At 41.2% G+C, this 72,089-nt stretch overlaps 3 protein-coding genes and 1 long non-coding RNA gene across 4 annotated transcripts in view; 1 reads left to right on the forward strand and 3 right to left on the reverse strand.

Moving 5' to 3' along the window:
- Positions 1-2,248: 2,248 nt before the first annotated feature.
- LOC307024980 lies at positions 2,249-4,300 on the reverse strand. The gene is made up of 3 exons (XR_013804034.1): positions 4,196-4,300; positions 2,943-3,118; positions 2,249-2,346 (listed from the first exon to the last, which is right to left on the reverse strand). It is a non-coding gene; the product is annotated as an uncharacterized lncRNA (long non-coding RNA).
- A 12,695-nt stretch (positions 4,301-16,995) lies between these two features.
- On the reverse strand, positions 16,996-22,026 carry ak1 (adenylate kinase 1). The gene is made up of 7 exons (XM_079657779.1): positions 21,899-22,026; positions 18,944-18,980; positions 18,074-18,109; positions 17,799-17,962; positions 17,440-17,556; positions 17,164-17,355; positions 16,996-17,081 (listed from the first exon to the last, which is right to left on the reverse strand). The coding sequence occupies exons 2-7, from the start codon at positions 18,948-18,950 to the stop codon at positions 17,016-17,018; spliced, it is 582 nt and encodes a 193-aa protein (XP_079513905.1). The 5' UTR covers positions 18,951-18,980; positions 21,899-22,026; the 3' UTR covers positions 16,996-17,015.
- A 546-nt stretch (positions 22,027-22,572) lies between these two features.
- On the reverse strand, positions 22,573-45,273 carry gpsm1b (G protein signaling modulator 1b). The gene is made up of 14 exons (XM_079657984.1): positions 45,070-45,273; positions 36,871-37,092; positions 35,691-35,826; positions 34,714-34,856; positions 34,017-34,140; positions 32,804-32,919; positions 32,400-32,555; positions 32,197-32,305; positions 31,955-32,069; positions 30,437-30,507; positions 29,984-30,154; positions 25,537-25,699; positions 25,239-25,444; positions 22,573-24,577 (listed from the first exon to the last, which is right to left on the reverse strand). Exons 1-14 carry the CDS (start codon positions 45,129-45,131, stop codon positions 24,377-24,379), a joined length of 1,995 nt encoding a protein of 664 aa, XP_079514110.1. The 5' UTR covers positions 45,132-45,273; the 3' UTR covers positions 22,573-24,376.
- Positions 45,274-71,580: 26,307 nt separating this feature from the next.
- Positions 71,581-72,089, forward strand: part of lhx3 (LIM homeobox 3) — a 9,995-nt gene continuing 9,486 nt past the window's right edge. Inside the window, exon 1 of the mRNA XM_079659525.1 lies at positions 71,581-71,688. Coding sequence (XP_079515651.1) covers positions 71,619-71,688 — 70 coding nt within the window. The 5' untranslated portion in view covers positions 71,581-71,618. The remainder of the gene's footprint in view (positions 71,689-72,089) is intronic.

Here is a 72,089-nt window from a genome sequence, read left to right on the forward strand (position 1 = left end):
TATTAAACACAATTAACCTCACAGGGAGGCAGTGCAGTGAAGCTCAGACCAGCGTGATGTTGTCTGTTTTATTGGAGCCTGACAGAAGCCTGTCCACAGATTATGGATAAGCTGCAGACAAGAAAGAGAGGCCTGAATGATCCCAGCATATAGGGAGTTTTAATAATGAAGGTGTGAGGTGAAAGCAAGGTTGGTCTTCTCTGGGTTTGAGAGAGATATATAAGCAGCGGGTGATTTTAAAAGTAATCGGAGCAGATGAAAACTGGAGGAGTACCGTCGAAATTAGGATATCGCTGAAGAAAAATTGGATAATTGGTCAGATAGTTCAGGAGATAGTTTATCTGGGGCTGCAGCAGTACTGTTATTCCCATTATTTGGTATTAAGACCACTAAACTACATTTCAAATTAATCAAACTTTCACTATCACTAACAAACTATTGCCGACATAGTGTTAAAATTGCAAAACACTAATTTCCCTTAAATGGCCAGTCATTAGCATTCATCTAAAAATGCATGACAACAGAACTCAGACCAGGGGGGTACACTAAGAAAGTATTAAAGTAGGTAGTTTCAGGAACTGGAGAGTACATCTGGTGTCAGACCTAGACTTAGACATTATCCGTTGGCTTTACTGGGTCACTTGACAAGGTTATGCATCTATATAATTAGGTTTACAGTTGATATGACCAAGAAATGAGTGGGTAACTTAAACTGTGAATGCAATAGCTGATGCACATTACAACCAGTCTTCAGAAGAACAAGCTTGATATTAAGGAGCTGAAAGAGAGTTAAACATATAAAATGTTAGCGAAAGCAAAATTGAGCTCAAGTAATATTCCATATCCAATCGCCTGCAACTGACCTGGAGTGTCTTGGGATTTGTTGCAGGCTGCAGACTACTTCTTCAGAGGGATGTGTGTATCTGCTCCCATATTGACTTGCAGCTGTAAATATAGTAAATATTGCTGTATAGTTGCGGATTTGTTTTGCTTTGCTTTGCTCAGTCGAGGAATGTGCCAATTTGATTCAGTATGGAATATACTTTGGGCTTTGAGTCACACCTGATGTTCTCGCTTCATTTATTCAACAACAACGTACCAATAAGCCTAGGAGACAATGTCGGAGAAAATGACAAATCAATAAGACAATACTGGACTATATAATGAGAAATAAACAACGCCTGAGATATAGGAACTCAACGTGTCATACTAATGTTTTTATTAAAGCTTCAACATTCAGCACACGGGGTCAGTGTACCCTTCTGTCTGAGAACAGCATCACAGCTCCCTCTGGGACTTCTCCTCAAGCTGCTGTAGCCCAAAAAATAAGAGGAGAGAGATAAAATTGTAGGAAACTCTTTCAAGAGAGAAATAAAATGTTAGGGATTTGGGGACAATTTGTCACAGAGGCAATTAAGGCTGGGCTAAACAGCTCCTCACAGACTCCACCAGCAGACAGATCCCCCGTGGTGTGAGCTACAAGGGGTCAACTCTACGCAGGTCTTCCAGTTGGCCATAAAAATACCTCTGTATCCCTGCCACCGGCACCCCTGCCGAGGGGGTGTTTAGCACTTGTGGCAATACTGTGATTTGTCATACAGTCGGTCAGCTCTGAGGGCAGATTCAGCAAACAGGCTTGTTTTCCTGGCACATAATCTTGTCAGTGATGTATGCTGCCAGGGCCAATTTGCCTTATTTAAAAAGCAAGTTGGAAATGGCAGTTTATTTTTGCTGGTGTATGATTACAGATACAGAGCGTGAAAAAAGGTCATTGAGCGCTGAACTCTCCGTTTCACCTTCAAGTCCATCAGTGAAAAGTTCATGCGGACAACCTCATTTTCTGACAGTTTCAAACTATATTGCATTACATCAGCCTGAGGGGGGTTGTGTTGTACATGTACAATCAGCTATTAAAAAGCATCTTGTAACAGCGTTTTGTAGTTTTAACATGTCAACGACAGTTTAGTCCAACATTTTTCAGAAAAGTACTACTACCAGATTCATACGGATGAAAATACCAGTAAATGTCTTATAGATTTAAAACTGTATATCTAACGGGAAATAAATATATATTCATAACTAAAACAAACTGCACTTTGACATTGTCTTTTTTTATACCAGATCTGTACATTTGGAACTGATATTGAATCACAAAATGAAATAATAAATCTAATACAAATAAATAAACCAGCATTGTTTTATTAATTGAAAGCCAGGTGGCCACTGAAACGCCAGATTGCCGCAGGGAAGAGAGAACCAAACATCCCGAAGCAGCTCTGCAGAGAACTGGCGTAAGGCTGGATTATGGCCGGAGGGCACATGGAGGGTTTCAGATCCCTTTGCCACCTTGTAGGGATTACATGTTTGAATTTGATATGGGCAGCCACGGGCAACCAGTGGAGGTAGTGTTAGAGGGAGGCCAACTGAGGAGGATCACATAGAATCCAAAATCACCCCACATGTTTGCTTTCTTCTTGTGCCTGTGCGGTCTTACAATAAAATATTTTTTCTTCACTTAAACCTGAACAACGACACAAACAAGTGCAGTGATGACAGTGGTTCAGTAGTTGAAATGATACTGTTTGGAGTTACATATCTTTTAAATGTAGCTATTGTGTAATACTTTAGACTATACTACGTGATCTCTTAGTTATTGTAAGGAAAAAATCATCATTCAAGCCCAAACTTCACTAGTACTATGTTGCACACGACCTCCCTCTACACCACTAACAGCATTGCAAACCCTTTTCTCTTCAGAAACACAGCAGAGGATAATTATATTACATTAGAATTTTTGTTGACCGAAAATAAGCCTTGGAGACTCCAAATACAGTGGCCTAATGTCTAAAGTTATAGACTATTCAAAAAGAGTATGTTAGCAGGAAACCCAGTTACACAACAGCTGAGCACTGAAAACACTGAATATCAGTTGATAAACTTACCAGAGGCTGCAGCAGAGATGCACAGAAGCAGGGCAAACAGCACCACGTGACCCTCCATCTCTGTTTAGTTTAAGTTGGAGCTGTTGGTAGAAGCGGAGTCTCTGGGGTGTGAAGATGCTCGAGCAGAGGTTGAAGTGTCCTTGTCTGCAGAGGCAGAGCAGAAGTGACAGTGTCAGCTGTGGAGCAGACAATACCAAGCGTTAAAATGTGAAAAGGTGGAGAGAAAAAAAGCCGGGAATCAATAAGGAAATGTGATGGTTGATAAGGATGTGACAAACTGCCAATCTCATACTCAGCATACAATATTAAAATACAAGGATTGTATGCAAATCTGTATTCTGTTGTTCAAAACTGCCATGAAAAGGATAAAACACACATGCTGATAAACCATTTGTGTGGTCATAAGTATTGCTGGCTGAACATGAACATTTAAAGTGCAGTTTACCACATCTAATAGAATGTGATTTATTGTCAGCTCCATAGAACAACATGATTGAGAACACAAAGGGCATTAGTCATGACATTTACACAACCTATTCATTACTGACAGTAAGGGAAATGATGCTCAAATGTCTTAAATTCCTCCAGTGGGATGATAGGATTTTCCTCCTGAGACAATATTTCTGTCCGCCTTCCTGGTGCACAATGAGGGTCTGAACCTAGGGTTATCTGGTGGTCACTCACTTCTGGTCAACCCCGTTTCAGGAAGCAACCCTGCATCGCTTTCTTTAAATAATATCACAATGCCTAGATCAGATAAGAGGGGAGACTGCTCTGGTTATATGATTCATATAGAGGGAAAGGAAGAGCCTGTGTAAACTGTTTATGTAATTCCAAAGGAAAATGGTCACGTTATTTCACCGCACTACTTTTGGCCAAACTGAGGTCTTAAACTAGCAACTTTATCACTAAACCTGTACTTAAAAATCAATAAAGTAGGTTTTGTTGGCGAAACAAGCAATTGAATCCACGACTTAACTCATGATAATGGAATTAATAATGCAAAACAGAAAGGTAAATATTCCAAATATACGACTATCAGCGTTTTTTGACATAACTCCGTGTTTTCAAAACTATAAACCGTAATGTGAGCTAATAATTTCAAAACAGATTTAACAGGGGCTGGTCGAGGATTGAGGAAAGAGCATGGCTAAATTGCTGCTCTCTATCCTATCAGGAAAAGAACATAGAATTTATAGACGTAGACTTCACATCCCCGTGGAAATACGAAAGTTATGAATTACAAAACTTACTTTTTAGGCAGGGTGGCTGTCTTGAATTAGGTATGCTTTATAATCCACGCGCGAGGATGTGGCCGATGTAACGATGTCAGGACTTTCCAAACTTTGTGAGCTGCGGGGCGGTGCACAATGACTTTTGTAGCCCTCCCACCGGCCTTTTTTTCCCTTGTCCTAGTAAGTGCTGCCCTATGGTGCTCCCCCTCCCTGACATTGCATTCTTTTATGTAGTCAACACAGCAATATATTAAAGACTGGTGTTAATATAACCGATTTTGCAGAGGAGGGTAAAGTACTCTCAGATCTTGTACTCAAGTAAAAGTAGAAGAACAAGAGTGTAGGAATACTCTTGTCCTGCAATCAAAATGCTACTCAAGTAAAAGTAGAAAAGTATTAGCATCAAAATGTACTTAAAGTAGGCTACCAAAAGTAAAAGTAGGCTACTTATCATGCAGATCAGTCCATTTCAGAATAATATATATCACATGTTTTGATTATAAATATTGATACATCAAAGCTGGTAAAGGTGGAACTAGTTGTAATTACTTTGCATACTGTAGGCAGGGCCGGCCCTAGACTTTTGGGGGCCCTAAGCGAGCTTTGGTTTGGGGGCCCCCCTCACTCTAGTGTGTTCTCACTTCACACAACACGGAACCAACTTTTGTCTTATGACGTTAGTATAAGCACACATATTGTATAAATAAGCATGTAAACACCGTGGACCTAACCTCCTCTAGGGGGGTCCGGGGGCATGGTCCCCCGGGAAGATTTTTTTTTAAATATTGAAGTCAAAAGGATCAATCTGGTGCACTTTGAGAGCAAAATTAAGAGATCTATGGATACATCTCTCAACACCCATATGAAACAGAACAATAAACAGATTTTTCTTTATGGATATTTTACAAATCACTTAAACTGTATTCTTGTTTTGTCATATAGTATTTCATAACTGTTTTTCATTCATTCAATTCAATTCAATTCAAACCTTTATTTATCCAGGTAAAATTCCATTGAGATCAATGATCTCTTTTTCAAGGGAGACCTGCAGCAATAGGTTCCACATGAAAACATAAAAAACATAAACAACAGAACAACAAAAGGACATCATACAGCAAAATGTACAGGGATTACAATTTACATATCTATCCACATGTACAGGTACCAACAGCATCTGATTTTGTAGCATCCAACCGAGCTTTAAAAACATGTAGTGGTACTAGCTTGGTAATTTTCCATTCTTTTTGCAGACTGTTCCATGTTAGTGGAGCTGCACATCTAAAAGCTTTCTTCCCTAAGACAGTCCTAGCACTTGGCAAATGTAATAAAACCATAGCATGCGATCTCAGGCAATAACTACTTTCAATTCGCCGAGAGATCAGGGAGCAGATATAAGATGGTAGTTTATCCAACATGGCTTTTTAATAGAAAAAGTACCAGTGACTGAGCCTCCATACAGTAATTGATGGCAAAACCGCCTTGGTATACAGTGTACAGTGATGCGTAAGTGCTTTACAATTTGTCAAAAATCTCAGTGCACTGTGATACGCAGCATATAACTTGCTCAGGTAATTGGCAGGTGTATTCATATATAAAAAATCACCACAGTCCAGCACAGGTAAAAAGGTCACACTGACTAGCCTTTTCCTGGCCTCAAGCGAGAAACAGGACTTATTTCTGTAAAAGAAACCTAGCCTAACCCTCAGCTTTTTAAGCAGGTTATTTACATGAAATTTAAAAGTGAGACAGTCATCAAGCCAGATACCCAAGTATTTGTAACAGGTAACCACTTCAAGTTGTATTCCTTGCATAGTTACAATATCCAAAGCAATATCATTCTCTCTGGTTGTCCATCTCATAATGTTCACATAGAAACTAGCTGTCAATAGGAATATCATTCAGAAGAATTATAATTTCTTGCAAAAATCTGTCACAAAAAGAGGTTGCACATTTAAATTCAGGTGTTGTTATGGCAACGTCAGTGGCCAAACAGCCACATTTACTGCTGCAAATACGTTCAAACATGCTGTTGACACGTAAAGCAGTGACAACTATGCCACCATTTCAACTGACTTTTTCTCAGAAATACTGTCACATAACATCCATATATTTCAGTGCTAGGTTGATGCTTAGCTAAGCTAACTATGAAACACTTTAACTGACAGGACTCCGGATCAACTGTGTATTGTAAGGTAGCTTCTAGCTTCATGTCGAACAGTAAGTCAACATTTCCCAGAGAGCTTTCTTTGAAATCACCAGGTAACGCTAAAAAAACATTACATTTAGATTGTATGACAAAGTGTTTATTTAATATATCTGGCTAGCTATAGCTAGTTCCTAACGGTTTAGCTTACCCCCGCTTCAAAGTAACGTCAACGTAGCTGTAATTTATGCTTTGCTTACATGTTCGCATAACTTGGAAGTTTGCTGACATTTACATACCTTGTTTACCTGGCTCAAGTGGTGGCTCTGGGGTTGTTGTTTGAGCCACCACTTAAGAATTTTCGTCTTTTTTAAGAAATGTTTTTCTTATGTCCATCTTCAAAAACTATAGGTTACTTACGTAACCCCAGTTCTCAGAGTAACATGAAGTGAGATGTCTCACTATGGGATGCGCCTCAACGCGTATGCAAACAGAAGCATCAATCTCATTACGCCAATCCTGATTGGCTGGTGATCTTGACGTCTACGTCAGGGAATCCACCCACCCTATAAGCAGCGTCATTCAAAATAAGCACCTCTTCTCGCTTCGCCTTAGCAAGAAGGGCCGTCTGGTGAGACATATCACTTCATGTTACTCTGAGAACTGGGGTTACGTAAGTAACCTATAGTTCTCATTCATAACACTCCGTTCGATGTCTCACTATGGGATATTGAAACTCCCGTATTGGTAGACATGCTAATCTCGAAAATCACCAAAACAACCAGAACTTAACAGGTAGAACCCTGTCTCAACACGGGGCCTAGCACTGCGCAGGTCACACTTGGAGCAGAGACATCTCGCCTGTAAAAGCGGACAAAAAAGAGCGGTGAGGACCAGCTCGCTGCTGCACAAATGTCTTGGATGGAAACACCCTTGAACAAAGCCCAGGATGTAGCCAGTCCACGAGTAGAATGAGCACGCAGGCCCGTTGGTGCCTGCAAACCCTGAGTCGTATAAGCCAGAGCAATTGCTTCCACAATCCAGTGGGAGAGCCGTTGCCTGGTAACGGGCTTGCCCTTCTGAGGGTTGGCCCAGGATATAAAGAGTTGGTCATTGCAACGAAACTCTTTTGACCTGTCCATATAGGCGCGTAAAGCACAAACTGGACACAGCAAATGTGGCCGCTGTTCCTCAGAGGAACACAGCGGCGGAGGAAATGCCACAATGTCAATGGGGGTGCATGAGCCAACTGTAATAGCACTGTCTTCAGTGACAGGTGTTTCATGTCAGCTCCTTCCAGGGGTTCAAATGGAGGTCGAGTGATCCCACCTAAAACAACTGCCAAGTCCCATAAGGGCACCAGTGACCTGGAAACAGGGAGGAGCCCGCGAGCCCCTTTCATAAAACGGCAGACCAAAGGATGTTGGCTAGCCGTCTTTCCCTCAAAGCCCACATGGCATGCAGCAATAGCAGCCAGGTACACTTTGATCGTTGAGAAAGCTCTGTGTTTATCAATTAGGTCCTGTAGAAATGATAGAATCACCCCGACAGGACATTGAAAAGAGATGTGTCCTTTTTGAAGGCACCACTCCTCAAACACTCTCCACTTACAGTCATAGAGGGACCTGGTGGAGGAAGCTCTTGCACTCTGAATAGTGTTTATCACCTTGTGAGGGAGCCCCACTGTATTCAGATTGTACTACTCATGGGCCAGGCCCATAGTGCCAAGCGCTCTGGGTGTGGGTGAAAGATCGTCCCCCCCGCCTGAGACAGTATGTCCCTGTGTAGTGGGAGCTGCCACGGCTGCCCGCACAGCAGCTGATATATCTCCGCCAGCCAGTACGTCGCAGGCCAGTGTGGAGCTATCAGGATCAATGTGTGGCGCTGTTCCCTCACTCTGGCCAGAGTTGGGGGTATCAGAGCCAGGGGTGGGAACGCGTACAGAAGGACCGGAGGCCAAATGTGCGCGAGCACGTCCACGCCTAACGGTGCGTTTAAATCGTGAATTGAAAAGAACAGCTGACATTGAGCATTTTCTTTTGATGCGAACAGATCTACCGCGGCTCGGCCGTAACGCACCCACAGCTGACTCACAATCATTGGATGTAGAGTCCAGTCTGCATATAGTGGTGCACCTCTGGACAGCAGATCTGCCCCGAGGTTCATCACTCCTGGTACGTGCGTCACTCTCAGAGAGAGGAGACGTCCGCAGCTCCATAAGATCAGTTTGCGTGCCAGCATGTGTAACTGGAGAGAACGCAAACCCCGTTGGCGGTTTATATACGATATTGTGGTCGTGTTGTCTGTCCTCACGAGGACATGATGTCCTCTGAGAAAAGGCAGAAAGCATTTTAGGGTGAGGAACACCGCTAAAAGCTCCAGATAATTTATGTGTGACCGTTGGAGGTCTCTGCTCCAGAGACCCCTCACAGGTCGACCTTCGTATATACCCCCCCAGCCCGTCAGACATGTGTCTGTGGTGACCACCTTCCGCGATAGGACAGCACCCATAGGCACGCCCCGAACTAGAAAAGTCGGGTGCAGCCAGTGGCGCAGTGCCATTACGCATTTCATAGTGACCATCACTCTCCGCGCGCCATGACGCGCGGGGTCCAGTCTGAGGACAGCTACCCAGCGCTGAAACTCCCTCATGTGTAAGCGTCCTAGTCGTACATGACGCCATGAGCCCCAGTAACCGCAAACATGATCTGAAGAGAACATATTTGCGTAGCTGGAAATGAGCGAGGCAAGCTCTGAAGGCTTTCACTCTATCTGCTGACAGGCGGGCTGTAAAGGGCACCGAATTCAGGTGTAGGCCCAGGAAGAGTACAGCGTGGGCTGGGGACAACATGCTCTTTTCTGTGTTTATTACGAAACCCAGATGGAGCAGGTGTTTTACGAGGACATTCGTCTGCGTAATAGCCTCTTGCTCCGACTGTGCGAGAAACAGCCAGTCGTCCAGATAAGTTGCCAAGCAAATACCGTGTTGTCTTAACGGGGCTATCGCGGCTTCCGTACACCGTACAAACACTCGCGGGCTGAGAGACAGACCGAAGGGAAGGACTCTGTACTCGTAACAGACACCCTGAAAGGCGAACCTCAGATATTTCCTGTGTGGGTAATATACTGGGATGTGGAAATACGCATCTTTCAGGTCGACTGATGTGAACCAGTCGTTTTGGCGCACGAGACGCAACAGAGATGTGTGAGTGAGCATTCTGAATTTTTATCTTTTTAGATATTTGTTCAGAGCTCTCAAATCTAGTATAGGCCGAATTACATTCCCTCCCCGTTTGGGAACGAGGAAATACTTGGAATAAAAGCCGCTCTGACTCTGTTCGGCGGGTATTATCGATATAGCCTTCTTTTCTAGTAGCGAGAAAATCTCTTGCTCCAGAATATGGGCCGACTCTCCCCGGGCTTGTGAATACAGAATGCCCGAGAAGCGAGGGGGGGTGACAGCGAATTGGAGCTGGGGACCCGGGACGGGCTGTGGTCTCTGCTGCTTCGGTATCTTGAACCGGGCAGGACGTGAGGCAGCTTGAGTGAAGGCCTGCCGCGGGACCGTTAAAGGTGGCGGCTGGACCCTTCGGGGGAGACAGAGCTGGAGAGCCTCGTGTTCCTTCTTTTTTGATTCGCATCTCAGCTGCATCGAAGCTAGAGCGGAGCCATGCCCTCGGGAACAATAGGCATGTCCAGAACATCCTCTTTTTCCCGGTCTGGAAGGTTCGTCAGGTTGAGCCACCTGGCTCTCTCCTGTACCACCATAATTCCCAGTGCTTTGCCCGTGGCTTGGACTGCACAGCGCTGCACACGGAGGCAAATGTCCGTGATCGCTGCGATCTCGTCCCACACGGCAGGCTCAGGCCTGGTAGGCGGTCAGCAGCGAGGTGACGTTGAGTGCCCTGGCGGACAAAGCTGCAGCTTTATAGGCCCGTTCGGACATCGCTGACTGAAAACGGTCTGCCTTTGCCGGTAGTGTGGGGTTCCTGCTCGGTGTCGAAGCCAGCCTCGGTTGGAGGTGGGCTGTCACCAGCGGTTCCATGGGCGGCACGTGGAGCAGGCCGAGCCTCTCCATACCGTCACAGTCCAGGGAGGGGGTACCCTGAATTGGGGCCTTGTTGCTGCAAGGGCGGTCTCTCCACGAGACCGACACCTCGTCCAGCATCTCCGGAAAGACGGGAAGGAGCTGCCTCTTCGTCCTCGCTGCTTGGGGCAATTGCTTCCCCTCGTAGCGAGATCTGGAGGTCTCCTTGGCCACTTCAGGCCATGGGATGTCCAGCCTGGACGCAGCGCGTTGACACACGGCCTGCAAGTCCATACTTAGGCAGGGGGAAGCTGGTGTGCTTTCGCCCGGGAGAGCGGACATCGCTCCCGGCTTTGCAGCTTGAGCCGATGAAACGAAGATGTTATCCTTGTGCTCATCCGAGTCGGACAGGAGGAACTCAGAGGCATCCTCTTCTTCCTCCATGTAGTCCAACTCCAGGACATCCTCCGCGGGTGGAACCATGGTGAGGTCCAGTTGGGAGCCCCAGCTTGACACAGCGCGGGGCTCCGCTCTCGCGGCTCTTGCCGTCACCGGACCCCAGCCTGACACGGCGCGGGGCTCCGGTTCAGTGGCTGCCGCTGTTATTGAGCCCCAGCCTGACACAGCGCGGGGCTCAATCTCTGTGGCGGACGCCACCATGTCTTAATTGCCGGTCATGAGGGGGTCCTGTCCCGACAAGCTAGCTTGGCGTGCTAGTCGTCAGCGGAGGCTCTTAATGGTGAAGCGGGCACAATGCCCGCACGAGACGGGGTTATCGATAGCCTCCTGGGCATGTTCCAGCCCAAGGCAGGACGAGCAGACCTGGTGTGAGTCTGTGCCTGAGATCTTAAACCTGCAGCCGCATAGCCGTGCCTCCGAGTCCCTGACTCCTCTGATGTGAGGGAGAGAAGGGTCCATCTTTGCACGCCGGGGTGTCGGCGTGGAGTGGACACGCTAGTAACAGGTACGTTACCGAAAGAAAAAAAATCCAACCTTGTCGTTAATCCGAAAGGAAAAAGCGACGGCGTAGATTTTATTCTTTAAAGAATATTAACTGGTGTGTTAATATATTTTGTTTTTATCTCCGTCTCCTCTGGTGTGAGAGAGAAAAGAGAACGTCCTCGCTACCATGGTGTCGGTGTGGAGGGAAGAAAAGCTAGCAACAGGTATCTTACTGGCTTGAAGAAAAAAATCAAACCTTACCGTAATTTCGAAAGAAAGAAACGGCGAGGCAGATTACAATATTAACTGGTGTGTTAATATTGTTCAGTCTTCTTGCAAAGCAAAAAAGTAACCGGCAAGCGCCGTCGACCGAATGTTAGCTTTGGATTCAGTCTGTGGAGCGTTAAGCTAGCCCGGCTACTGATAATTCGAGATGTGCTCTGAAGTGAGAAGAGGTGCTTATTTTGAATGACGCTGCGTCGTAGCGCAAGCTACTTATAGGGTGGGTGGATTCCCTGACATAGACGTCAAGATCACCAGCCAATCAGGATTGGGGTAATGAGATTGATGCTTCTGTTTGCATACTCGTTGAGGCGCATCCCATAGTGAGACATCGAACGGAGTGTTATGAATGAGAACTCTGAGTCCGGGCCGGCTCTGACTGTAGGGTTTTGAATTTACTCCAGGAGTAACTAAAGTCTTATTTAAGTGTGTTTATATTTCATATCATTATTCCAAATCTGTAAAGTAAGTAAAGGAGAATGTAGTGGAGTAAAAGTGCACGATTTACCTTTTAATTGTAGTGAAGTAGAAGTACAAAGTAGCAAAAAAGTGCAATACTCAAGTTAAGTACAAGTACCTCAAAACTGTACTTAAGTACAGTACTTTAGTAAATGTACGTAGTTACTTATCATTACTGCAATTTTGTGATTATATAGCACTGTCTCTTTACTTTTAAGTGCTTCAATTATTTAGATTTGGTAGCCTTACATTCTAATTGTTGTATTTTATCACAGAAGTGTCTATACTACTCTGATGTATGTCTACCTTACCTTTACCATTGCTTGTCTTCAAACTCCAAGTCTCACTGTGATATTGAAATACCTGTCAACATAACACTAGAAGGAGCTGTTTGTAAGATAAAGTGGCATCTACAGTAGCTGCAAGGTTGCATATTGAAACCAAATTAATGCTCACCCTTCCCTGATGGTAATACTGGTTACAGTTAAAATATTTATAATTCCTGGGGGTTCCACAGAATACATTCTCATGTGGAACATTGTGTGGATTATCGTTAGAATTTTAAGACAAAGTATGACTAAATACCTTGGTTTTGTAAGTGAATTTATTACTGGATTTTACTTGCACCATTATGTAACTTGCACTATTTCTGTTGTGTGTTTTATTTCTTTATGGATCAGTTTTATTTATGTGGAATAATACATTTCTGTATTCACTTTAACCTCAGTATATGTCACTTGTATTGTAAACATTACAATCTGCTGAACAATGAGGTAAAACCATAGGCTTCTCTTGTATAGGAACATAACGTACCTCACAGTATATCCCACTATGCTACTTTGTGAGGGAAAAAATCTTGAACAAAGCGTAGACACAACATCCTTTCTGTAATGAACAGACTCAGAGGAGACATCGTTCCGTCGTATGAACTCTCAACACAAAGTCTCTTGGCAAAACAGAGCTGTGTGCTACAAAAGCATTTTGAACAATTAGAAAAACACAATTCTCAAACAGCAACTCTGTTAATTTGTCTCTTTTTGCTCCAAGAGATGTGCTGTACTTATTGAGAACAAAACTGGAACACAGCAGGAGAGCAGAAGCTCTGTCTCTCTCCTCTTCCATTCAGTAGAAAAGCCAGTCATGCTATTTTCAGTTCTATGTGCTCCTAATCCGTATATTTGGAGAAAAGAAAAGTCGAAAGGACTGTTTGAAGTGAAGCGCATCTCCTTTTAAGATACTGTTGAAAGGATTTATCTGCCGGAACAATTTAAAATGGTGCTTAATATGAACTTGAACTTTAGACTTTTAATAAGACTACTTTATTGATGATTGTTGATCAAAAGCAGTCGATAACGTATTGTATTAATTGACGTGTTATTTATAGAGCCCTGTTTTCTTAGACTAGTTGATGATTTGCCCATTGACAACCTGCCTTAACCTCGTTCCTTTAGGCAGCACAAACAAAGGAATGACATGGTTTACTACAATGTGACACTGTGTTACTTAAATAATTACAATCCTCCAGCAGTCAACATGACTTGGATTTAGTTTCTGAGGCATATGTCACAGTTGGCATTCATTTAAAGTACTTCATCACATCAGAGGCTGGCCCAAGGACACTTCTGCAGTAGCACTCTCCTTCAATGGCTTTACTTTTTATTAAGGCCTGCCCCCTACTCCCCACCCCCACCCATGAGTAGTGTTTCAATAACAGGAAACAATCGGCCATCGTCTTTCATCACAGGTTGACGTTGGTTCCCGCATGGTGCCACTGGGTCTCTGCGGTGCCAGCCCTCTGCAGTCTATAGCAGAGGAGAGAGGGGATAAAGTGTCTGCGCCAGCCTGCTTGTTTCCTTATCGTCCTCCAAGGGGGGATCTGACGCATTCACTTGAAGCGGTAATATCCAAGAGTGATGCTAGATGAACTAAGGCCTGTCAGCCTTAAACACTCTCTCAATGTACATCTACATACCATAGGGCTGCTATTTGAAAGGGCATTCATTTAAGAAGCATCCCATTTGTAAAAAAAATTCTCAATTATTAATAGAACTTTAACTAAGTGCAGTTAGGATTCAGTAATCAGTGAGTGGTTAATTTTACATTAGAGCAACAACGCCGCATGTAATTGTCTGTGACAGTCGAAAAAAGGATTATTTCTCAGCAAACTGGGCATATTTTAATCTGTGAATGTCCCCATATCACCCTTGGATGGATAACTAACTAGTGAGGATTCCCAATACACAACTCATCAAGTTATTTCTGGCTTTGTTTTGATCTGACAACAGAAACAAAAGTAACATGTATGCATAATGTATACGTAATCTATGTGACAAGCTTTGATTTTTTTTCTTGAGCTGCCACGTGAAACAGTTCATTTTCCATCTGATTAGTTTTATTATTAGCAATCTAATTTAAAAGTGACAATTTTTATAAGTAGGTGATACCAAACCTGTGTGTGATATTAATGGCTGATTTCACCTTGCTGTCCTTGAAATAATGTCAGACACTGTGTCTCCTGTGTGTCAACTATTATATAGCATGCCCATTATTTTCAGGTCCATCTTATCTGCCTTGCTGGGAACATTTGGGGTAATTTTTGTTGTATCACTGTTCATGTTTTATTGTTATATGGTTCTGTGATACAACTCTTTCTGTTTGTTCATAACTTGTTTTCCATTATGTTCCTCCATCTTTATTTTGTATCTGTAAAGCACTTTGAGCTAAATCTTGCATGAAAGGTGCTATTTAAATAAAATGTATTATTATTACTACATTATAATTGTTTTAATATTGTTTGATTACCGTATTTGTATTATCATAAATATTGCTAATATGAATATTATATTGATACTAAAGTTACATCACATCAGATGTATTCTTACTAATCACCATCTTTTGCTTTCTCTCCGCCTCACATCCAACACACACACACACACACACACACACACACACACACACACACACACACACACACACACACACACACACACACACACACACACACACACACACACACACACACACACACTACATAATAATGTCCCCTACATAATCTCCTCTCACACATATCATCATAGTGACTGAAATGTTTATCTATAAGTCTATCCTCATTAACCTTATTATTATTATACGTGTCCTTCCTTCATTTATGTCCAGTTATTTCACCATATGAAAAACATAAAAACTATTGTGATCCCTGAACTGCAGGACTGGAGGTTGAGGCCACACATGGTGAACCATCAGCTCATGGTTTCCTCTCTTCCTCCACATGTGTCCCTTTCTTTCTCTATCTGCTGTACGTGATAAGTAGCACTGCCACCTCAATTTTCCCCCTTTGTTTCCTACCTTTATGAGGTAAGAACAGCATTCCTAGCATTCAGGCAGCATCCTCGATGGCTTTATGAAAGTGCTCACAGGCGCCTTTTCTTGATTGACTTTCCGATGGACACATCCTGTCCCCCTTCAGAAGCCGTTTTCCTCTTCCTCATCCCCACAGCGCAGTCAGATCTCTCCTTGGAGGGTAGCCCGGATACCTGCTGCGGTGTTTGCTTGGCCAGCTGGAAGTGTTTGTGTGCCTGTGTGTGTGTGTGAGGAAGGTGAGAGGTAGAGGAAGACCTTTGGGTCATCATGGGCTCAAAGGAAAAGTTACGATAACAGTGGTGAGCTGTAGCCGAAGCAGTGTGTCCTGTATCCTGTTGTGTCTACATTCTCCAGCACCTTGACCATGTTGTCTGAATGGAACGTGTTTCCTTTTTTTCAAACATGATGCATTGTCAAAGTCCCTTGCTAATATGTGTGTCTATGTTTTTCCTGGATAACTCAAAATGTCAGTAGGCCTATGCGTACTGACAAGGAGTGAACATAGTCAACGTGACGTTATCCATTGGTTTCTGGACTGTTGGCCATTGACAAAGCAAATGCTGCTTTATTGTGTATTTAACCATACATTGGAACCATCATTTAAGAAGTTGTCATTATGCTGTTTTGTAAATGACTGGCGATTAAGACAATAAAATTGTCGGGGAAATATTTACTGAGTTACTAAATCCAGTGGGAATTTCCATCATTTCCTCATAGACTATCATACAATCTGATTTATTTTTGCAACCAGTGTCCCCTGCTGGCCATTAGAAAGAATGCAGGTTTAAAGCACGTTCATATTGGCTTCATCTTTCATCCAAGAGGTGGTAAGATAACTGTGATGAAGATTGCATGTCATGGGAAATGACATCTTTTAAAAACACAGTCGCAATTTAATCAAATACTGTATCATGTTTTTTTGTATATATTTTAATCGTTTCATTCTTTTTTTAACATATACTTTATAAACACCCATGTTACATGTGTACATCTTGATGAAAAAACATATCTCTGTGCTTTAATCATTGTTGTAAATGGATTTATATAAAATAATGTATGAAATATATGGTCTTTAAGAAAAGTAATTGAAATGTTCTGTGAGATGCACTACCTATCTGTTAACTAAATGCATGTAGACATATATATTCACCAGTTTGTCTCCTTTTGTTCAATGATTGGCACAATCATAAACAAGTGTGTTATTTTCCCATACTCTATGGGTGAACACAAAATTGTATAAAGTGCAGGTTTGCCCCAGAGTGAGCATGGTGCCTCTAAGGTTAGTAGAATGTTGAAAACTCCTGGATACACAACCTTTCAAGATGTCACTTTGATACGTCGACATACATGTTTAGCACAGAATAAAAGCAAGACTTATGTAAAGAATGAATTCTCAGATACTGCTTTAAACTGCTCACTGTTGTTTGAGCTTTGAACCTCCTATTGCTGGAGGAGGAGTAAAGTTAAGGCATCTTTGATCCTTAACGGCCTTCAATTTTGTTGTTATTTTTACCAAAATGAGTGGGAAATGTATTATTTCGTTCATGTTTTGTCCTTAGGGAATTGATACTGACAACATAAAGATAAAAAACAACTACCAGACCGTCTAGCTCTGTTGTTTTACTTTACAATGCATCAATAGCTGTTGAGACTTGTTTGAAGACCTCATCCACTGGCAGCTCAGAGTCGACCTAGTATAAAGACAATATGTTAGATTTTACACACAATTCACATCGTATTTTGAATTGTCACTCTCATAGCAGTGATACCCACCTTCCTGACAATGCCGCGGCCCTCGTAAAAGGCGATGACTGGCTCGGTTGCTTTGTAATACAAGTCCAGGCGCTTCTTGATGGTCTCCTCGTTGTCATCAGCGCGGCCGCTGGTCTCACCGCGCTTCATGAGCCTCTTGACCATGGTCTCTCCTTTAGCGTCAACGTAGAGCAGCAGGCAGGGTTTGCCAATCTGGGATCAAGTGTAATAAACTTGTTAAAGGTTTTATCATTTTTTTACAGCGATGATTTATGAACACCTCGTTCCCTTTCCTACCTTCTTCTCAAACTCCTCGCCCTGCTTCACCTCACGGGGGTAGCCATCGATAAGGTAGCCCTTGGAGACATCAGCCTTGGCGATCATGGCATCCTTAATCATGTCTAAGACTGTGTCCTGAAGGCAGACACAACACATTATGATCAACCTTCACAATGATATTCATCTGCTAGTTTATTATACTGACAAATGTTGTCCACCCCATAAATATCAATGAGTGTAGGCTTAATGACAAAACAGCACCACAAACTACAACCTCCTAAATGATGATGTATTATAGATAAAGTTGAATCAACACCACTCTGAATGACCTTATACACTCAGACAGAGTTTACAACAGGACTGTCCGTTTCTCTTACCAGGGGCACAAGCTCTCCCTTCTGCATGATGGCCTGGAGCTGCTTCCCCCTCTCTGAGCCAGAAGACACTTCAGCACGGAGCAGATCTCCTGATGACAAGTGAGTGTAGCCATACTTGGCAACCACTTTCTCACACTGGGTGCCCTTTCCAGAGCCAGGCCCACCTGAGAAAGAAAGGCAAAATATATTTGTGTGCCAAGACAGAGCAGCTTCTCAATGTGTTTTGATGGTGCAAAAATAATACAACATTGTGTAAATGTGTGAAGTGTACTCACCCACTACAAAGATTATCTTTGCATCTTTAATTTTGTCTGAAATGAGAATGTCAAAAAGAAGTCAACACATGTCATTTGATATGACAAAGCTTTCTTCTAAAACAGTTAAATTCAAAAGTCAATGAATTTGAGAACAAACCATCTTGACACTCAGAAGTAGAGGAAAGGTCTTCATTGATATCAGAAGTACTCATATTTTCCTTTTGTTAGTCGCAGGGCACTGTGTCGCCTGGTCCTCCTGTTTTGACTGTTGCTTTGGTGTATAGCTTTGTGTTATTACTCAAACAGTGTTGCTATGGCAACTGTTGTTTCCTGACCTGATATTGTTATTCAGCCAGGTAGCTGTTCTCATGGAACTACATCTAACTAAGTCTGAGTTATAAAACATAACACATTTTATATGTTTAGAAAATGACTGAATGAGAAACATACACTTTTAAAATGATCTAAATATGTTGTTAATGTGTGCGGTGTAACTATATGCAAAACATAATTGTTTTAGAATGTTTAGTTCCTAATTAAAGCAATATCATATACAAATATGGACTTCTTTTTAGAATGGCTTACATAGTGCAGTAAAGAAAAAGTAAGGTCTTTACTGTATTCTAAAAAATCACCATAAGAGGGCAGTAGAGTCTTAGACAACAAGTGTGCGTCTGCCTTATCATTTATCCAGTAAGAATGAAACTACAGTCTGGTACTATACAAATGACATAGCAGCATTACAATCCTCCAAAGGGAACTTTTTGTTTCTCTTTTGTTTTATTTATTCAGCACCCATGCTATCAGGCCCTGGGTTGTGCTGTATCTTTTTTTATTCACACATAATTTATCATCATCAATCATCAATCAACCAGACATATTATTTACCTGCCATTGTGTTGCGTTAGATGAGTTTATCCTTTAACTGGAAGACAAAAAAAGGACACAGAGTAAGTTCACTGCTTCAGTAACTTCCCCAAAAGCATTTATTTAGTGTTACATAACAGTGTTTTTTTGGTATCAGTTTCGATGTTACTAAAACATTCCTCATTTTCTTTTATAAACATTTTGTACGACTTAATAATGTACAGTAGACCAACACAAGAAACCCACTTAAATGTTGTACTTTTAAATGATACATTTTCCTTTTTTTCACTCATTCTTCCTGTCTAGTGAGAACTTGTCAAAGACTTACCAAAATGGACGCACTTAGCTTATAAATAGACCAAAAACAATGCTAAGAAATCTTTCGGTGTGTCTCATTATCGATAAAATGTGCAAGTCCCTCAACATTTGATGGAGCCACGAAATGCCTGGTTATATAAGGAAGAAAACAGCCATGTGGTTTCCTGTTTACACTTCTGGTTTAGATTACTTAAAGACACACGAATGAGGAAGGATTTATTGGGCGTTCTGTAAACAGATATCTTCAGCTAGCTGCTTGCAAGTGTCATGTGTCTCTGGTTGGAAATGAGTGTTTGAAAGATCTCGCTTTAAATAACTTTAACATTTGGCTCAACAGGTGCTGACCGTGTCAAAAATAACGAAGCAATTTTGCATCTGAAGGGACTCCATAGGTCACATTGGATGATGCTTTGAATAAAATGCAGTACATTTGCATGGGTTTTCAATTATTTTGATCTCTTCAATACAGCTACTGATGCTTGGCTTTCATTTAGAGTCTGAATACCACCTTAAGATAAGTGTAAATGTGAATAATGTACATTTTTGACAATTACTACTATAACATCACTATGTTAGTCAGATTTCACTACAGTTATGCATTCTCCAGTTTTGACCATTATATTTGTCTGTCAATTAGTTACTAAATTCACACACACAGGCACGGTATGTTCATCCAGGATCCTGAGAGGTTGATGGCGTGAGTTTTGCGAAAGCAGATTTGTTTGACAGGAAAAGGTCTGATTCCTTAAGTTACGTGGTAAGAGCCAAGCTTGGATCTAAGTTTCTAGGCATGGTGAGGAGGAAATTAACATACTGTACTACACACACAAAATATATCAAACCTCTAGATGTAGTAATGGGAATTTAGACTTTACCTCAAAGTCTTGATATGTAGTCTGATAACCTATTTCTCCTATAGTCTACATAGCAAGACATTTGATTACTTTAACAAAACCTGGATTTGAGATTTTGACACCAATGTGGCTGTTTGTTCACTGCCCCATACTTCAATAAAAACAATTACTATAAGGCCAGATTGAAAAATAAGCTTTATTGTATGTGTGGTATAATAAAGGTGATATCATTTGTTTTATTGTAGCTAGGCTGCAGCAGAGTGAGACATATTGTTGTATTATACTGTACATGGTTTGTTTTATATCTAGAGCAAAGATGTGTTTCCTGGTTCAAGATTAGGAGTACACCCAAACTGTAAATGCTCAAATTCAACACTCCTCAGGCCTTCTCCTCAGGTGTCCGGTTTTATGTCATGGTTACTTGACCCTGTGGTAAATGTCACTTGGAGGCCGGCATCCAAGTCAGCAAAGAGCCTGTTTGGGAATCCCTCCCTGGCCTATTAGGGTGCCATCGTCTGGGTCCCCTGATATTTTGGCATGTCAGAGGTGTTCTGGTTCTCATGCGGTGCAGACAACATCCAATACTGCATGGAATTGTGGCAGCTCAACATCACATGTCTTTGCTGTAGTGTGATTGTGCTGACACATTCTCAAACACAGTAGTTATCAGTGCTGGAGCTGGTGTGCGAGGTGTTTTTGGTGTGCACTGGACTTTGTAAGGACAAAGCCCAATAAATGTTCTGTGGGATTGGTTACATATTGTTTAATATTTCATTATGTAACACCATGTAATACCATACAATAAGCCGTATGTAACCTGATATGAGGAGAGCATGTGACTCTGTAATTCTATCCTTGAAGTTGAACTGTACAGATAGATACTGGACTCACCACAACCCCCTCCCAAATGTTAAGTGACCCATCCCACCCTCATGTCTTATAACTGCTTTTTAACATTTAGCCCTGCTAAAAAAAGACTCAGCTGTTAAGGGATAGCGTGTCGACCATTCTTAAAAAGCACCTGGGGGCTGAAGCTTTCACTGTGGGCCAGTAGAAGCAACAGGCGTGAAAACAAAGTACTGAGCACTTTAATGCATTCTCTCTGTGTACCACTGGTTACTGAGTGTACTGTTCCTTTAAGGGAGAACAGGGGACCCTTTGACGTCAGTGCAGTGGGAGATATTCCATGGTGTTTATGAAAGGATGGATGGAGCAAGATTATTTCTGTGTTAGCTATGGCTTTTGTGGATGTAGTTAGTGTTCCAAATTGCAAGCTTTGGTTCACTTTAATGTAGGGCAACTACTCACTAGAATCAATAGTACTCAGCCCCCTAGTCAGTTGTTAATGACCATTACTGGGGCTAAAAGAATGGCAGTGGAATTAAAAGGCTACAGCATGCATGATAATGACCTTTAATGTGTGTAGATGGAGGATAATGTTAACATCTCATTAGAGCGAACCATCTGCAATAAAATGTCTGGGGCAAAGAATAGGAATAAAGGATATACATATTTTGTAGCAAAACAAATATGTCATGCATTGAGTGGCCTCACTGTCAATGACACACAAGAGCACCATGCCTTGAAGTATACAGAAATGCCTGATCTTCTGACAACCATTATTTGACAGTGTGACTAACCATGTGTCTCGTAAACCAGATGACAGTTTACCATTACAGTCTCTCCATCTTATCACACAGCCCTGCCCACTCTGCCTGCTGATATCACTCTCTGCCTCTGACAGCCAGACCCACTCCCTGTCATTTCATGCTACCTCCGTGGAGCCTTTGTCCTCTGTACTGACCTCTCGGTGGCGGTGTGGCTCTAGATCCCAGTGCAATGGGCTGCCTTTCCTGGATTCCCGTGTGTGTGTGTCTGCACAGTTCCTACTGCATGGCAGCCCTTCCTCCCCCTTCCTATGCCTTTTTATAGCTCAGCTGAGCCTGCTGAGCCGGCGTTGCATTCTGGGTAAGAGGGAGGGCAATAACGGATGATGGGCAGAAGGAGGCAAGGGTGAAATTATGGGGAGAGGGAGAGGGGAGGGGGTCTGTGACAGAACTGAACACTGTGAGTCATTAGACTAGAGCTTTCTGTGCAGCATTCGATTATACTAAAAATGGTGGGCTTCACTTATTTTTATTGTATACTTCTATATCTATATTCTTATTATTATTAATATTATTATTATCATTTAAGCCCAGCAGAAAGGCAGAAACTTGAAATATGTTTGAATATATATAATCATATTAATACAGGTGTTTTTAATTATTTACAGAAATAACACAAACATTTTTTAATAGAATTCTGCTTAATAAGAAATCAGCAGCTGACATGTCATTTTTCAATGTACAAAATGTGATATTTCATAGCTATATTAACTTATTGTTGCTCATTTAATTTCCCATAGCATCAAAAGATGAAAACTTTACAAAAGCTTTGATAATCATTAGTTTGCCAGAACTAAATGAAAAAAGGTAATTTAAACATCTGAACCATTTTATTAAAAGCGTGAGGGGACATATGCATGTCCTCATATGGAACATAAATACAAAATATATTTATATGTACAAGTTATGGCAAAGACAAATAGAAGCATACAAGGTACTTTCTAGAAATGTTAATTCACAAAAAAACATTAAATAGTAACTCCCAATGCGTTATTTATCAAAGATAGATGAATCAAACCACTATGACCCTGGAACATGATACATCCTAGTTCAGCACTTAAATCTCTAAGGTTCATGAGCTTTGAGGTACAAAAATGAGGTATGCACTACTTTTGAATAAAAAGCTAGCCCATAGGTAAGGTCAAAAACTGTTCTTACAGTACCGTTATACAGATGCTCTGTTCAGCAAAAGGTTTCAAAACCTCAGCCGATTAAAAATGTCTCTCGGCAGTTTGTACCTTTTGCTGATTTTTTTATGGCAACAAAGGGATAGAAATGTTCACTGACGTGACACAAAACACTGTATTCTTAATGAAAAGAATTGCAAAAATCTCCAAATTTAAGTTAAAAGTTGAAAACATTTTGGCCCCACACCAAAAGGAACGTTCCTCAGTGTGGTCATACTTGTACTTTATCACAATATTACTATAATAATGTTGTCCTAAAAATATTTAAGAATATGGAACGCCTTTTATCGCCAACAGATGGTGCTCTGTATTTCACAGAGGTAGTACAAGGTTTTGACCACAGCGAGGCAGGAAATCGGCAGTATAAACTAGAATTAGTGTTTTAACATTGTTCATGGTATTAGACTAATCAAAGTGTGACACATTCGTCTGCTTCTATTCCTATGTTAGGTCATAATAATAATAATAATAATAATAATAATAATAATAATAATAATAATAATAATAATAATGGCAGTAAGCAGTAGTATGCTATCAGAAGTTGAGAATGTCATGGCCAGCAGATAACATTACAGCCGAAAATAAGCGGAAACATGTACTTGGAGACAGAATCAAACTCTATTCTCCAATCTATAAAATAAGCTTTGAATTGTTTGCTCAGTCACCTTGGTTACTGTGTGAAGAGATGCATTTTTATAAATGCAGAAATGCACATAAATAACACTTCAGATCCAATCAGTCTGCTAATTAAAAAAAATTCTAAAAAACAAATAAGTAAGCATGGTTATCGAGGAGTGGAATGTTTGAACTGACCAGAGCAGTTTATTTGACACTAGATGACGATCCTATAATACTGTTACTGCACAAATAACACCCATTTCTGTGAGCAGTGGGAACCACAGAGATTGAATGATAAAAACATTATTGTTCAGTCGACTGAATAGATATATTTTGCTGAAGAAGTGACAACAATATGTCTTTATAAAACCAGTCATATCTCTGATGTTCTTATCAACTGTTTTCCTATCATTGAATCTTTGTGATTCCAACCACCACAGCTGTAGGTCTCCACATTAACTCTGTATGCCCATCGCGTGCTTCTACAAAACACATCTGACACCAGGGAATACAATCTTGGGTCTGAAAAAAAATGCTGATTAAGGCATTATATTGAGTACATATCTGTTTCATGTTACCCCAGCGAGCTTAAACTCTGCTTGTTTCCCCGTTGTATTACCACACACATTTAGAACATAATACATCGAGCAACATTTGACAGGGCACCAACTATTGCACATGAAATTTGTCTTGTTACTAATAAAATCTTGTTAGTTCACCCTTCAGTGCCGTCTTTAAATGTTGCCTCATCCCTCTTTCATTTCTTCTGCTTTCTTTGACAGGAAGTATTGCAGCATTATTCAACAAGTCCTAGCTGGGAAAACCACCAGGGGGCTCCGGGTCAGGAGACGGGGGGTCGTCCTGGTCGTCTGAAGGCAGATGGACGCGCTGCTCGTCCATACGCTTGGCCTGCACCCTCTGGATTAGACTGAAGAAGTCTTCATCAGGCACTGTGGGGGCGTGGGGGCCTCCCTCTGGTGGGGAGCAGCGCTGATCATCAATCCTGGAGGACTACAGGAAAATAGTGTTGAAGCAAGTGTGACACAATGGGGTTTAATTGAAGCTAATTATATTGGCAACCTCTTCTATTCCCCATACAGCAATCTTACAGATTCATAATACTTATAACTAAGGATCTATGGCAGGGGTGTCCAAACTACAGCCCGCCAACCATTTTGAATCGGCCCTCAGCAAATTAAAAAAGTATGACTTAAGTACAATAAACTTCTGCTTGTCTTATATTGTACTTCTTAAATATATATGTTCAAATATATTAACCAGTATTCATGTGTTAATAAGCCCAATTTTCAGATAAATTCAGTCCATTAAAGTTGAAAACATGTTCTAACAAATCTAAGTTGATAATAAAAAATCCCAAAAGCAATCTGAAGCTTCTGTTTTAAGGAATGAGCTGCTAACAAAATAAATGAAACCCTATGGAGAGCTGTGATGTAGGCTTACATCATTTCCCGTATCAAGAAAAATGTAACTACATTGGGTTGATTTTTCCAACTTATAACTGAACTTAAGAGGCAATATACCTCACCCCTAGGGAGTGGCCCAGCCCTTCGTATATTTTTCTGTATGTGGCCCTCGGTGAAAAAAGTGTGGACACCCCTGATCTATGGGGATTTACCTTTGAGTTCTAGTCATGTGTGAATTGTGGCCTTACCTGGCACTTGATGAGCATGTTGAAGAAGTCATCGCTGGGTTCTTGATGATCTCCCTCACCCACAAGGTGCCCCAGGTTGTTATGGGTAATCCTCAGGCCTGGGAGGTTACCAACATTAACCCGCTGGTCATCTAGCCGGCGGCTCTGGGAGTTAGCGATCAAATCGAACAGCTCCTCCGTCTGTGGGGAGGTGGTGATTGACGGATCTAGGAGAACAGAGAAGAGAGCAGTTATTAAACAAGAGGTCATTCATTATTAAAAATATAAAGCAGGCATGCAAACACTTTCTTTAACTGACCTTTCATCTCATTCAGGGATGCCACAGAGTTGGCAGCGTCTTCTCCATTGTCTCCGTTCTCAGGCTCATCAAAATGGCAACGCTGGTCATCCATGCGGCTGCTTTGGAACTTGCTGAGGAGGTCAAAGAAGCAGTCTTCATCGGAGGGGTCCCGGCCCAGCTTCTGAGGAAGAAGATGTGATTTACATTATTTTCTACCGTTATGCTGAACCGTTACCTAGATCAGAGAAGTGCGATCTGTAGATGACTAAACTCGGTGACAGGAGTGGCGTGAGGGATAGGATTCTTTAGGTGGCCGGCATGTGAAATAGAAATAAATCTGAAGAACTCACATGGGATGGCATTCCTGGTGAGAATACCTTGGCCCAGATACTGAAGGGGTTACAATGTAATAAAATGTCATCTAAAAATAAACATCCCATTTGTATTAAAGTTAAAAATGGCCCACATAGTGGTGCCTTGTAAGCGCATATGATCATTTCAACAGATATAGATGAAGCCGCTGATCATGTTATAACTTTAATGGGATAGAATATAAAAGTTAACATAATGTCTGTACAGAAGTGTCTTTGTTATATTTGTACTGTTTGTTTAAATCTCTGGTTTGTATATTTCAATCTTGGTCTAATAAAAAAAACGTGACTAGGTAACTAAGTAGTCATTGGTTTAAATGTAAACATCAACTGTTTTAGTTTAAGATTCTGCTAGCAGCTCTGGAAATGAGCATACAGCTCAAATCAATCAGCTGATCAATAATGAAGTCACTGACTGACGGAATAAATTTGACTTCCTCACGGCTAGAGATGTCTCGTAGAGCTGCTCTCTGAAAGACGCTTCCTTGAGTGTCACAGTCTGGCTGTGTGTTTAAGCTTTGCAACTGAAGTGGATAACATTATGCATGAAACTGTGTTTAGCTACAAACACACTGAGCCTACAGAGCAGATGTTTGACCAGCGCTACAGAAACATACGGGCAGTCAGACTGAGATGTTTACGATACTGAATGAGAAGAAATCTACTGGACAGCAGCAATGACATTAGTTTTACAAAATAAAAGAGTAAAAATGAAAATTTCTGCTAGCTGTTTAAAAAAATCATTAAGTTTAATAACATCACTAATTTAATTGTCAGATAACATGAAAACAATATAATGTAAAAAAATAAATGTTCAATGTATTTTTTTAAATAATAAACTAAAAGTACAGAGAAGTCTGATTTCCTCTATCTTATCCTCACAATTTTAAGGGCTCTGCTTAGAAATGCCTGGGGTCTGTTCCAAAATTGGGTTTAGTAAGAGATCTGGATAACCCCGCAGAGTAAACCCCCCCTCTAATCTGAAAAAATAGCAAAGAGACTTCTTGTGTTTCGACGTTCACCAGAAAACTAAAAACTACACAAATAATGAAATAGTTTCTAAATCCTTTTCAAAATAGTTTTCCATTGAGCTTCAAATCTGAGAAAATGAAGAACTTTGAAACCATAAATCTCAAAGCAAGGATTACATCTCCAGAGGTTGTGGCCAAAACTGCCTATGCTTAAATTGCAGCTAAACTTCTTTACTCTACCCCTAACAATATTCACAGTTACATTGTACCATCGGGTCTAGCATTATGACACCTTTAACACTAAAAAGTGAATAAAGTTCAAACACTTACTGTGAAGTAGGTCAGGGTCGACTAGCAATTTATTTTACTCAACTCCATTACTATGTCCTCTGCTATTGATGCTTGGATTGTAAAACCAGACTAAGCTTCAGACAAAACAGAACTGACTATTTCTGAGAAATAAATCCCCATTGCACAAACTACCTGAAAGTAGAGCAACATGTCTATGCGTTGAGGAGAAACAAACCGTTACTTGTTTAAAGAACCTAAAGGAAAATAAAGATAATCGCACTATAGAGTTATTCAAGCGGTAAAACATGGATGAAATATCTTACCAGCAGCACTTCTTCTTTGTCCTTTATCTATGGCTCTTTCTCATGTCTCTCTGTGCTCCCTTTCCCCCTCGCTCTGTCCACAAGCCTGGCTCACACCTCCTTCTCCCCTACTTTCACCCACCACTTTACTCTCTCTCTCTCTTTTTGCTCCCCCGCTGTACTCGACGCCCTCCCTCTAATTTCCTCTCCTCCTGTATCCCTCTACTCCAGCCCCTGTCTGAATCCCTGCCATCCACTCTCTGTCTATCTCTCTTCTCCTGTCTCACTCCCTCTCACTCTCTGTGGCTATGCTGCCGGGCATTTTTGTCCCGTTTCGCCCACTGTGGGAAAACAACTCATTATGAGAAGCGGGGGGGTTGACGCTGTGGGGAGGGTAGCAGCTCTGTGATCAAGGTCACATTATCAGCAGGGGGGGGGGGGGGAGGGGGGGGGGGGGGAGAGCTGGTCGGAGAACAAATGGGAGGAGGGGAGTGAGCGGGTGGAAAGATGGGTGCTGGGGTACAGTCATGAGGAAATTGCATGCCAACAGTGGCAGCCTGCAGAGATCAACAACCTCCAAATGACAGGAGCTACCAATCAGCACTTTAGTGGCTTCTATAGGAAACCATTCATAACCGAGGATATCTCAAAAAGAATCTTTCATGGAGTTATGTTCTTAGTCAGCTGTGATTTATAGCAGTTTCTGTCCTCAGTACCATGCTTTGTGTGTGGATCTCCTCACTTCCCTCTCTGTGTTGTCCAATTAATCAAGTAGGCCAAAGGGGCAGAACAAGAGAGAAAGGAACATGTGATGGTGAGAGAGTGAGAGATAAGGTAGAAAGCGAGTGAGAGAAGTGTGAGGGGGGAGTGAGTGCGTGAAAGGAGAGTAAAAGACAGTTTTCAACTTTATATCCTAATTGTGCCTTCTAAAACTTATACTTTCATATATTATCTATTACAGATTTTAAAATAAGTTAAACTTAAAACCCTTTATCACATGATCGCTTGCTATCCCAATCATCTGCTCAAGCAGTCAACCAATCGTGTAATTAAAAGTATTACCTATTGTAGCGGTACTTTGTAATGCTTTTTTCAACCGGTGAGTTTGCCGACTTTTTGCCTTACACAAGCAACTTTTTGTCTTAATGCATGTTGCCATTCACTGCCTATTTGAGAACCTTTCCCAGAGTTGGTTTCATGCAAAGCAGCATACCTTTGTTTACCAATAAGATGTTTAGGGTTGTTGCACACTAACATGAGTTCAACTGGTTCATAAGAAGTTACAAGGCTAGAACGTGAACTGTGAAAGATTATTTGATGGTTCCAAATCATTGGTGCAATATATCAATTCCAACTTTCCCTGACGATGTTTTCTTAAAGAAATCACAAGTTCTAGCTTTAGGAAAGAGTGGCCCAACAGCACCGAAATACAGCTGGCTTAGAAAGATTGACATAGTTGAAAAAGGGTACGCTTTAGTGTCATTTGTATTACCACCATTTAGCTCTCTAGTCCCTCGTGATGATCTATCATCATGCAGCCCAGTAATCTCCGCTCTTATTTAGCATGTGAGCTTGCTGATAACAACAATTAACATTGTCACAGAAGCAATGCGTGAGTAGGCGCCATGGGGGAACAGAACTTTAAGGATAGAACAGCTGTGAAAAGGTTTATTCATTAAGAAACTAGTTCACATAAAGTGGACCACTGTTGGCATTTAATGAGAAGAAACCTTTTATACTGTATCTGACTCCTAACAAAACCTCCTGGGAAATCAAGAGAAATGTGCCTAATTTAATCTCTCTAATTCCTCTCATTTTCTCTTTAAAGCAGAAGCCCTGAAGACATTTTGACAGGGGATGGACTGAACAGACAAAAAGGGACAAAGTAGTTAGGAGAATTCAGCAGTCAGCATTTTAAATCCCTGTGATGCTTTCTAGGAGGAAGATTAAAACCTATTTTCTCAGGTGGGCTCTCAGGGTTGCTGTGAGTGAATTAAAAGACTAGCATATCTTACATTCATGGCAAATGTGAACTGGGGCTGTTATCACACAATTGTGGTGGGCTGCTTAATACTCTGAGACATGAAATAGAATGTAGAGATCAGCAGTCTTTTCAAACACTGACTCAAAACTCAAAGTCCCAAAAATGACGAGTACTTGAGTTGTGATAATATTGGAACCTGGTCTCAGTGTTATGAGGAAAGCTCATTTCATTATGATTATATCTGTTTCAAATTATTTGACAATATGCAAAAAACGTTTTACATTACAGATAAAAAAGGTAGTATGACGGTATTCTGATTGTGATATAATAAAATAATAATAACTAAACTAGAGTGTTAAAAAAAAGAGATATTGCTAAAGCCAAAAATAGATTTTAAACCAAAAACTCAGAAATAGTTTTACATTTTGGATTGAATTTATAGACAGCTACCAGTCAGTTAGCTTATCTATGCACAACGACTGGAAACACCATAAGGAACACACTTGGGTCCGAATAGGAAGCAAATTAGAAAATAAAGCTACTCACTGCCACTGGAGGCGGGACTTGCACTGTGATGTCATCAGTGTCTACGGGAGAGTCCAACCACAGCCTCTCATCTGATGACTGGCTGTCAGGATAGCCTTTTCTCTTGCCTGGCTGCGACAGCTGACTCTTGGATCTCGGGGGTATACTTTCCAAGTCTTGGTTCTCACCATTCTGCAGCAAAAGAACATATTGTTAGAGCTGCTTCCATCACTCTTTGGGAAGAGGTGTGTGTGTGTGTGTGTGTGTGTGTGTGTGTGTGTGTGTGTGTGTGTGTGTGTGTGTGTGTGTGTGTGTGTGTGTGTGTGTGTGTGTGTGTGTGTGTGTGTGTGTGTGTGTGTGTGTGTGTGTGTGTGTGTGTGTGTGTGTGTGTGTGTGTGTGTGTGTGTGTGTGTGTGTGTGTGTGTGTGTGTGCCCCAATTCTCTCTCTGGAGTGAAATGTGAGCGATAAATCACCTTATCTGAAGAGTACTTCCACAGCTCCACACTGTCCATGCTGTTCCTTTTGGTGAATTTGGGTCTTGCTCCTACAGACAGAATGCATAAGAAAAATAAACATAGCTTATTACATAGCGTTAAAATAACTTGTCTCACAGCTGTAGAGACTCTGAAGTCCTAAATGAAATCACGGATGCAAGGCGCTCTTTGTCTTTTACCATGGCAGCACTAGTCCCATGATGTTCAGAAAGGATAATGAGGTTTTACGCAGACAACCAAACAATCTGTTGAGTTCATTGGACTCAGTTTTGCTTGGTTGAATAAGAGTCTGTTTGCCAGCTCCGCACCAGACAGGGAAATGTAGGACACGGGTGTGAGTTTCGCCCCGGAGGAGGGTTCACTCATGAAAGAAAACATCACACAAAAGCCAGGCTGACATACCGATAAAGATTGTACAGTTCATTCATTCATTTTATGCATTTCAATCATGCAAGTTGGAGGGAATTTATTATAATAGTAATAATGAATCCATGCTATTATGTGAGGATAGTGTTGACAACAGACTGCTTAAGAATCAAGAAAACATCTTCCTGAGACTGGGGGTTAGGTCAGGAATGTTCTTCTTACCCCAGAAATGTGTAAACACCCATCGCTTTCTCTCACATTTAGCCTCAGTTCAGACATTAGAGACCAAAGGTGTCTGTGTTATGTCTGCACTCGCCATAAGTTGGTTTTACGTCTAAATGGCCACCATATGTACACAGACAGTACTCCAGTTAGCTTACTCTAGCCCACATGTGTTATTTATGTTAAATATGAACTTAAAAGACCAGAATCTAAATACTTGTGTATGTTGTTTGAACACCTGTTATCATAGGGTTTTGGAGTTTCTTATAGTTGCCAATTTACTAAACCCCTCAGTCAAGTTTTTACATTTGAAATTCCTGATATAAACAATTTCCTAGAGCTCAATGGCTGTTCTTTTCTGATCCTATATCTGTGAGATGGGTGAGACAGCTTTGCTTAACCACAGTGTGCAGAGTGCAAACTGGTCTATTTTTTTGTATGTGAATGCAAAACCTAACTGACCGAAAAACACAAATACAAGCACACACACAAAGCGTCAGGCTTTTTCCACTCACACACCCTCTCTCTTGAATAACTTGCCTACCAGATCATTTTGTGAGAACTTGGAGAGTCAAAAACATATATTATTATTACAGTAATAAATGTTCATTAATTCTCAAATCAGTGGCCCTTTAAAACCAGATTAAAGTCTTATGTCAAAATGGTAGTATTGCTTTAGAAAGGTAATGTACTTGTACGTATTGCAGGTAAAATTATTGCACTCATATAATTGTCTGCTAAATATGAAGCTGCATCTAATTAGCTCAGCTTAGCATTAAGACTTGAAACATGGGGCAAAAGCTAGCTTGGCGCCATTTGAAGGAAACATTTGCCTTTCAACACCTTTTAAAGCTCATCAACTAAGACATTTTACTCCTTCCAAACGGAAAAAATTACTTCAAAGGTCACCTTGCATCTCAAACTCTGAACTGGAGGGTGAAAGGTCGCTCTCGTTGACCCCCAGAGACTCCATGAGCTGCTCCACATTCATTCTGGCTGTCAGTTCGCCGTTTCTGTCTCCAATCTGAGGAATAAATGAAGAGCAGGGACAAAGAGAAACAGATTAAGATAGGGGAAATTAGGTTGATGCTCTTTTGTTGGTCTTTTAGAATAACTGAGTGCAAAAACAAACGACCAAAATAATGCCTCACCTCGTTAGAGATGTCCAGGTGCTTTCGGGCAAAGTGGAGAGCTTGTTTGTGGTTCCCTAAGGACACGTATGCATTTCCTAGACTCCAGCAGGCACGGCCCTCACCAACTCTAATGAGACATGCATACAGACATATGTTAAAAGCCACTCCTGTGTTTATGCTTGTCTGTTTATAAGCATTATACTGTATATTGCTCATTGTACCTATCAGTAAGCTCTTCGGCTATGTAAAGGTGTTTCAGGTGGTAGTCTATGGCCTTTTCATACTGCTGCAAAAGAGTGTAGGTGTTCCCAAGGCTATAACAGGCCTGAGCCTCCATCACCTGGTCCCTCAGCTGCCTGGACAGCTGCAGAGTTTTCCTATTGAAAAAGAAAAAAGGAACACATGGATAAAGTGAGAAGAGAAACATTGAAGATGAAAAAGGTATCAAATAGGTTATTAAGTTTAATAACATACATTTTGAGGTGTGTGGGAGTGTTTTAATCATGCATCAGAATTATGGTTTTTTTCATTTTCTATTTGTACTTGATCAACATTTTCACTTTGTGCATAATTTGGTTCACTTCAACTTCCCTCCACTAGATGTCAGACTCCCCACTTTCCTCACCTGTAGTACTCTGTGGCTGTGTTGAACTGGCCCAGGAATATCAGGGCGTTGCCAAGGTTACTATAGGCTCTCCGTTCTGCAGCTTTGTCTCCGAATTCTTTGGCTATTGATAATCGCTGTGAACGACGGAGCAGAAAAGTCAAGTCGAAACAAAATATATTTCAAACTGGCTCTTCATTTTACGAGATACATAACACAAAACATACATGCCTTGTGTACAAGCAAAGCCGATAAGACAAGTCCAAGATGTGCTGCTGCAGTGCTGCATCAAATCAGCTTCTCTGATTTCATTTAAAAAGAAGTGCAACCTCTCCAAGGCACAATGATAGATGTGTAATGGGGAAGCGAGGAGAGCCTGGCTTCTCGCATAAGAAAATAAGTAGTTTACAATGGAGAGTGACAGAAAACATGGGGCGAGAGAGTTTAAAGCCCTGCTTTCGAGTGATTCACCAAGAAACCAATTTCCTCCAAAAGAAATTTCAATAAGATGTCATCAATCTCTGCACAATGTGGTCAAGGGAAAAGAGGATTGTGGTCCACTGAAAAACCCACCATGTAGCAGGACTAACTATATATACACACATGACAATACATGAAAGAAGTACTCAAAATGGCTGTGTGTTAGTGAGTCTTACATGTAATATTTGAGTGAATCTGTGCAGGGCAAACCAGGTAACATCTTTCTCAACAAGAAGCAAATGCATGAATTCCTTCAACTGAAATGAACAGCCGTGTAGTCTGACTGCACCTCTGAGCTATGAGCTATTCAAACATGTTTGAACGCAAAGCAACAGTAAATCAAATTGTGTGGTAACCACTTGTTTGCTTCTGGGCTTCACATGGCAGACGTGCCAACCACGGGTAGAATGTATCATGGGCTTCAGGGAGGACACTCAGAGATCCCTGGCTAGGACGTCATAGAGCACAGAGCACACTCAGAAGCCAACAAAACACCCCAGACCATATTTTAGCGAGCATGTTAATGGGATTGATAAGAAAACCAAATATGAAGAACCCAAAACAGGAACATGGGTCTATATCTGTGTAATTATATTAAGAGGAGATGAAAAATGTTGAATGACCTTGTGTCAAAAAACAATGTTAGGCTGTTCCCTTGGCAACGAAAGGTCACTGTTCCTGCACATCAACATGGCTGATAACTCTTATCGGTGCACTTTAAATATGATGCAGGTAAACATCTTGAATTTCTCACCTGACGATGGAACTTGATAGCTTCGACAAAGTTTCCCAGTAGGTAGTGGGTGTTGCCTAGGTTACCATAAGCCCTCCCCTGAGCAGCTCGGTCTCCAAGTTCTTTGACCAAACACAAGTTCATCCTACAGAGAGAAGTAAAACATATTAAACTAAGTTGCAGCATGTCAATTATGTTAAAGTAAATGTTATTATATATGTTAACATTAGACAATAACTTAATATAAAACCCAGTCTCACGGCATTTTGTGTTATAGTCACAAAATACATTTTCACCGAAAATAAATGGGGCTCATAATACTGAAATCTTTATTTTTTAAATATGTTTTTCCTTCTAATTTCTTATTATTTGGTGCAGGCACGAAACATACTACCAATAGAAATACATTGCTTCTAAAATCGTTCTGTGTGACACAAATCAATAGATTACATTGCGTGACTATAACACGAAATGCCGTGAGACTGGGTTGTAATATAAGTATACAATGTTTTTCTAAATGCTATTATTCCCCCAAACTGACCACCACGAGGTCACATCTGACACTATGTATTTCTCAATGTTCTGAAGTTTCCTGCATTAATTGCATTTTGACAAATAAAACGCATTACTCTCACTAGTCTCGGCTACCACTGTGATTTAGATTTTTCTGTTGTAAACATTCACCTATTGTTTAAGTTCATTACCAAACAATACATACTCATAAAAGCCAGTAGCCTTCTGCAGTGTGTCTCTGACATCAGGAGGAAGGTCCCCTGGTTCCTGGGTGCAGCCCCACAACTGCTGCTTTCCCTTTGCATGAAACACGTTCCCTATGTTATACAGTGCCCTGGCCTCTCCAACCTGCAATCACATAATAAATAGTCACAAAAAAGAAAGATTAGAGCAAAAAGGAAATGCTGAAAAGCTCTCTCTGCAGATATCAAGATATGTGGTTATATCAATTACAAAATTAAAACTGTACGAATGGCCATTACAATAATATGCTTAAACATTATAATTAAAAACACATATATAGTTCACAATGATCAGAAACAAATGTAATATTACAATTTAGCAAATAGATATAAAAAAATGTCTTAAATATGAAATAAAAATCTGTAGGACAGTGCTGATGTGGTTTGTTTTAAAAATATCACTCGTCACTGGCTTTAGCTTCAATATCAGGATACATTTATTTATTATCCGTGCAAGAATGGAAGTAGTCATCACATACGGAGCATATGGTACAACTAGTTCCCAGAACAGTGTCCTTCACATGCTTTATATACAAGAGAGGGAGTATCACAGTCACACGATGGAGGAATACCGGTTCAAAGCAGTATACAATGTCTTGTATAGATTAGTTAAGAACCACGTCAGAAATGATCATGCTTGTCACATGTCTATCTCCATAGAGGCTGGATCATCATCATGTTAATCGTTGTCACATAGCTATCATATTCCTAAAACACTGTGTCCTGACGCTCTTCCAGGTAATCATACATCCTGTCATGTACACAGTTGCAGTTGGGCCTTTGTTATCACGTGCTACTCTGATATTGGAAGAGTACATTCAGTATTTTTCCCAACATGGTTGCAGGACCAAATAAACAATAGAGGCAGCAAACTGAAAGTATAACATCTCTTTCCGGACTTTTAAGAACATGCTATAATTAAAATAAATGTGCACGTTACCTTGTCGCCCTGTTCTTGAGAAATATCCAGGTGTCTTTGGCAGCACACGACGGCCTCATCAAAGCGTGCTAACACTTTTAGCGTGTTACCGAGGTTGCCGCTGGCTTTTCCCTCTCCAATTCTGTCTCCTATTGTTCTAAAATTGCAAAGAAACACATAAGTTTAGTGGTGGGAGCGATACAGCACTACAGTTATCTATGTTAATATGATTTAGTGAAACAAAATCCATTAAGTTTTTGCAACAAGATTTAATTGGGAGGTTTTAAAACCAACATTTTTAATTGGTTACTTCCTAAGATCCGGTCCCAGTGGCTCTTGTGAGACTGTAACGCAGCAAGGTAAAGCTCCCCGGGGTCTTTTATCATTTCCCTGCTGAAGGACCAGCTGCACTCACTGCAGGGGGCCGGATTACTCATAGAAGCTAAATATCCAGCTGGTAGTTGTCGAGTGTTACTATATGAAAGTCCCCTTACTTTTTGAGAAATGTCTCAATGTCAACATAGTAAAATCTCTGACACTCATCTCGTAAATTATAAAAAAAGATATTTCAGCAATGGTAAACTGAATCCTTTTTTCTGAGACCATCTGTATATGAAATAACTATTTCTCCTACTAATTAAACAGAACTCCTGCATGAATGACAGGAATGAAGTAATATAGCCCAGCTTCAAACCTTTTTTTTTTGCCTGGATTATTAACCCATTATCCGACCACAATGTAATATTTCTTATGTATTGAATAGCATTTAGGCTTCAGAGATAGCTACAACCGAATATCTGTTTGTTTTACATTGTACAATCTGCTACTGTCTACAATGTAACAAGCACATTGCAAATTGTTAATGTTTTCTCAGATAATGCAATATGAGTGTCAATTAAATAAGTAACAAAAAAAGGATAAGAAATACTATCTACTACTACTATGACTATCTGGCGGGTGATGATACAAAATAAAATCCCATCATTGCATTTTTGTGTACAGACAAATTATAGGCACATTTCCCACCTAGTATCTGACTGGATGAAAATACCTTTTTTTATATTTCAATGAACACAGCGGTTAGTAAATTGCATCACGCATTTATTCAAGCACCTATTGTAATAAAACTCTGACCAGCAACCTATCCAACTTGAACTGTGCAGCATGTAGCACTAACAGTACTAAGAGAACCATTGCTCACCTGGCCAGAGTCAGGTCATGTTTGTGGTATTCCAGGGCTTTGCCATACTCTTTGAGGTAGAAGTAGGCGTTGCCCAGCTGGCTGTAGATGGCACTGAGGGTCTTCAGATCATCTGTGCCGACCTGCACGGCTGCCTCAAAAAACGCTGTTCCCCCTTTAAAGTCCCCAGCTTTGCACAACCGCTCTCCTTCCAACGCCAACTCCAAGCAAGAGGCCTCCATCCTAAAAGGTGCAGCAACACAGACACATAGAGAGGAAGACAGAAACAGGGTGAGCAAATGAGCACTATCAGAGAGAGAACTTATAGTAGCAAGTGCAATATCTTCTCAGGATGAGAACACATTGCCATTATCTCCATGACAACAAGGTTTGTAACCATATTGACTGTTGCCTTAGCAACTGAGTCTTAGGCTTATGGATGAGCACCTTGAAAAGGTGTTGCCTTTTTACTCATTACTGCTCAAATCAGCTTGATTTGAGTCTGATATATGATTTACAGATGTTTTGCTTAATTTGTTGAAGAACTATATTTGTTGGCCGAAATTAAATGTACATCTCAATGCTCTCTAAAATTTGATCGGTTCATGTGAATATTGAAAAATGTACATAAATGATGTAGGTAATTGTGTGTCAACATGTGACAACCCAAGTAGGTCTCTTCACTTTTCATAATAGACATAATAGAAGCAACACTTTTCAGAAAAAACTAACAAAAGCCAAGTCAAGAAGAGACTTCCTCGTTCTCTACAATGTCTTGGTTACCATGACAACTGTTGGATCAATTGGGTGACTCAGGGAGGGTAAAATAAATGTTAACTTTATGTCTATAGATCATTTCCTGATCGGGTAGTGAATAAAACACATAAATCCTGTTAGTTTCTTAAATCTTTCTCCAGAGGGTCCTTAAAAAGACATGAAAGAGTGTCTGAGTGAATTGTATGCAGGGAGTAGATTCATTGTATAATCCAGGATAAACTAAAGACCAGCCAATTTGGTTGCAGCTCCAAATTCCAGATAGGGTACTAGAATGTAGAGCTAAACAAGGATTATCCTCCAATCTAATCTGTTTCACAAAGGGCACCAAAATCACAATGGTAGGCAGTTCCAATGCAAAAAGGATGTAATGTTACAGTTTACTTGCATTACAAACATGATCTTCTTTTCAAAATGCATCAGCTTTTTCTGATCTAGAATCAGAGTGCTCACCAACAGTGCTATACAAGTACTGGTCCTTTCCAGTGTTCAAACAGTACCTGTGTTTTTTCTTGGTTCGGGTTCTGTCCACATACACCTGTAGCTCCAAGTGCAATGGCCTTAGCGAAGCTTTAGGTCGAGGTCCACGGTGGACCAGTCTACACACAGCTCTTTCGGCTCCAGTCAGAGGGCAAGGTTCATATGCCATCACAGAAAGGGCTATGTCCAAAGCATTTGGGAAATGAGGAACTCCTAACATAAAGTTTAGGGTTCATTAAAGCAATAAACTTAGTGAGAGGACAGTTCCAGCTAATAGTTTTTACAGAATCAAGTCCATAATTGTCCACTGATCGACTCAATAAAAATAAAAATTGTCAGCAATGTTGCAGCATACCTGGAAACAATCCATCTAGATATTTTACACACAGTACCATACCAGCCAAGAATCACATCTGCTTTTTAAGTCCATGAGATCGTTCTCAGCGATGGACTCTCTCCTCAGATAGCCGAGCCAGTCAGGAAGCAATTGTAGAAAATTCCACCAAATAGCAGTTCCAGTTACAACTGTATTTTTTAGAAAGTAAATGTTGATTTAAGAGTTGACAGAGGGCATGTTCCCCTAATCCAACTGCATTTGAATTGTCCTTTGCCCTCTTGTCATTCAGTACCGGTACTTACTATCCCATACAAAATAAATCCTATACTTCCATCTTCTTCAACCTGTCCTCAGCTGTGATCCATTGTTCTGCCTTCCCACTACAAGCCACAGTTAGAAATGAAGAAGTGTGTAATGTAGGGAAACAATTTGGGTGAGAGAAAAAGTACAGTCAGGGACAACAATGTGTGTTTAATACTGCTTATCTTGACCATCGCTCCATTGAGAGACAGAGAGAAAGGAAAGAGACTATTGCTAATCCATTGAGCTGCACCTCCTTGGTAGAGACTACGGAGTGTACTGATTGGCCAAGACTAATCCAACTATCTGCTGACACTGGCAGTAGCACTAATAGGTCAACAGGCAAGACAAATACAATTGTGTAAAGAGGAGGTAAGGGACCTTTAAGTTTCCAACTGTGGTTGCATAGTATACCTTCAATTACTTTTACTGAAAATAAAGGAATCTATGGCAGAGAATCTTATTTGTCTATGGTTCTAGTAAATATATTACAAAGATGTATTTTGATCCATCACAAAACAAATAATGTAGCAACTATGACAAGACTTACACGAGTTCTTGATTAACGTAATTACTTGTGTTCACTTCCAAACAATTAAAGATTGTAACAAAGAGGTTAAAATAGTTCATGCAGATTCCTCATTCAGTAACTGGGTAACTCATGCAATGTGCCATGCAGAATGCCACCCTAAGTGTTTACGCAGCCAATATGCTGTGACCTACTTCATGCGTACTAGAACACATCCTGCGTGTAACTAATAACATTAACACTGGCTCTGTTCCATTCAGTTATGTAAGCAAGTCAAGACAGCACACCTGTGGTTCCTGCTAGGACATGAAAAGTCATACCAGGTAAAAGGGCTATAAACCACCTAACCTTTATCAAATGCGAAAATTGAGACGTATGTGAAAAAATACATTATAATTACAATATTCTATTCTATGAGGTTACCCCATTATTACAGTTTTTATTTTATTCCTCTTCCTCCATCCAAATTTTGCCTGCTTTTAGGCATATTCTTTTGTCTCAACAACTCTGTGTGACCATTCTCACAGCAGACATTTTGACTGGTCACTCAGAGTAGGAAAAAAGCACAGGTGTTACTAATAACATTAAAGATGGACCACATTAAGCCATGACAGTGAGCCAGGACCCAGAAACCAAAGCAGCTACATAGAAAACATCCATAATTCATTTTTATTATATACACCTGGGCTTTTGAAACTGTGGCACATTCAAATATCCTTTGTGAAATAGGTTTATGTGCCGACCTCTCCAAAGCAGATGTTAATACCGCAGAGAGACATATCCTCTCTGATCTTATGGAAAGTGTTTAACCATAGGTGTTACTCACCACGGAAGTGTTCACCAGGTGGTCTTTTGTTTGTTTGCCCTTTCAGTTATACCATCTTTTCCGCATTGGGGATATGGAAATAAACTACTGTACTTCTATATTTGGGTACAATATACTGTATATTGTTGTAATGTAAAACATGGTGTGAAAAATCTGTTGAGAATCTCTGATGCTATTCAACATTTATTTTGTTATATTGCCAGAACCTAAATGTCCTTCTATTTGTAATGGTTTGATATTATTAGTCTGGCTTGGACAACAAGGCTTTAAGTCAAAGCTTAACGCTTAACAAAAAGCTTTAACATGTTTAAAACTACTGTGGCTGTTTTTTGAAGCAAGAAAACACATTGTTGCCATTAGAACGATACATCACCCTCACTCAAAGGCAGATCTGAAGTGACCAAACTGTCTTTCCCAATAACAAACAGACAATTGCTGTTTTTGGTTCAACACAACCTAGCCCTAGGGGGATAATTGTCTAAACATCTTTTAGTTTGGCTGGCAATAACAAATGGAAAGTCACCCTTTGCAAAGTGGATAGACCTGATTATCACCACCCTGTAAAATGTGTACGGTCATATCCTTGGCGTTAAATACAACAGACTTCAAATAGAAACAACAACAATGAGTAAAAACATCCAGCTCTAAAAACATTCAGTGAGATAGCCCAAAAATGTTGATTATTCCAATAACCACATCTGAACAAGTCACCAAAGGAGGGCCCACTAAGTTGTAGATAGCACCAAGGTTACTCTTCAATGCAGACAGGAAAGTGGAGCAGGCACTAGCCAGAGAGATGAAAGTTACAGGGTCAATGCAATGTCAAAAGACAAACAAAGGAAATATGTTCATAATTTAGTAATTACTTCCATGGTGTAGAAGACAGGAAGTTTAGTTAACCAATCAGCTCAAGACTTTCTCTCCAGCTTCCACAAAGGATGGCACTGAGCAGGTCCAAATAGTTTATAATGTTGCACGCAAGGTTTCAGCATGTGGTCAGGAAGCTCACATACAGTACTAGAGACAAAGAAGATTATGCTTTCCTTTGCAATCCACTTTGGGAAGGTTAATGATTGGCAAAGACTCTGTCTTGCGCTGTGCCTTTTGGAAGTAATACGAGGTGGAAGCATCATACAATACATGAGGCATATTGGTCTCCATCTCTAACAAGATTTCCCACAAGTAAGATATTAAACAAGCATCTATCCAATTGAAGGTGGATGCTGAGGCCTTGAAAGGACATGAACGCAGTAGCGATAAGGAGTCACGTTTACGGAGGAAATTACAAAGGTGCTTTTGAAGTGGAAAGACAAAGATGAGAAGGAAGACATACGGATTCAGTGTCAAGCAACAGATGGTGAAGGGGGCCTCTGTAAACCACGACCCAATTTTAAAACTTGGAATTGTAAAAACAGATTGTGGGAAGAGGGTGTCGCTTTTGGAGTGCCTGGCGACATGTTTAAATAACTTAAGCTGTGCAGCTGTAAAGTTAGAGGCCAATATATCATCACTCATCTTGATCAAAGTCAGTAAATGCTAAGTGCTGCTTGAGAGCTAGCTACAGGGCTAACTGGCAGACAGAAAGAAGGATAGAATAAAAAGAGACCAAGGGTGAGACAGAGAAAAGTATGGGCATTATAACAAAGACAAAGGAAAGGATTATTCTCCATGAGAGGATTTTCACAGTGACTTTCATTCTTGTCATCTTTGTGGTTGGAGTAAGAATGGATCTGTGTGGTTTAGCCTGCTACTCCCTCCTCTGATTACCGCTCTAATTGGTCAGTTTGGGAGACACTCATCCCATAATCGCCTGTCTGTGGTCTACGAGAGACAGTCTCCCAGGGTGCCATCGCCATGGCAGCACGGGGTACGAACATATTGGACAGGTTTCAGGAAGTTAAAGTAAGGAACGTGTGTATATTTAAGTGATACATTCATGGGTTGTCCTTAGAGCGAAAAACATCATGTTTTTTTAGTAACAGCAAACTGAATACTAATTGGCTTTTAAGCTGTAGGTCCAACAAGCTATCAAATAGGTCATGAGAATAGTCCTAAATGAAAGCCCTAAATTGTCAACTTAATTTATTTGGGTTTTGGACAAAACAAGAAATTTACAACTTTTGCTTTCGGAAACAATGGTGGGATTTGACAGACATATTTGTATATAGAGATAAAGAGCATAAACTAAATCAGTAAAGCAAAAAGCAGATTGTTTGGTTACGAAAATAATAATTGATCGAAGCCCTAGATAAAACATTTACAACCTGTTGTAAACAAATGCTGCACAAATTGTACACCAGCTCTTCCAATATATTTTATATGATTCAAAATCTAAGTCTGATAAAAAGTATATCAATTCGGCAATACCTAATAATACATATAGAACTGTTGAAATATGCAGCGACAACATATGTTATTTTATTGAAATGTATGAGAATAATATTGTATATATATATATATATATATATATTAATAAAAAATAAGCCAAATATTCTTCTTACATTTTTTTGAAGCTCTTCATTAATTTATGAATTTCTATTCCATATTCAGGGATCTACATTTCTGCCCCCATTATTCTTGGCTTAGCTAAGAAACTCTGTGCTCAGAGTAGTAATCCAGCCATAATTACAGAGTGCCACGGTTAGTTGTCAGGGAAACCAAAGAGAAACTCTCTAGGAATGTTTTTTTCCTCTTGCAGCGCATGTCTCTTTCAGTTTGTGCAGAGCTGTCTCCTTCTGAATTGTTGTGTCTGATTTGCTTGTTCCTGTTTATTAATAGTGATATGAATCGAGAATTATCATATAATATGGACCTTGAGAGAACAAGGTCCACTTTTCTGTTGGAGATACAGCTTCGCTATAACACAGGTTATATAAAGATCTGACCAAATCTGATTAAATTAAGTACATAGAAGCAGTTTGCTTTGAAAAATGCTTCTGTATGTGTTGCTATCCATAGATTGACACAGTTTCATTGAATTATCCAATAAAAAACATTTTAGTTTGGAACAAAATACTTTTTTACAGGACTGCAGATTATATCATGTGTTGTCTCATTTGTGTTTCCTTAGCAGCTATGGACAAGCATACACAGACCCACATATCCACTACCCTCATTTTAGAAAGGTCATGTATTTTACCCTTTTTGTAAAATAGAGAGGCTAGAGCCGGCTCATTCCAAGCACTGAGACTCTGCGTTCTTATCTTGTGTGTATGTGTGTTTGGGTGTGTGTTTGTCAGGGACATAGACAACCTTCAAAAGGTTCATGAATGTCACTTCAAACTTTCAACAGGCATTAACATTCCCAGCATTCTGCCCTTTGTTACAGACATCTGGGCTTCAAATAAAGGGAGTGTGTAATGTCAAAAACTAAAATACGGAGTGAAAGTCTGGTCTATAGTTTAGTAATAGATCTAATGTCAGGGCAGAACATGTGCTTGCTGAAAGTATATTTCACAATCAAACACATACTGTCTTAATTTGACTTGAAGCACTCTCCTCCAAAGTTTCCTATGGAAAATTGTACACTTTTATCTATAAAGCTATGTTGGGCAAACTCCCATATTATATCTGTTCATTGATAAAGCAGAAAGTTGCAAACAGCTATTGTCTGCGATCGCAGGATATAGTCTTGTTAGATGTGTCAAGAGTAAGGACTGTCTTAGGTAAGACAGCTTTTATGTGCGCAGCTCCACTTGCTTGGAACAGTCTACAGGCAAAATTGAAATTGAGCATTTTTATTTCTCTGAATGTATTTAAGGCACGTCTAAATGAAGTGCTTTCTGACACTCTGGGTATTTGTAAATGTTGAATATGTAAATATGATATCCTCTGTTGTTTGTTTGTTTGTTGTTTTTATGTTTCATGTGGAACTAAATGATGCAAGTCTCCCTTGTAAATGAGATGGATGATCTCAAGGGACAAATCTGTCTAAATAAAGGTTTGAAATTAAATGAAAATGTACCATGCAGATATAACATGGACAGTTATTTGCATAATCTGTGGGTGGTACATCTGACACATTATACATGACTGACATGGTGTGGAGGCCCTTTTACACAGGGTAATCAGTGTTATGGTCATCAATAATTTCAAAAGTGTCAAAAAAAAGGAAACAGAAGCGCATCATTCTGAGAAGTTCTACCAAAATTGGATCAGTGGTGTCTAAGATAACAGTTGACACACAATGTCCCACTGATGTAATAAATAGGGTTGATGTTTTTATTTTAAATAATCAGTTTTCAGCCTCTCAAAAAGGTGCGATTTTGATGCTATTCTTTGTAAAGTTCTTTTTTCTGACAGTGTATCTGCAAAAATATTGATATATCTCAATTAGGACTGCCATTGAATGACAGTTAAAAGCTGTTTGAAGCCACGCAAATAAGGCTATCACACAGCTAGTGAGGCAGGTTATAATGGTATCAAATATGCAAATAAGGGGTGAAACTGACAAGTTGAGCAACACAAATCCATCTTCATACACAGTTACTATGAGCATCTATGTTCAGGTTTCAGGCATGTGATCTCCTGGCTGTACATAATATGATGGCTCTGCACCCACATGGCACTTTAAAACCAAAGCCATGTGCACTGTCAATGTGTTCAACCTAGACAAATACACCCCTTGTTATATTCCTTCAACATCCACATCTTATGAGGCTCCGTTCAGTCTGCACATTCCAGCCACAGCAGCTCAATGACCCGAGCCAGGAATGAGGCTTGGAAGCGGGCTCTGGCTGCAGCTGTGGCTGGTCTGGAGCTTTAAACCGGGGGAAGCTGGCCGGTCAAGTTCCGCCTGCCCAGCTCCTCCTTGGTAAGAAAGCCCTGAGCTGGCATCCTCTATTATTCCCCTTAATGTCTGTTCCTTCAGCCGCTCCCTCTTGTCTGTCTTTTCTCTTTCTCCTGACAGCCATTCAAGGACAGACTACAAGACTGACCCCCCCTGTTTGCCGGTGTACCCCCCCAGGGTCCTACCTTGAGTGCAGCCTCTTGCTGGCCAGATCCTGGTCCACACCGTTAGCAGCCGACTGAGCCATAGAGCCGCTGCTTCCTGCCTCCGAGCTTGCTTCCACCCGCTATGAGGCCCCCCTCACAATTATTTCCTCCAGAGGCAGCTACCCTTTTCCTTCTTTCTGTCGTTCCGCTTCTCTGTCACTCCCTCCCCCCCTTTTTCTCTCGTTGTTCACCACTGTCTATCACCATCCCCTCTTTCCTCATTCGCCACAGCGGCAGCTGCTCAGGAAGTGAGGTATTGTGCAAGTAAACCATGAAAAAAAAAAACACGCCTCCAAATTACGTCACAGGCCGGGGAGTTGCTTATGCGTGGAAGTGTTGAATGTGCTGGCTGGTGAGCAAGGGTTTTCCAACACATTTCATGCTTATTATTCAGTATGTTATTTTCTCAATGTTATATTTTTTCTGCAGGTGCTTTTATCCTTTATAAAATAGTAGCCTGTAGCCAGCTTTACCTTTGATAATACAACAAGTGGATATGTTTGGATGTGGTCAGAAGTGGGTATCCTAGGGAGAAAGGTGTACAACTAAACCACTGGAGGTTAGAAAAACAAGATTTGTTTAAGCAGGTGTTAAAAAGGTTTTATTTACATTAGTCATGCAGTGTATTTACTACTATAAACCAAATTAAATAAATACTTCCAGTTTCCTTTTCCCTTACGAGTGTCTCACAACTTTTATTTTACTTTTAAGTTGAACTATTCCATAAAGTAACCTTGTATTAGGGCGAGTCAACACTTTAGAAATAATGAGAGGGATTTGGATTTTTCCAAATTTCCAAATGGACTTTATTGTCTATACCTTGTACATCCCAATAGGACAATGTAAAGGATGCTACTTCTCCACACTTTCATGCATTACTTTTCATTTTATTATTTGCTTTTAAATGGTGCATTGTCAAAATATGTACTTCTCAATAAATCAATGTGTCAAGCTTTTCTTTTTTTAACATATTCATATTTTCCTGTTTTATTTAAAATATTCACCTGTCTCTCATTTCAGACTAACCTGCGGGAACCGGTTTCCGGCATTTTCCATCACCTGACCTTCCGTGACCAGTTACTCACCTGTTTCTCATTTACCCTGGTTTACCCTGTAAATATAGCAGTTCATTTCCACTGGTATACTCTAACTTTCCAGCCTTGATATTGCTGCCTGTCTGAACCTCCCGGCCTGTTTCCCATACTGGTGATTCATATAGCCTGCGACTGCCTGCAACCTGCATGTCCAAATTAGCCTTTTTGGAATGGTCTCTCTATGTTTCTTGATTCAAACATAAAATACATTTCTGTGTGTTATATGCCAAAATTACCTGGGGAATGATTCTTGATTCTGTTATTCTTTTTAATGGCGCTGAAAATGTTGTTCTCTTGGCCGCACCTATTGGGATAAACAACAATTAAGAGTGTGTTTTTTTCCTGCAGAGATCCAAATGAGTTGCCTTTCCTGGGAAGGTAACAACAGACACTCAGGTTTGGTACAGCAATTTGAAGGGCTTGCATCAGGGGCCCTAGCCTAATTAATATAGCGATAGATAGTCTAATCCAGGGGTGTAAAACTCAAGGCCCGCGGGCCGACTTCATTTTATGTAGCCCGCAAGAGCTTGCAAAGAATATAATATGCTGCCCATAAACGACATGTCCCACAATGCATCTCATTTTGTGACATGGGCACCGATGAGACTTGCAATTATTTGCCCCAGACTTCTGCTTTCAGACGTATTATTAAGTTATTACCCTATCTGATAATAATCCAATGCAGAAGCAATAATGTAATATAATACATATATATTTTATATATATTTATATAGTCTTAAAGTTACAACCGGCTCTTTAGAGTGCAACCATAATGCTGATGTGGCCCGCGATGAAATTCAGTTTGACCCTCCTGATTTAACCCTTGCGTTGTGTTCAAAAGCTGTTACCGTTCATGGTGTTCGCAGGTCAATTTTGACCCATGATTTATCTCGGTCCAAAACACTCAAAAATGTTGACTATCATCCAATATTGTTTTAACTGCATGATAACTAACTTATAATGCTTTCAAAACCGTACAATCCTGTACCCGAACACCAAATTATACACTTTTTATTTTAGAGACGTTCAGACTTGGCTTTTTTAGTGTTTATATAGCTGTTGTGGAGGATATCATGAAGCCTTGTTTCGTTAAAAAAAACTAGAGCGTAGTTATTATATAATTTTAACTTGAAACGGGTCGAGACCCGAACACAACATAAGGGCTAATCCAATACGCTGATTGTAAAATTCACAAAATATCTCCTGCCGTTGTGCTAGTCGTCAACGACAAAGTCGTCAACAACTGTACACACACTGTAATTCTATGAATCAACTTATTTTAAATGCTTCTTACCAGCCTTGTGTCATTTAAGAAAAAAGGTACGTACTATACCAAACATGCCCATAGCGTAACTTTTACGTAAGTACTGTTAATAAAGATTTTAAACAAATAAAATCTCACAACTTTTTAAACCTCAATCAATGTAAAAAAAAATAAAGATAAACCTTGCATTTGACAAATTTCCCTTTAAACATAATTAGTTCGTGCAGGTCATGTGATCCTAAAAACGCGGGAGAACTTTTTTAAGTGACGAAAATGACATGTCCCTTTCTTGCCAAACAAAGGGGAGACGCGATTCTGGCCAACACTTGTAACATGTATGTCACGTTACATGTAAGTTTCGTTTGTTGTTGTTATAGCACCTCCTAAAGGCAACTGGCGTGATTGCAGCCTTTTCATGCTAGTTTTGATGTAGGTGTTTTCATTGGTCAGTAGATTTTTGGAATGGTCTCTCTATGTTTCTTAATTGCATGGTCACATGACTGAGTTGAAAGGTCAGCGGCCATGTTTTTCCAGCAGAACAGCTAGAGTGCCACATGTTATTGTACCTCCTCAAACATCCGGCTCTATCTGCTCATGTGGACCTTGGAGAGGCATTGTTTGTAAGTTTGATGATTCATCTATGTTTATGGATTTCATTTATGTTTGTATTTTATAGTATGTCATTGTATTGATTGCAATGCTTTGTGCTTTTTACTGTACATCATTGCTACGTGCCCAGGGGCCAGAATAGTGAAAAAAACAGCATCACAGCGGGTTCTACACAGCAGAAGCCTTCGTAAACAAGAGAGGTTTCTTCAAAGCAACTTCAACTCTGCCAGACTGATATTCCCTTAAAGCTACATGATGGATGCTACACCTCACGCGGAAGAGCAACAGGCGGGTCCATCATCAGACAGGAGCTTTCTTATCAGGTCTGCAGCTGGTAGCTCTAGCTCAAGTTCCCAAAACTCTTCAGCTAGCTTAGCTGCAGCTAAAGCACGAGCTAAAGTTCTAGCTGCACAAGCCTGTGCAGCTTTCGTTCAGAAAGAAAATGAGCTTTTAATGGAAAAGGCTCGGATTGATGCAGCTCTTGCTACGCTAAAGCTAGAAAAAGAGATTGCAGCAGCAGAAGCAGAGGCTGATGCCCTCGAGTCTGCAGCAGAACAAATAGACGGAGGCTCCAGGGCCTCAAACCTTGGATCTCTTCCACATCAATCTCCTCACAAAAGAACTAGCGATTACGTTCAGTGTCATTCTAAAGCTGCCTCGCAGCATACACTCGTAGATCTTGCACATCATCAGCCTCAGCCACACAATCCTACTGCTCTCAATAACGTTTCTTTTGATCACTTTGAGAGCGCCCTTAACAGGAAAAGAACACATATGTTACCATCCCAGCTAATAAAGCCGGATGCTAACTCTCTCTGTTGACCGCTCAGGGTTCGGTGATGTAGCTCGATTCCTCGCTCGACGAGAACTTACCTCCAGTCTCACCATTTTCGACGACCGACCTGAAAGCTACTGGTAATGGAAGTCAAGCTTCCTGAACTGCACTAAAGGTACAGATGTTACATGCAGTGAAGAGCTTGATCTACTAATAAAATGGCTTGGCCCCCAGTCTTCAGCACACGTTAAGAGGATTCGAGCTGTCCATGTCAACGACTCAGCTCGAGGCTTAATTATGGCATGGTCTCGTCTTCAGGAATGTTACGGGTCACCAGAAATGATCGAGAAGGCTCTCTTCGACAGTGGAGTGGAGCAGTTACCTAAGATCAACAACAGGGATCCTGTGAAGCTCAGAGAGCTTGGAGATCTGCTACAGGAGCTAGTATCAGCACAGCAAAAAGGCAACCTACCTGGGCTATCTCGCTTAGACACCTCAAGAGGCCTGAACCCTATTGTGGAGAAGTTGCCATTCAACCTTCAGGATAAATGGATGTCTCATGGGAGTATGTACAAAGAGCATAACCATGTGCATTTCCCCCCATTCACCTACTTTGCTGACTTCGTCTGCAGAGAGGCCTACATCCGTAACGACCCAAGTTTCTTTCTGTCTTCTTCAACTGTTGCAATAGTGAAGCAGGAAAACACAGTTAAGAAGATGGACAGCTCTAAGAACTTCTCCTCACACATGACGGAGGTCTCTTCTATGTCTGACTCTGACAATACAGAGACTTCCAGTGCCAAGCCCGATGTCGAAAAGCAATGTCCTATCCACAAAAAGCCTCACCCTCTTAAATATTGCAGAGGCTTTTGATACGAGGAGTGAAGCAGGTAGGACCCAAACGCAGATAACACTGATAATACCTTTATTTCAAGGGCTCTTATCTAACATATCACATGGACAAAAAAAACACTCCACGGTGAACTCGGTCACAAACAAAAGACGAACCAACACTGAACACAGGAAGAGACAAGACTAAATACGGGGAGGGGTAATCACAAGACGAGAAACAGCCAGGTAGGGGAGGAGAAACACAAGGGCCACAGGTGAACACAATCAGACAACTAGACACACCAGGGAAACAGAAAGACCTATCATCTATGTATCTATGACCTGAAAGACAGGTCATAGATACCTACACCAGAGGTGGCTGAATGTCACACTCACCTCCACTCCATTGCTCAGCACATTCCACAACTTGATCCAGAGGCTCAGATCCTTCTTCTCCTTGGGCGGGACGTCCTACAAGTCCACAAGGTGAGAGACCAGCACAATGGACCCAATGAGGCACCATATGCCCAACGGTTGGATCTTGGCTGGGTCATCATTGGCGAAGCCGTCTAGGCTCAGCTCACAAACCCAAATATGCAAGTGTGTTCCGCACTCACATCCTCGAGAACGACATCACTCTCACTTCATGCCCTGTCTGAACCATCTTACTCCGAAAGAGAAACTCGCTGAGAATAAACATGGGGTCCGCAGTTCTTTTGACGTGGAAAGTTCACAGCTCGCTAGTGGTTCAGTTTGGCGCATCGAAGATGACTCACTGGGTAGTAAGATCTTCCAACGTACAGGGGAAAAATCTTATGACTTCATAGAGCCAGACTCTGACGCAGAAGTTCAAACTCAATTCACAGAATGCAGCAACAGAAACTGAGGCTCTCAGCAATTTGAGAGGTCTTCAACTTGGCTTCATCCCTCAACTCTTCAGAGTCACTCAAAGTGGCAAAAGAGCCATCACAACATTAAGCAAGGATACCTGGTGCTTCTTCGCAATACTCAGGTGAAAAGAAACCAGTGGCCCATAGCACTTGTTACAAAAACTTTTCCTGTAAGCGATGGTAAGGTCAGGAAGTTGGAACCTAAAGTTGACAGTGGTGGCGCTTATGTCCCCCTAGGGGTCACACGGACTGTTACTTACCTCCCAGTAGTTTGTTCTCCAATAGTGCTATTGTGTTCAATACCAGGCGGGGAGTGTCACGTTACATGTAAGTTTTGTTTTTTGTTGTTATAGCACCTCCTAAAGGCAACTGGCGTCATTGCAGCCTTTTCATGCTATTTTTTGATGTAGGTGTTTTCATTGGTCAGTAGATGTCACATTGCATGGTCACATGACTGAGTTGAAAGGTCAGCGGCGATGTTTTTCCAGCAGAACAGCTAGAGTGCCACATGTTATTGTACCTCCTCAAACATCCGGCTCCATCTGCTCATGTGGACCTTGGAGAGGCATTGTTTGTAAGTTTGATGATTCATCTATGTTTATGGATTTCATTTATGTTTGTATTTTATAGCATGTCATTGTATTGATTGCAATGCTTTGTGCTTTTTACTTTCAGTTTCACAAGATTACAACAATAAACTGTTTAACTATCTGGTGATGTGTACATCATTGCTACGTGCCCAGGGGCCAGAATAATGTAAGTAGACTAAATACAATGTTTGTGGAAATGTATGTCTATATAGAGTTAAAGCTGCGTGAACCCGTGGTCTTTCTGTGAAATAAAGAAAGATATTACCGATGTTTGTTTACTCTGCGACTTAACCAGAGCCTGTAACAGTCTGGCGCGGAGTATTTACATTGTTTTATTTTATGCATCCATCTATGCCAACCTGGTATCACGGCAAAACGTGAACATGTGACGAATTACCATACTTGGAGATGTGAAGATGTCACGATTTCGTCCCTTCAAACGTGACAGTTACACGGTATTGTTAACATGGCCCAACCAGTGGAGATATACCCGGAAATACCAAGCAAATGCTACCCCGACGGTTGGTTGTTATTGTAAATATTAATATAATAAGAATTTATTTTGTAATAGTCACACTCGATTTCGCCGATTTTCTTGTTGCCCCATCTGGTCGACACCTATTTTAGCAGAAGCAAAAGCTACATTAATGTATTAAATCGATGTTAATCCATGTGTGTGGATGTGGAATTAACGGACGTGACGTTGTGCGATTGCGTTGCCAGGCAACAGATTTGGTTCATGTTAATTTACAAACTCTTCAACTAGAACCGTAGTTATATTTAAAAAACATTTTAGAAGGTGAAATCCCCAAAAAATATATAAAAAAAGAATACTTTATTCCAAGTGTGCTTGCTTTTCTCTTTGAAAGTCATCGCATACAATAACGGCATTGTAATACACGGTTCGGCTGCATTAAATATGAGATATCTGCCGTAGTTCTCTATTTATAGAGCCCTGATGAGAAGACTTCTAGACAAACAGGAAGAACTGCCGCCAAAACTGAAAACGTGACGTGGATCATAAATATATCAGCAATTAAACAACATTTTGTTACGGTGAGTGAAGCAAGCAGGACCCAAACGCAGATAACACAGCTGACAGCCCAGGAGCACAGCAGAGGGCCCGGAAGGGATCTCGGGCGGACGGCCCGGGGGCAAGTCAGAGACCATGGTGGGGGTCTCGGGCGAACGGCCCGGGGGCAAGGCAGAGTCCATGGTGGGGGTCTCGGGCGGACGGCCCGGGGGCAAGGCAGAGTCCATGGAGAGGCGAAGACCACAGCGGGCAAACTCAGGGGGCCGAGCATGAGGGCGAAGGCTGCGGCACTCAGGGGGCCGGGCTCGAGGGCGAAGACCGCGGCTCTCAGGGGGCCGGGCTCGAGAGCGAAGACCGCGGCACTCAGGGGGCCGAGCATGAGGGCGAAGGCAGGAGCTGGAAGGGTCAGTGGGCCGGGCCCGAGGGCGAGGGCCGCGGCCGAGAGAGTTAGGGGGCCGGGCTCGAGGGCGAAGACCGCGGCACTCAGGGGGCCGAGCATGAGGGCGAAGGCAGGGGCTGGAAGAGTCAGGGGGCCGGGCCCGAGGGCGAGGGCCGCGGCGGAGAAAGTTAGGGAGCCGGGCTCGAGGGCGAAGACCGCGGCACTCAGGGGGCCGGTCTCTCAGGGGGCCGGGCTCGAGGGCAAAGACCGCGGCACTCAGGGAGCCGGGCTCGAGGGCGAAGACCGCGGCTCTCAGGGGGCCTGGCTCTCAGGGGGCCTGGCTCGAGGGCGGCGACGGGACAACTCCGGAGGCCGGACAGGAACCGGAGCCGGTGGGACAGGCTTCGGCAGGATCCCCCACGGAAGAGGACCAGGAGTTGGCAGGACCCCTCCAGTGGAACAAGACATAGGATTAGCAGGACTCTCAGTGGGGCTTCCAACGGAACAGGACATTGGGTTGGCAGGACTCTCAGCGGAGCCCCCAACGACACAGGACATAGGTTTGGCAGGACCCCCGGCAGAAGAGTAGTCGGCGGGACCTCCAACAGCACAGGACATAGGGTTGGCAGGACCCCCGGCAGAAGAGTAGTCGGTGGGACCTCCAACGGCACAGGACATAGGGTTGGCAGGACTCCCGGCAGAAGAGTAATCGGCGGGACATCCAACGGCACAGGACATAGGGTTGGCAGGACCCCCGGCAGAAGAGCAGTCGGCGGGACTCCCAAAAGGACAGGACACAGGGTTGGCAGGACCCCGGCAGAAGAGGAGTCGGCGGGGCCTCCAACGCCACAGGACACAGGGTTGGCAGGACCCCCGGCAGAGGAGTAGTTGGCGGGACCCCCATCGGGACAGGACAGGGGGTTGGCAGGTACCCCGGTAGAAGAGTAGTCGGCAGGACCTCCAACGGCACAGGACATAGAGTTGGCAGGACCCCCGGCAGAAGAGTAGTCGGTGGAACCCCCAACGGGACAGGACACAGGGTGGGCAGGTACCCCGGCAGAAGAATCGTCGGCGGGGCCTCCAACGGCACGGGACATAGGTTTGGCAGGACCCTCGGCAGAAGAGGAGTCGGTGGGGCCTCCAACGGCACCGGACACAGGGTTGGCAGGATCCCCGGCAGAAGAGCAGTCGGCGGGACCCCCAACGGCACAGGACATGGAGTTGGCAGGACCCCCAGCGGAACCTCCAATGGACCAGGACATTGGGTAGGGACTTGAGAGGGGACTTGAGAGGAAACTGGAGAGGGGGCTCGAGAGGGGACTCGAGAAGGGACTAGAGATGGTTCTTGAGAAGGGACTAGAGTAGGGACTAGAGTAGGGACTAGAGAAGAGACTTGAGTAGGGAATGGAGTAGGGACTAGGGAAGGGACTAAAGAAGGGACTTGGGAAGGGACTAGAGGAGGGACTAGAGAGGGGTTTTGAGAAGGGACTAGAGAAGGGACTAGAGTAGGGACTAGGGAAGGGACTGGAGAAGGAACTAGAGAGGGGACTAAAGAAGGAACTAGAGGAGGGACTAGAGAAGGGACTAGAGAAGGGACTTGGGAAGGGACTAGAGGAAGAACTAGAGAAGGAACTAGAAAAGGGACCAAAGAAGGGAATAGAGGAGGCACTAGAGGAGGGACTATGGCTGCTGGGACTAGAACTGGGGCCGGATCCGTGGCTGCTGGGGCCAGAACTGGGGCCGGAACCATGACTCTTGGGGCTCTGGCTGCTAGTCTGGCCTTGCGACTCCTTCTCTTAGGAGCCTTTTGGAGGCTCCGTGGACCTCCAAAAGCCAGGCGAGTTCCAGAGAACGGCTCCTGGACAGGAGCAGGAACTGGGGAAGAAGCAGAGGTTGATTCCAGACGGAACACGCCGAGACGTATGGTGTCAGGTTGGGAATTGGGAGGCAGGGGGCTAGCATGCCTGGGGCTAGCAGGCCGGGAAACACATGTCGGGAGGATATCCATCATCCAGCTAGGTAAGAATTTCACAAGACATGGTTTCTCTTTTGCTATCTGGTGCGCCTCTGCCTGAGCAACCTCTTTCTGCTCAACACTGGACGCTCCCATCCACCTACCATAGCAGAAAGCCAAAGAATAGGTCAATTTATGGAGTTCCACCTCAAATGGATAATCTGCTGGGTCCATCTTGGTTGGTTCGTTCTTTTACGGTGAGTGAAGCAAGCAGGACCCAAACGCAGATAACACTAAAAAATCCTTTATTTCAAGGCTAAACGTCAAAATTCAGAACACTCCCCGGTGAACACAGTCACAGGCAAACGACGAACCAACAATGACAGACAGCAAAAACAGAACTTAAATACACACAAGACTAATCAACGAAACAAGAGAAAGGTGAGGAGGGAGGAGAAAACACAGGGGCAACAGGTGAACACAATCAAGTAAACAGGTAGGATGGAACAGGTACGAGGGAACACACACAGACAGGAAACCAAAGACAGATCTAAACAAGACAAAACACAACGCAGTCAAAAAAACAAAGACAGATCTAAACAAGACAAAACACAACACAGACAGATCGTGACACATCTTACATTTCTTTTCACACAATACGTCTCCTTGCAATATCAACACTAATTCGGCTGACTTTTATATTTGATCCAATTGGTATATAGGCTGTATTTACACCATAACGGTGCACAGCTGATAGAAATGTGAGACACCTAGTGGTTAAAGCACGTTATTGAGTTTTATTATTATTATTTTTCACAAAAATGAAACCATCAATAGCAAAAACAGAATTAACTGTCATTAGTAAACCACTCAAATAAAAAGATCATAAGTGGTTTTGTTTTACATATATTTTAAGGATAATAATAGCAATGTAACACTGTCTATGACACTTATAACACTGATTTGAAAAACATACAGAAAAGATTAATTCACTGCCCTTAATAAAGTATTTAAATATACATTTCAGGTGTGCTGTTTTGTTTAGTAATGGATATGAATATGGAAAAAAATGTTTGACAAGACCTGGTGTAACAATAATCAAAAAGGACATTAAAAGAGCTCCAGATGTTAATTATCTGTTTTTGCTAAAATAAAGTATACAAAGTTGATTCTAGACTCTTTAAACACTGATGTGATTGTATTCTTGTAATAGTAACAATAACTAGCTCAATTTTCTATCTCCAGTCCGTCTCATATTAATATGCAATGTGTTTGGTTCTATGCAAACTCAGTAATCTCCATTGTGATACAGTTATAAGGCCTTCACATGAGAGACTGTCAGTGGAGATTAAAGGGGATCAGGAGCTCACGTCTTCTCAGAGTCATCATCATCATCATCATCATCATCATCATCATCATCATCATCATCATATTCTCTGTAGCTCTGCTGCTGCTGCTGCTGGCAGCTGGAAGTGAGTCTCTCTCTGCACGAGTCACTTATTATACTGCTGTTTAACAGGATAATCTGTCATATAATTTGTTTTGTATTTGTACCGGTGTGAAGTGTGAACAGTTGACAAAGCCAGCCTCTGTGACTGTGCAGCCAGGTCAACTTCAGACCATCACCTGTCAGGTCTCTTATTCTGTTAGTTAATAATAATAATAATAATACAATTCAATAACATGCTTTAACCACTAGGTGTCCCACATTTCTATCAGCTGTGCACCGTTATGGTGTAAATACAGCCTATCTACCAATTGGGTCAAATATAAAAGTCAGCTGAATTAGTGTTGATACTGCAAGGAGACGTATTCTGTGAAAATAAATGTAGGATGTTGTTAAATTGCTGATATATTTATGATCCACGTCACGTTTTCAGTTTTGGCGGCAGTTCTAACTGTTTGTCTAGAAGTCTTCTCATCAGGGCTCTATAAATAGAGAACTACGGCAGATATCTCATATTTAATGCAGCCGAACCGTGTATTACAATGCCGTTATGTGATGACTTTCAAAGAGAAAAACAAGCACACTCGGAATAAAGTATTATTTTATTTTTAAAAAATGTTTTCGGATTTTACATCCCATAAACACCATTTCCCAACGTGCATTGCGGCTAAGCCATCGAATCATCGAGCTGAGGGACTTGCCTCCGTCTGTTTCCGGTATTGTTAATGACGGATGTATTTTGTTATACACACATTCCTTCACATTTAAATTTTAATTTACATTGAAGTATTTCGTGAGGCCTTCTAAAATGTTTTTGATTATAAAACGGACAAGTCAAATCAAGCAATCTGATTGGTTCTTAGCCGTGATATACTGAGCGTAAACCACGGGTAGAATTGTAAGTTACTTTTCACAACAAGTCAGTATCCCTCCACGTTTGAGAAAAACAGTATACAGTGGGCTGAAAAGCAGTAACGGGGCAGAAACCCTCCTTTTTACGCAGCGGTCCAGACATAGACATCAAACGGCAAAACCTATTCAGTGTGCAGTTCCTTTGGCATTAGGGCAGGGATATCTAGATACTTTCCAAGGTTTGACATAATGAATTGTGCTACTTTTAAAGCAAGCAACGATGTTTTCAAATCTGTAATCAAAGCGGTCCGCAAAAACGCTATCGACCAATCAGGTTGCTTGATTTGACTTGTCAGTTTTATAAATATATTTACATTTCTTCCGTTACGAAACAAACTTACAAAGGATAAGATGGAAACATTTAAGATTAACTTTGACCTCCGGGGGGGTCTTACTATGGAGGAGTGGATTGGGGAGTGCCTATCTCCAGAAAAAATGCACCTAAACGACGACATGCAGAGCTACGTGAAGAGCAGGGTAGACCAACTGGAAAAGTACCACCATTCAAAAGCTTTCTGATGCGGGTCTTGAAACAAAGCAGGGAAATGATGACCGTTGGCCACAGGTGCGAAAGCTCTCTCCAGAGCTACTGGAAGCCGAATATCGGGGACCGGAGAATGTGGAGCAATATTCTTGCCACGCCAAGCAACAGCCTAGATAGAACAACCTCAACCTATAGGCTACACGTAACCACGTGAGCCATGCGACTGATGCTGGACAGTTTTTCAGTAGGTGCACAATAAACGGCAACATACAAATGAATGTAAATAAATAGCCAGATGGATCAACGCTCTCTGTCTAATATGTTCGCTAGCTGTTAGTGTTGTTGCGTAGCACCACCACTATGTTTCGTGCAGAAGGCAACGGAGGGACTATTTTATTTTGAACATCATTATTTACTAATAAAAACTATTTAAATTAGAGTGTGTATTTTTCTTTCATATTGCCACACTTGGGCCCAATCCCAAACCACTCCCTCGACCCTACCCCTCCGTGACGGAGTGAACTCCGTCTGTAGCCACACTCGCAGCTCAACGAGGCTCCCTCCTGTCAGATGGAGGGAGTAAATACAGCGGCAAGCTTTGGGACGGACTCCCCTCTCTCCGGCAGAAACAGGAAATGCCTTAACTGTATGTAACAGCGGTTTCAAATCAGCATCTCTTAGACAAAAAATGTAAATTAATAACTCAAATAGAACTCCAAACATATTTCATTGTGTTATTTTTTTGTAAAGCTCTTTTAGTTTTAAACCTGATGTTTATAAGCTTCTTAGTTTTTTCCTGACGGACACACACAGCGTGACTCCGGTCAGGTAGTAGAGACCGGTCTCAAGTCAGCACCGCTGCAGACTCGCTGTTTGAGGGCTTGATAGCCCACTCCCCCTCCACACCTCTCCACACTCGTTGGTTTGGAACAGCCCTCAATATGGCGGACCCTCAGCGTGAACGCGCAAACGGAGGGGTAGGGTGTAGGGGTAGGGTTTAGGGGTAGGGTGTAGGGGTAGGGTGTAGGGGGCGGTTTGGGCCTCAGTAACCGTTTTATAAAAGCAATAGCTCATTGCTTAAATATAACTACGGTTCTAGTTGAAGAGTTTGTAAATTAACATGAACCGAAGCTGTTGCCTGGCAACGCAATCACACAACGCTACGTCCGTTAATTCCACATCCTCACCCACACACATGGATTAACATCGATTTAATACATTAATGTAGCCTTTGTTTCTGCTAAAATAGGTGTCGACCAGCTGGGGCAACAACAAAATCGGCGACATCGAGTGTGACTAATACAAAATAAATCATTATTATATTATTGACAATAGCAACCGACCGTCGGGGTAGCGCTTGGCATTTCCGGGTATATCGCCACTGTCGTGACATCTTCACGTCTCCCAGCATGGTAAATCGTCACATGTTCACGTCTTGCCGTGATACCGGGTTGATCTATGCATAGCAATTGTGTTTAATTGCTCATGTAAAGTTCATGTTTTTGCTTTAGTTGTACACAGAGTTGGGAAGTAATTTAGTACATGTACTCAAGTACTGTAATTAAGTACACTTTGAGTTTTGAGATACTAGTACTTTACTTGAAATATTTAAATGTTTATACTCACTACAATTCAGAGGAGAATCGTGTTATTTTACTCCACTACATTTATGTAATACCTTTAGTTACTTTGCAGATTTGGATTAATGATGTGAAATATAATCAACAGTCAAAAAGGACTTAAGTTACACCTGGAGTAGAATTCACAAGCTACCCTGAATGCAGTATACAAAGTCATTACATCTATTTCCAGCTTTGATAAACACATTAATGTACAGTAATTATAATCAAAACGTATAATATTCTTATTCTGATAATGGTCCAATCTGCATAACGAGCACTTTTACTTTTGGCACTTTCAATATACTCTGATGTTAATACTTTTCTGCTTTTACATGAGTAACATTTTTGAATACATTACTTTGACTTGTAACAGACAGAGTATTCTTCACTCTGGTACTTTTACTTTTACTTAATTACAAAATCTGAGTACTTCGCCTCACCACCTCTGGTTGTACATGGAATTGAAGATTTCACAAAAGCATTGTATCTTATCTGCAGTACCTGAGGTTCACCATAGGAGAGCAGCATAGCACTAGTGAATGACAAACGTTTTCTATATGGGAGACAAAAGAGTATATGATAGATGGTATGACCACTTAATAGAATACCAAACAAAATGATGACCTTGCAAAAATAGAACCTTTGCAATTCCTTTTTTTCTCAATTCCTTGTGTTGCTTTTTGAATGGGATTTAAAGTCAGCACTCAATTAAGCTTGTTTTTCTGCTTCATCCATATTTCTAAATGTCCTAATCTTGTTTTGTCTTCTAATCTTCTAATGGTTTATTCACTGCTATTGTTTGTGTGGTTTATTTCCAGAGTTGCTCTTTTTCTTGACCTTTTTATTTATATTTGTAACCCTTGCATTCACAATAAGATGGTTGCTATTATTTTTTATATCTAATCAAATCTGTAATTTGTCATTGGGTTCCATGTGAACACGATTGTTTGTAAAATACAGAATTTGTAGGCGATATCACATTTTTGGTTTGACTATCAATGCATTTTCAGTCAAAGTGAGATAAAGGACATAAGCTATCCTAGAATTGGCTTTTAAATGTTGCAATGTTTACAATCCTGTTGATTTTGGTTGCAGTGTATCAAGTCTTGTGTGCTCCTTCTATGGCATATTATGCTGGTAGCAACATGAACAGGTTTAATGAGATTCACATACCGTATTTGGAAATGATGTTAACGTATAGAGTCCCACATCTTTCACCTCCCTGTCTCCTTAACCCACCACAACAGGAAATGAAAGTTACAAACATTACATATATGTCTAATATGCTGAAAGGACTATCCCCATAAAGAAATGCAGATCCAAGGTGAATTTTAGAATTTGGTGCAAGAAACATTCAAAAACATGTAATCCTCATTAACACAAACATCTTAATGCCCTTTATGTTGCTGTTCTAAATTAATTAGCTGTTATGAGTTGTATTTTCCTCATACTGATCATATCACTATCATAAACCATTTGCATATTAAGGGTATGGTATCATATACCATTCGACTATGATTTTAACGGTCTTGTCAGTTTAATGGTATGTCAAATGCCCCTATTATTCAGAGGTTGTGCTTTCACAAACTAGGGATTATAAGAAAAATGTTCCTAGAGGACAAACTGTCATCCGCTAATCTTCAGAGTATGTTTATACTGTATTTGTTTTTGTCAGCCATTATATTATTGCAATGGAAACCACTTATTCTGATGAAACTCAACTTGTACAATTGAAATAATAAGCTTCTAAAATCAGCTACTTCATTCTCCTATATGCTCTTTTCTAAAATAAAACTGTTTTGATTCTTTCTCTACGTTTTGTTGTGAGTTCGCCTTAATCCTCCAGTCGTATATCTGGGGGATCTTGTGCCTGGCAGCAGCTCATTACAGACAACAAGGAGCAACAAAAGCAAAAGGAGATTGAGGTAAGCTGATTTCAGATTTAAACTGAGCAACTCAAATTTGTTTCTCATTTGTGAGCCAGCCCATTTTACAAAAACAAAACCATCTGCCTGCATCTATTAGGTACTCTTAAAATGTTTTGTTTTTCAGGGTTATTAGAAGTTCAGTCAATATGAATATCAAGGGAACATGTTTGTGAATGAAGGAACGCATTCCTTACTATAAATGGATATTAGTGTATACATATGGCTTAAAAAATGTAAATACATTGCAGTATTGTTTTGTCATTTTTCAACGGCGCTAAACATTGGATGGGTGGGTAAAAATAAATCATTGACCATGAGTAAAAATTATTATACATTTGTTGTCCTTATATTTTTTCTATTTTGACATTCAAGGTGTTTTATAAAGTAAAGTATAGGTATAAGTAGGTCGTTGTCTTCCATTTCTGCCCATTGTGATGGATCCACATTCCCAACTCAGTAAAAACACAATCCTAAATATATTAATAAAATATAATTACCTGTTTCTGATTGGTTGTTATCATTGAGAGCCGTATATGGTGTTCCTCAGCTCGGGATTGGTTTGTGCTTGCTTCGCTTTTGAAACTAAGCAACTTTCTGCTGCTGTACCTGAGCGGCCGAACAATCCTCATTCTGCTGTCGCTCATAATGCAGAGGAGGGAACATCCTTATTACAGCTCCAACTGCACATACACTGTCATTTAAAATCTCCTGTTGATCATGGCATGAACCCCTCTTTTCTAGTAAAAAACATTTTAAAGATTGCTTTTAGAAGAAAAGGTGCACTGATTAGGAAGAGAAAGTATACTCCCTGAAATGATCAATACAGTAGGACAATAGTGTGTCCCATGGGAAGGTGGAAAACATGGGAATTCTGCACATATATCATAACGTTTTAACAGAAAGTTATTCATTTTGGGGAATGATAGCAATCCTTAAAAACTATCATTTTGCTTTTCTTTATCTTGCAGGTAACTGGTATTATTAGGTTGTTCTGCTTCTTCTTTCTTCTCTGATTAGTGTGAGATCATGTAAAAAAACAAAATAACTGTAAGAAGTATAGTGAAAAGCATTAGTCAGACACTGCTATTGATCTCTGCTGCCGTTTCAAAGGTATAAGGAAGCATTACTAAATTGCACACAATTTATTACAGAATACTGGAAATGTCCTTTCAATTAAATGAAGGTATGCGTAAAGTAGATAACAGGAAGCGGAAATGTTAGGATTTTTTTTCCAAACAAACAAATTCATCACAAAATGGGGCTCCAATATCCCCCATATACAATACATAAAATATTGGGTGATATACAGACCCCACGTTTTGAGCTGCTGATGAGACCGGGTTAAAAGGTGCTTTAAAAACAAGGAATAGGAGGTGTGGCAGCATGCTGTTAAAACAATACGTACATAATTTGTCTCTGCCCCAGTATGTGAGTTCCAAATGCAGCTTATTTTACTGGTAAATAGGGTCGGTCTTCAGCCCGCTAAATATGTAAAGCTTTGGTTTATCATATGGCCTATGCTTATAGCCTGTTTAAGAACACTTGACCATGTGTGGCAGTATGAAGATTATTTTCAATCTGTGACCGCGCTGATTTAATCAGTGGGATTTACAAGACGTGCATTTAAACCTTTTTTAAGATTATGTAATTTTACATTTTTTATATATTTCTTTTACATTCTATATTTCAAAAATATGTACCAATGTAGTAAACTTCTAGAGAATTCAAAGGGATTTAAGAAAAGTGGAGTTTATGCCTCATATTATTTATGGTCAAATATAAATACATACGCAACATATTTATGATCTGTACTGTAGGTGCAACAATATGTGATGAACACATCTATCAGATTGATAAAAATAACACCTTTTCTCTAACATTGTTTTGTTTTTTTAGGCAGTGTCAATCAAACATCTGGACGTTATAATTTCTGAAAGATGGGCAAAAGGCGCATGTGGCTTGTTATAATGCACCACACAAAAAAAAGGCTATTTTGTGTGCTGTTTGGTAATATCGATAGAGCCATCTATCAACAAAACTAAGTGATGACAGGGGCTAGGACGGGGAAAACAATTTGCATAATGGAAAAATCAGACCTAATCTACTCCAGAACTCGGCCCGCATGAGAGCTTTGTGAGACGATGAAGAGAGGGAGGGTGGGAAGAGAAAAGCAGTGGATGAGCCTTTAAATCTGAGAATCCAACCGCAGCTCAAGTCTCTCAGCTCTAGCTATAAACCTCTTTGAACGCCCGTTATCTTGCAGCAATCCCCAAGACAATGCTCTGGCCTCCAACAATCCCCTAAGAATAGAATCATAGCTTGTTGAATCCAGTGTTTCTCAGTTTTCTGTAATGTTATGCAGGCTTTTGATTTCCAGCAAATCCTGGAACCATCCTCTGTCAACGTGTCTGTATGCTTGGATTTTCTCTTGGTGACCAAAGGGTGGCAGTGTTGTTTACTCCTGTGGCATGAGATCACTCAAGATGAACAATTGTTAAGGTGAATATTATAAAACAAATTACAATAGTTTGGTTACTGACACAATAAAATCGCACAAAAACTACTATTGCAACTGAATCTCAGCTAAAGTCCCTCTAAACGTATTCTCTGCTTTGTACCCAGTTGACATGGCACTTTTTGCAACACTTTGCACATGTTTCTCTTTATAAAACTTAAGGAATCAGTCACTTTAAAACACTGCATTTCATAACGACTCGTCAATCAGGTTCAAAACATCATACATTTTTGTCTCGAGAAATTCGTTTCTGTACTTTGCAGTAATATTCTATTTAGAACATGTTCTGTTCTGATTTCATGCAGGAATGCAACCTTTTGAAATGCATTGCTGTATTGACTGATTTTCTAATGTAAAGAGAAAAAAATATTTGAATCAATATATACATGAATATATTAACCAAACACAACAAACTACTCAACATTGATTTAAATATACATTTATCTTCACATCGTGAAAACAGTGAATATATCAATACATTTCCGAAGGTTGCATTTAGCTTATAATTCTGGGGGAAATGATAACACAAAACTTTGCAAATGTATGTGGTCATTTGTCCTTTGTGTTATGACGGAACGTTTTTTTACTTTTAATCAGCAAAAGACTGGTAATTCTTCAGTGGTTTTGCTTTGCATGATAAACCATGTGTCTGAGAATGCAATATACCACCAATAATTGAGTGACTATGTCTAAAGATAAATAAATGTAAGAGTTTAACATATTTAAAAAGTTGTTATTATTTCTGATTAGGGAAGGATTAGATTCAGCACTATCTTTTCGTATTTGAGGGAACCACTTTGCCCATGTTTATATCACATGACTTCATCCGTAGGAAGTGTGTCTTTAGTTACCTCTTATCATGGCTTGTGCTTCCTAAAGAGGCTTCTATGTCGCTATATTTGAAGCAATACTGTCCACCAAGCATTTGATAGGGGGCCTTTTATGTTTTCCTCCACGGATATTTGAGCCAGGGTATTATCTGCACAAGCTCACAGGTTGCTTAAAACAGCATATGGGGGATTTGATTTAGAAAATTATTGATTTGTGTTCACAGCTTATACTCGGCCCCTCCGGCCAAACTGAAAGAAGGGCGTCAGACCCAGTAGGCCCCTGTACACTGAAAGAAAGTTATTAAGTAATCAGGAGAAATGGGTCTAAATAAATGTTTTCCCTTCCGGTGGCCATGACAAGCCTTGGAAGGTGTTTGCTAACTATCAGGAAAACAGGAGATGACATAAGAAGAGTACAGCAGGAGTTGGTGTGGGTGTCTCAGCATTTTGTAAGGAAGAAACCATGGAAGCAAGTGTGTCTAATTTTCGGGTTAGCATCTGGGTGTGTGTGTATGTCAGCTTGTCTTTACTGCTCTGAATACCAGCTTATACGTCATCTGTCCATGGGTCCGTCTGTGTGTGTGTATGCCAACGCGTGTGTCACTCTTGTCTGTGTGTAGCAGCATGATAACGCTTAGCCCCTCGTGAAGCCGCTTGCCTCTCTGTTGTGGCTCCTTGTTCTTGGCCTACTTTGGTCGAGGTGAATTTAGGGCAACTCGAGTCTATGGGTAAGGGGATTAGGTCTCCAAACACGCTCCTCTCCAGTTTGGGATTTTGCCCCGATGCCAGACACTTAAAGTCTGCCAGGGATTAAGATAAAGAGAGAAGTAAGAGCGGCGTGTATTGTGGTGCGCGTGGGGAGATGTTTTCAACAACAAAAATATAAGAGGAGGGGCAGGTGGTGGTTAATAAAAAAAATAAGATATGCAGAATGGTGTTGATATGATCTAATACATCAAGGCATTATGACCTATTTGGAGGTGGCGCGTGCCATGATTTCGGTCAGTATGTTTTCAAGGGATAAGACACAATAATGAAGAAGCTGTTCTTTTAATTTCCTTTGTAATAATGGATGATCTCTGCTAAATGTAGTGGTTTAATCAGGAAATGGCTTGGATGTTTGCATATTGTTATTGGTCTCGGTTTAGGAAACAAAAGAGTCATTTTATCTCACAAGAGCATTAAGTGTTGGGATGCATCCCAAAGAGAATCATAGTCCATCTGACATGAAGGTCAAAGTAATGAAGTAGGCATGACTAGATATTGAATCTTCACTTAAAGTTGGATAGAATTATATATTTCCTGATAAGTCGACGGAAATACTTTTGAGGACTCTAAAGCACATGTGAAAGAACAAGACACCTCCAACAAGTTTGCACGGAGAACAAAGTGGCACATCCTCTGAATTATTTATTAGATAGAATGATAAGAGCATCAGGTTGAGGTATTAGTATTCCTGAACCTCTTATTTGGCTTTCAGGAGTCTTCACAAGTGTCTGTCTTTTCCTTTGTCTTGACAGAGTAGGAGGGGGGGGTCCCCTCCGACCCCTCCACCCTGCGTCTGGAGGCTCCTCCTGAGTAAGAGGCTGCTGCTCCATCACGCTCCTCCAAGAAAGTGGGTCATGAGTCTGAGACTGTGGGATTAGCGACCGTCAGGCAGGCGTGTGCCGGGCCGCCTCTTATCCGTAATGTTAAGACCCCCACCCACTCCCCCTCCCTTCAGTAAAAAAGAAAGGCAAAAATAAACACATGCCCTCCACCACCCTAACCCTAACCCTATACAAACAACCATATTTATCCATAAGCCTGTTAGCCTAAGACAATTCAAAACTGACTCCCAATGCAGCGTGGCCACCCGGGAGTGATTAAGGGGAAAAGTACATCATGTTACAAACATGACAACAAACTGCTTAACCTCTCAAAATGCATGGACATGCACATTCTCAACAATAACATCAAGGTATTATTACTAAAAATAAATAAACCCCAGTAGTATATACGCTGTTCCTAACTCTGTTTCCTAATTTATCGAAACAGAAACCAGCTCAGCAATAATGACATCTAATAGCGACACCATGATAAATGCTACCTTTTAAACAGCTGACCCTGTTATACTCATGGCAAGCTGGCTGTCTGGTTCCATGCTCGGACATGGTATATGATTAATTAGCAAATAAATTGCTAATAATAAATACATTCATTTTCCAGTTGAATGATTACATCTATCATTGAAGGTGAGTGTTCCCCCAGTGCAGTCGCTAATCACTCTTTCTCTTGACTTTCCACCTACTGATGGGTAAAGAAAGGGATAGATCAATGAGGGACTGTGGAAACTTTAAAAGGTTGATACGGAGTAACGATGGGATTGGGATAGTGGTAAACGTAAGTTGAGTTAAAAAACAAAGCCATAGTTGTGGCTGTTTCATGCTGCACAGAGGGAGCTATGACTTATCTGTTCAGCTCATAGTTTTGGTCCAGATCGGAGGTCTAGCTCTAGAGTTCAATTATAAGCACACTGCCCCTCGTGACCTCCTTAAAAATCAAAACACAACATTAAATTGAGCCATGGGGTGTCATTCCAAGGTTTGCTAGTATTGCAAAGAAATATTTACTTTTTTAAAGTGCCTCTGTTAGATCCTAATATTTGTTTGTCAGGAAGTTGGTTTACACTTTAGTCATTCTGTTATTTATAGATTCAGTGAGTAAACCTGTTGACCTTTTCTAGTTACCCTAACCCTAACTGTAACAATAATATTTGCCTTACTTCCCCAAAGCCTGTTTTCAAAGACTTGCCCCGCACTTAAACAGGAATAACATATTTGTATAGGGGGAAATGTTATAAACAATTGTGTATTCTGCCTTTTTTTTTATTGAACATTATAAAATTACATTACCAGACATTAGAGGACATCAGTTATATTTTAAACATCTAAGTACTTTAAGTATGTGGGAATATTAAATTGTGTTAGCTGAGTATTAAGAGCAGTTGAATACAACCATATATGAACTTAAATAAGGAAAGATCAAGTAAAAAAACGTGCCACTGTTTTGATTGCATGTGTTGCACCAGTTACCATTGGCCCTTTGTCACAATGAAGCTTTTTTTTTTAAATCAAAACATGCCACAACAGAAATAAATAGTCTATCCTATCAAACCTTCTAAAGCTGATCTACATAACTGACTTTAAATCAGCCTATAGATGTAAATCTCATATCGCTGTTAAGGTCTTTATGTATTTTCTATATATGCTATTTCTACCTACAAATACCACCTGCAAACCCGATAGACCCCACAGCAGGCCAACATCTGTAATGACAAGCTAGGTCAAGCCTCAGCTCTGCCTTAAAGGTTTGACCCTTGACCCCCCAGGCATTATGTCTGCCTCTGGGGTGGTGGCTTATCATTGCTCCCAAAAGCTGATATTTCCCACCCAGGACAAAGACTGGTAAAACACAACGTAACCAGTCGGGTCCTCAGACAGTGCATCGGAACAGAGGAACAACATCCCCCCATTGAAATGGTTGGACAGTTGTTGGCCTTTTATTGTCTGAGCATGAAACCAGGGACACATGTTGGGTGGTAAAAGTGTCAAGGCCTGACTGAAGGGCCATTGTGTCGCTTTCCAGTGGTAGCAGTAAGGCTTTGTTCCCTGTGTTGTTCATCATTAGCATATCAATATTCAAAGGGGCTGATGCCGGGCAGAGGTGGCAGCCTTTTTAGCCTAGAGTAGACCCTAATGCACAAATAAAGAAACCTGCATTGGACTCTGAAGGACCAGCTGTTGAGCTAAGCCCATAAAGATAAGAAGTATAGGGGATTCATAGAGCTGACTTTGAGTGTTTGTCCATTTTCTATTTTTCTTTAAGCTCCCAAATATCCTTTCCAATGTACGGTACATTTGAAGCACTTTTGAAACATTTCTCCCATTCTCTTGGGTGAATAACAAAGGGCTAAATGGTGTCACCCATTCCACCCCTCACCACCCTTCCAGCAGGACTCCCTCCCCTTCCTCTCCTCCAGCCAGCTGACCCCACGACTGGTAGGCCGGAGGACAGTTAACCTTGTGTGTTATTGTGTGTGTGTGTTTGAGTGAGTGTGTTGGAGGGGCAAAGCCACCAGATAGTGTCGGTTACTCCGAGGGCCAAGCGGAAAAGCGGTTGGGCAGTTTAGCCAGCTGCTGGGGGAGCGAGCCACGGCAGGCCTGGTCAGTGAAACCTTGCCAGATGGAGCCATTTCAAAACAATGAGAGCTGCTTGCTAGGGTTGAAAACTAGAGGCTGGTTGCTCAGGGGACGCAGAGGGCGGGCCTTTATCTACAGTATCTACACCCTGCGCTTTGGTTTGCATTATCGGAAAACTTGTCTTTTGGTCAGCAACTTATTCCAGCAGAAATGTTGTATTTTTAAGTTTCACTGCAGATTTTGTTGACTTATTTCTCTTGCAGCAAGTGATTCAATCTGATCCGATTTACCCATATTAGTCTTCCACTGTTGAGGTGTGTTGTTCAGATGCACAAGTCATTCTCTTTCCGTCTTTGACATCATCTTGCTAACTATTTATTTATCTGAATATTTTCTCTCTCTCTCTCTCACTCCTATACACACAAGTTTGCTCTCCTCATCTCTATCTCCAGACAGCAACAGGCTGAGTGTCCTGGGACTACTCCGCTTAGGAGTAACCAAGCCTGGGTAATGAGGCGTGTGATTGGTCCCCTCCCTCTTGAACAAGGCCAGTCTTAGCAGCACATGATTGATCATGACAGCAGCACAATGGTAGCCTGGTGTCAGAGGGGTGGCATGGGTGCACATGGACCCCCCGTAGTAACACTCAGTCACCCAAATCAGTTACACACACATGCGCACACACACATATTCACATTTATGTGCATCATTCAGGACAGCACAGAGGCACTTGTTGACGTATGCAACATTTAAAATGACAAGTAAAAAAAAACAAGATCATGTGCCCCAATATGTTTATTATAATACATAAAAGGCCACACCGGCAGACTGATCAATTTAAATAAATTCTGTTCGGATCTGAGAAACCTCCCTCTAGAGATAGGCAGTGTATTATAGGAGCTTGTAATCAATATATTGCATTCGTCTACTCTAACTTTTGTCATAAGTTAAGGCCTTTGACGGTAACATTTCTCTCTTCTTGAAAATTGCTTTTGCAGTTCTTCTCTTCTGAGTGCAAAAATACAAACATAAGCTGAGATAAATGCAATACATGAAAAACAACAGATCTCCGTAAAGATCTGTATTCGTAAATCCATTGTCTTTTCAGGTGAGTGCCCTCACTTGAAAACAGAGCTTTCATGTGCTGCATCCCATTTGTTCTTTTCAAGAGACCCTTAAGGGCCGAGGCTTGTCTCATCCACTTGAGAGCCTTTTGATCCTGCTCATATTCAAGGTTATAAAATCAAGTTCCAATAGTTGCAAATGCTGAATATTAATAGAGGATCCTTACTGGCTGATTGCAGCTGCTTTCTCAAGTAGTTCCCAGGTGTTTTAAATCTTTACCAATTTTCTGTGATGATGCTCTAGGTTTTGCAGAGGACAAACACAACAGGATAAAAGCCTTGACCTGTTTTCAGGGTTGGCTCATCATGATATTCATGCAGGGGAGCTGAGGATACAGGGAAATGAAATGTTTGTTGGCAGTATTTGCATAGTGTTACAAAACAACTTCACATTTGTATTGCTAATTGCTGATTAGTTTATCCCTAAAATGTCTTCTTAAGCTAATAGTGTCTTTTAATATAAGCAATAGGTTTATGATTATGATTCCAAAATTTGCTGTGAGGGTTATTTGAGATTTTTATTTGAAAAGGTTTTAAATGTGCATGAGACACTACTATGCCCATCTTAACCATGCACTGCGTTAAATTGCAAAGACTCTCTCCTCAAAGCAGGCTTGTTGTTGTTCATGTAGTCTAATCTTATTTGCTACAGTGGCTTTAGGTTACTCTGTACATCTCCTTCCAGATTTACAAACAGTTTTCGCTTAATCTGCGTAAAGATCCACACTGACTTGATGACCAGAGATTACTGCTCATGAAAACACCCAAGATGTGCTTGTTATCCTTGAAAACAAATATCCATAGATATCGTTTTTTTTAAAACCATGTGTTTGTTGTGGAATTTCTGGAATGAGGGAGAGAGGATGTTGAAGTACAATGACTAAAGAATGATTTATTTCCAACTTTGTGAGGCTAATTGCCCTGAATGGACTAATGAACAGCACCGATCTAATTGGCTTACAGCTCTTGTGGCCTGGCGTGCTGGGCGAGTAAAATTGAATCAAAGCTGTAGGACTCCGTCAGAGTAGTTTTGTGCGCTGTGGCGGTAATTGGCGCAGTGTCAAAGGCATGTATATGGCACTGAGCCAAAATGCAGCCCAGCTCTGCACAAGCGCGTGAATTCAAATATTGTAAGAATGCATTAATTTCATTGTTTTGAAGAAAGAACAAAATAAAGGTGTTACAATTGAAACTCTGTGCATTTTAATATTTTAACTCGTTTTTGCCACTTGCACCTAACCGTAATCATAGGTCATTTTTTCAAAAACAAGAGTAATTTAATTTAGTTAGGTAAAACTAGTACCTGTCAATGATTGTAAACTATTCCCAACAGTTAAGATGCACAGCTAATATAACAGTATGTATGCTATACCTTACAACAGTAATGATATACGGTCTATGTTTTAACAAACAAAAGAAAACCGCAGCGATACAAATGCAACAATGTCCCAAACACTGCCCAATTGCCCCATTGTGCCCCGTGAAAGACAGACACGTGCACCAAAACATAGATAAGGAGAGGAGAGGGAGGGGGGGGGGGGGGGGGGGGGGGGCAAGTGTTTGTGTCTGTGTGTGCGCGTGTGCGAGTTCTTAAAGATAGCCACGGGGGATGTAGGAGCACACACGCCTCCAGCCTGTAGAGAAGCTCCCCCTTCAGCACCCTGGACAGAGGCAGCGCTGCCCGCCGGGTACTTGAGTATTTCAGTAAGGTCTCAGGCAGCCGGGCTCACAGTCAGGTCAGCTGCTGATGGTCAGACACTTTTCCACTGCCACACGCCCCTTGTTTTCACCCCACCTCGAGCTTATCCACGCGGAATCAAAGAGCAACTTGATGAATATTCACAGTTTACGTCCTCGGTGGCTGACGAACCGTGAAAGGTCGACTGGTTTTCTTTTTAACATTTTTTTAGAAATCGAGCTGCCTTCGAATCGATCTCAACTCCAGAGGATACATCTCCAGGAAACTGCCGGTTTGAGTCCATCGTCGCAGTAGTTTGATTTAATTTTTGACCACAGGCGTTTCGACGCTACTGTTCTTCTGTTGGGACATCGGAACATCTTCAAAAATGTTGCTTGAACACCCGGGGTCAAGCTGTCAAAACACCGGCAATTTCTCCCGGTACAGTTCAGGACAAGGTAAGAAATCCATTGTAACTATTCACACTGTGCACATGCATTAAAATGTGGGTCTAGGGGAAGAGCCAGGCAGAGATGAATATGAATTGATGTCCTGGGGTCAGTTAATGAGTTTCAATTGGCGTGAAAATGGAGGATAATACATCAGATCAGCACAGCAGGCTCTCTGAAGGCGGCCCTTGTTTTGCTCAGTGATCTCTGACAAGCGTGAAATAGACCTTGTTAACTGGTTTTATCCTATTTTGGAAAGGCACTCACTTTAACTTTTGATCATTTCTGTATTCCAAATATTCTTTTTGTAGACATTAAAAAAGTGAGAAAAAAAATACAAAGAGTTGAAGAAAACAGTCTGGTATCCACCAACCCATGTTGATGTATACAGAATATTTAGAGGCGCTTTC

The sequence above is a fragment of the Notothenia rossii genome, assembly GCF_949606895.1.
Source record: "Notothenia rossii genome assembly, chromosome: 11".
In the NCBI taxonomy this organism is placed as follows: Eukaryota; Metazoa; Chordata; class Actinopteri; order Perciformes; family Nototheniidae; genus Notothenia; species Notothenia rossii.

Excerpts from the sequence above, each read along its gene's own strand:
- gpsm1b (XM_079657984.1), bottom strand. The coding sequence starts at position 45,131 with ATGGCTCAGTCGGCTGCTAACGGTGTGGACCAGGATCTGGCCAGCAAG. Across the intron at positions 37,093-45,069 it reads AGCAAGAGGCTGCACTCAAG|GATGGAGGCCTCTTGCTTGG; the intron begins GTAGGACCCTGG and ends TGCACCTTTTAG. Across the intron at positions 25,700-29,983 it reads AAGTCCCGCCTCCAGTGGCA|AAGCTGGGCCGGGACCCCTC; the intron begins GTGAGTAGCTTT and ends CTTCTTCCTCAG.
- ak1 (XM_079657779.1), bottom strand. Across the intron at positions 17,356-17,439 it reads GCGAGGAGTTTGAGAAGAAG|ATTGGCAAACCCTGCCTGCT; the intron begins GTAGGAAAGGGA and ends ACTTGATCCCAG. Across the intron at positions 17,082-17,163 it reads GCCGCGGCATTGTCAGGAAG|GTCGACTCTGAGCTGCCAGT; the intron begins GTGGGTATCACT and ends TCTTTATACTAG.